The 72,089-nt window shown below is 37.5% G+C and overlaps 1 protein-coding gene and 4 pseudogenes across 1 annotated transcript; 2 read left to right on the forward strand and 3 right to left on the reverse strand.

Annotated features, from left to right (window-relative positions):
• Window positions 1-3,355: 3,355 nt before the first annotated feature.
• On the reverse strand, window positions 3,356-21,473 carry LOC138339347 (uncharacterized). The gene is made up of 2 exons (XM_069290939.1): window positions 21,371-21,473; window positions 3,356-3,831 (listed from the first exon to the last, which is right to left on the reverse strand). Exons 1-2 carry the CDS (start codon window positions 21,471-21,473, stop codon window positions 3,356-3,358), a joined length of 579 nt encoding a protein of 192 aa, XP_069147040.1.
• A 1,377-nt stretch (window positions 21,474-22,850) lies between these two features.
• LOC112940262 (small ribosomal subunit protein uS4m-like) lies at window positions 22,851-27,993 on the forward strand (annotated as a pseudogene).
• A 13,491-nt stretch (window positions 27,994-41,484) lies between these two features.
• LOC101246890 (uncharacterized) lies at window positions 41,485-43,449 on the reverse strand (annotated as a pseudogene).
• Window positions 43,450-43,697: 248 nt separating this feature from the next.
• LOC112940261 (uncharacterized) lies at window positions 43,698-44,316 on the forward strand (annotated as a pseudogene).
• A 4,161-nt stretch (window positions 44,317-48,477) lies between these two features.
• LOC138339348 (uncharacterized) lies at window positions 48,478-50,220 on the reverse strand (annotated as a pseudogene).
• Window positions 50,221-72,089: the final 21,869 nt, after the last annotated feature.

The following is a 72,089-nucleotide window of genomic DNA, read 5'->3' on the forward strand; positions in this document are numbered from 1 at the left end:
GTTCTTACTCCAGAGGGCAGATTTCAGGAAGTTATCCAGCCCGACCTATTAATTCTTCACTGCAGGCTGTAGCTGGGGGTCCACCACAGACCGGTCAACATTTCTCTGAGTTTGGAGGTTACCCCCAGACTTCATCATTCTCACAGAGACCTATGGTTGAATCAAGAGAGTGTTATGAATGTGGGGAGACTGGACATATTAGAAGGTATTGTCCAAAAAAGAGTTACAGACCCCCAATAGTTAGAGGTAGAGGTGGTCATGGAAGAGGTCGTCATTGAAGAAGAAGGATGGAAGCTTTTGGATGTGTATAGACTACAGACAACTGAATAAGGTAACTATTTAAAACAAGTATCCTCTTCCTCACATCAATGATTTGTTCGATAAGTTACAAGGTGCTTGTACCTTCTCAAAAATGGATTTGAGATCTGGTTATCATCAATTGAAAATACGGGCAACGGATGTGCCAAAGACTGCTTTTCGGACCAGGTATAGGCGTTATGAGTTCTTAGTAATGTCTTTTAAGCTTACGAATGCCCCTGCTGCTTTCATGAGCTTGATGAACGGGATTTTTAAGCCATATATGGATCTCTTTGTCATTGTATTAATTGATGATATACTGGTATACTCAAAGAGTGGAAAGAACATGAGGAGCATTTGAATATGGTATTGCAAATGTTGAGGGAGAAAAAGCTTTACGCCAAACTCTCCAAGTGTGAGTTTTGGCTAGATTCAGTGTCCTTCTTGGGGCATGTTGTGTCTAAGGATGGAGTGATGGTGGATCCTTCTAAGATTGAAGCAGTGAAGAGTTGGGTAAGACAGTCGAGGGGGTCTCGTTCCAAAACACTTAGATTCTGAATATTTGGGTACTGAGATCGACTCTCTAAACTTCACGACGGAATGGCAGGACGGACCGTCATTGGCACGACGGACCGTCATAAATCTTTCCACAGAATTGAGTCTCTGAACTCTGTGACGACTCTGCAGGACAGACCGTCGCAAGCACGACGAGCCGTCATGAGTGACATAAGCCCACTCGGGTCGGAATTCTGCTAAAGTTTTTTTAGGGGTGTTTTGGACTATTCCTGCTTATGATTATAATGTTAGTGGTTTAACGTTAATTATTCAATTACATGAGGGTTAAAAGGAGATAACCTTGAAATAAATAATGGGTTACTTTTACCATCTTTTATACATAATTATATGATAATTAGGGTAAAAGAAAAAAAGTTTGAATAAGGAAAAATAGGAAGAACAGAAGAGAGGGACGAACGAGCGAGAGAAGAGAGAACGAAGAGGAAAGCAAAGACCTTGAGGAGTAGGTTGCGTGATCACGAATTCTTCGATGGAGGTAGTTTATGGTTTATGCTTTTCCATAGTAAACTCTAAATAGCGATTGATATGTATTGGGTAGTATTGTAAAGTCGTCTATATGCTTAATTGTGCGGTTGCATGATGTGATTATATAATTGTGATAAAATTAGCATGATGACGCTGTTGAATCTTAAACCCTAAAACCTATCTATTAATGATGATGTCTTGGCATAAAGGAAGGTTGATGAATTGGAAATTAATGAGATTAGGGGATCCGGTGTCACGAATCGACACATAGTAGTAGGGGATCAGAGTGTCACGTTCCGACACCATGATAGTACGGGATCGGAGTGTCATGTTCCGACACCAGGATAGTAGGGGATCGGAGTGTCACGTTCCGACACCAGGATAGTAGGGGATCGGAGTGTCACATTCCGAAACCAGGATAATAAAGAGAATGAATATTGAGGGGATCGGAGTGTCACGTTCCGACACCAGGATAGTAAAGAGAATGAATATTGAATTATGCTAATATACTCAGGTTTGAAGAACCTGATTCCTAAGTGAGTATGGTGTGGAGGCTTGAGTCCTCATAGATATGCTTGGGTTGTGGCCAATGGTTATGGTACTTGTTGTTGTAACCTGTTAAGTGTTATGGTTGATTTTATGTTATTATCTGATATATATTGCTTTCTATTTTAAGTTTGTCGATGATACCTACTCAGTACTTGTGCCTTTTACTGACCCCTACTTGTAATTTTCTTCTTTGTTATTTTTGGAGTGCAGCAAACGTGCCATCGTCGTCAACTCGTCCTGAACTCTAGCCAGTCTTTATCACGTCAGATTTCAGGGTGAGCTATTGTTCCTAGCTTGGACTGAATTCTCACTCATTCATGTCTTGATGTCCTTGAAGTTCGGACATGGACCATCTGTTTAGTTATTTTAGCTTCCTAGATACTCTTAGATTTAGTAATTTGAGGATAGAATGTTCTTGTGGTGATGACTTCTAGATTTTGGGAATAATAAGTACTAAATTTTAGAAGTTATTTTATTGATTTTTGTTAATAAGTTTTGAGTCTTCCGCATTATATTTCGTTCATTATGGTTGAATTGTTGGGTTTAGATTTGTTGGTTCACTCACATAGGAGAATGAGTGTGGGTGCCACTCGCGGATCATTTTGGGTCGTGACAATAGGTATTCATTTTATTCATTTTTGCTAAAAGTTTTATTCCTTCCAACCTCTTAATGGATTAAACTTATTTATTATGAAATCATAACGGTTTAATAATCATCTCGTCAAGTCACTACTACAGCTTTCTTCTTGGATTAGTTACCCTAACAGCGCCTCAACTTTGTTTACTCCCCTAAACGGCCTTCTTGCCTATCGGTTTCAACCTTAGGATTACATTGTCTGGGCATACTTGTTCATAGAATATTTCTGTAGCAAATCTTCTAAAGATGGTTATTATAACATTATTAAGACATGATAAATAATTATAATCAACAAGAGATTATAAGGAATAAAGTAATTTAGCTACTCACGAAGATAAAAATGTATACCTGCTTTTGTAGATTTGTTATCTCTGATGTGTTTTCCATATTTTCTCTTTTGATTATCTAGCTCTGATACCTATCTGGGGTGGAAGCGGAATTAAAAGAATTCAGAGTGAGAGAGAGATGTATTTGAAAGAGGATGATTTTATTATGAGGGAAAGCCCTCTATTTATACACAAAAACTTTACACCTTTGGCCAAAATGACCGACACTTACTTTACACTTGGCCTTTTTACATTTGGCCGACACAAAAAACCAAAAACTTACTGTTACTAATGGCCTATTTTTTATTATTGGCCGACATACTTTTACAATACTTTTTTACATATGGCTGATATTCAGCCGACACAAAATGATAAACACTAAAAAACAAAATACTTTACTTTATACACAGATATCTATCTCTCTCTCTCTTTTTTTTTTATCTAGTATGAATCTTGTTTGATATATCTTGCTTTATTTCTTTTATCATTATCCCATCTTTTGTCATTATCCCAAATCAGCTGCTGGTATTACGTTATCTTCTCCGTTACACTTGGAGCATCTATGATCTGGGTATTTGTTGCTGATAAGTTTACAATATCTTACTAATAACTCCTCTGAAATAAATTCCTTCTTCAAGGCTCTTGTAGTTGGTTGATCCTCTGGCTTTAGTAATGACAAAATCCATCGCTGGACTTCATCCATATCTGATTTCCTTAGCTCTTTGGAGTTTGAATAAATCATTACTTGATCTCTTGCATAATAACTCCAAATAGCATTGCCATTTAAATAATTATTGTCTAACTCTTGTATAATTATTGCTATTCCAATTATTCTTTTATTCGCATAAAAGTTTGGTGTTTCTATCTTTTGTATATCAATTTGTTTCTCTATCTCTTCCGGTATAATCATATCTCTGGTCAGGCCTATCTTTACAACTTGTATTGGCGACTTTATCTCCTCGTATAATATCTCAGCTGGTGCTGTATAGAATTTTATATAAAATAGGTTTCCTTTAGTAATTCTCTTATATGTCACAAATGCTCTATGTAATTCCGGTATTCCAATTATTTCTTCTCTGGTATATGTATATACTGTATTTAGTAGTCCATAGCTATAACATGTTTTAACTAAATTTTGACTGGTTTTAGGTTGTGCTATAAGTTTGTTATTTCCCTGTAACTCCTGGCTTATATAGACTTCTTCGGGGTTTTTTGTTTGCGTAGATCTTGGGTTCATGTTTAAATATGTCTGAATTTTTTATATGTTTTCGATGTAGGACTGCATAATGTAGTTGTATCTCTTTTTGTCATTCTGTACACTAACTACATATGTTGATGTTTGTGGTTCCACGGGTATCTGTACTTGTGGTTTTTGGATAAATGGTTTTATGAACAGTTGGTTTAAATTTGTATTTTTTGGTTTCTAACTATCTTTTTTGCTCGTACTTGCAGCTGTATTTAAACAAACTTTTTATGGGTTTTTTGGAGTTTCCCAATGTCTCCTTCTAGTTCAGGATGTTTACCGTCCGCCGAACGACGTAGCTCCGCATGATTATAGTCATGATGCTGACTTTTAGCTTTTCCTTTCAGATCTTGTACATCTGCTTCTATCTTTTCTATTTTTTGGCATAGATTTGTCATCATAGCCAATAGGTCTTTCATTGTATCTTTCTCTTGAGAGGTAGTCTGCAACAAGGTTTTTATCAGTTTTGATTACCTCAATTGTAAATGTAAAATTTAATATATTCAATACTAATCTCCTTATTTCTTTTGTTGTAACTGAATCTTCTACCTTCTTAGTTATCCACCATTTTACCTGTGTGTTATTTGTTCTTACAATAAATTTATTTTAAACAATATATGGTTCAAATGCTAATAAACATTTATATAATGCAAATAATTCTTTTTTGTTTATTTCCCATTTTGTTTGTGTTTCGTTATAAGATCCTGAATAATATCTATAATGATGTTCTATTTTTTCGTTGTTATATTTGTATTTCAATACTCCTCCATAACTGTGGTCACTCGAATCTGTTTCAACTATGCATGTAAATGCCTTACTTTCATCAGGAAAATATAGCTTTGTTATTTTTTACATAATATCTTAATGTTTTTTATATGTTCTTTATCTTTGTTGTCAAAATAATATTCAACATCTTTTTTGAGTTTTCTATGTAGTGGTTTTAAATGTTCTGCTAATTTTGGTATATATTCTCTTACTTGATTTACTAATCCTAGAAACGATTGTAATTTCTTTTTTGTATCTATATTTTCGTCAAGGGTGATTACTTTTTGTATTATATGAGTTTGTATTTTTATTCCATTTTTATCTATTTGTATTCCTAAAAATATCTATCTGTGATTTCATAATTTCTGCTTTACTTTTACGTAAGCTTATACCTGAATGTTTAATTATTTGTATAAAATTTTTCTAATAATCTTATATGCTCATCTTGTGTTTTAAAATATAATAATATGTCATCTACATATATAATGCAATTTTCCAGTTGGTTAAAATAGTTATCTATAAAATGTTGGTATCTACCTGGTGCATTTTTATATCCAAATAATAAAACATTCCATTCATAGAAACCTTGGGGTACTGTGAATGATGTTAGCTGTTTAGATTATTCTTCTAGTTTTATGTGGTAAAATCCTGATTTACAGTCAAATTTAGTAAAATAATTATATCCTTGTATTTGTCTTATTTTTAGTATTTTGTTTGGTATTGGATAATTGTATGTTTTAGTTTTAGGATTTAGATTACGATAATCTATGACCATTCTACTTTTACCTCTTTTTTGTTCACTATGTTTTATAACTATAAATGCTGGACTTGTATGTTTACTATTGCTTTCTTGTATGTAATTATTTTCTAATAATTCATCTATATGTATTTTAAATTCTTTTAAATCATCAAAGTAATATTTTAATGGTTTCTGTGTTATTATACTATTTTCATCTTTTAATTCAATTTTCACTTTTGTCTTATGTTTTTCCCATCCTTGTAATGGATTTTCGCTGTATAATTGTTCTAGTTGTTCGTTAATTATTTTAACTTTGTCTATTGTAAATATAATTATTTCTAATTGTGATATTTGTTTCTTATTTATATTTTCCATTTCTTGGTTTATTTTTTCACTTCCTTTTATCCATTCCATAGGTTTTCGTTGTTTATTATTTACTTTCTTTGCTCCTATTTTGTTTCCGCATGGTGTGGTAAACCACCAATGTGTCTTTGTTATTATATGTGGATAAAATCTATCTAAAAATGGCAAATCTAATAACATATCTTTTGTGGTAAATTCAAAATTATACATTTCTTCTATTGTTAGTGTTTTATCTCATATTTGTACTTTTATATTTTTTGCTTTATATTTAATCATACTTCCTTCATTATTAAATCATGTTACTACCATAGGTGTTTTTAATTTTTCCCATTTATCTTCTGGTAAGCAATTATATTTACATATATTCGCTTCTGCTCCTATATCTATCATAGGGGTATAATATCTGTTGTGATATTCTTCTACAATAATTTTTGCAAGTATAAATATTTTCATTAATCATTTTGTTCTTTTTATAGTTATTTTCTTATTTTGACAGGTTATTATTAATTGTTCATTCTCTATGTTGTACGGTTTAACTTTTTCTAACCATTTTATTCCTAATGTAATATTATGGTTTCCTTGGTATATTTTAAATGGTATTACTAAGGGTATTCCTCCTATAATTATTTCTTTTTCCGTTGTTTCTTCATTTGTGTTTACTATCTCACTAGGTAATCCAGGGCATATGTGTCCTGTTTTTATAATTTCTTCTTCTAATACTAACTCTCTTGTTATGTAATTTTCTTCTTGTCCTGTATTTATTAAAATTTTATATTTTCTTAGGTCTATTATTCCTGTTATGAAATAATGATATGGTGTTATTTCTTCCTTATATAATAATTTTTGTGGGATTTCATAGTTTCTTTTTGATATACTTATTCTTGATGAGGTAGCCCTTATTAACGTATTTGGTACACTTGAAGTGCTTAACTCAATAAAGTAGACTAAACAACAAACAAACCATAACAAATGTCCAAATTCATATAACATAACCTTTAAGGACACCTAACATAATTTTTTAATACTACAAGCCAATTACATGTTCAAGAGGATAATCATCAACATATAATATGATTTATAGTGTTGCATCAACATGTTATGACCATATACATACATAATATAGACATCAAAGGCATCCATCAAGGAGAACTACTACAAGTCATAAGTAGAGTCCCATACCTTTACCTAAGCAAATATAAACCTCTTAAGTCACCTTAGTTAATTTATACTTCATTACATTATTTTAACATAGGAAACACTTTCCTTAACCTACATAGACCAAAAGAGCTTAGTGTGAAATCCACTGTTGTTAAACCTTAAACCGATGAAAGGTGGTCTACCAGAAAAAGTAAAACCAAACATAAATGTAGCTTTCTAGGTGGATCCACTAGCTAGTCTTCCTATGAAGGCAACATAGTTCAAGAACTAAGAGAAAGTATATTCCCTCTTGATACCACATTATTGTTGGGGAATCCTCTCATGGGAATCCATTGTATGAGTATTCCTCTAAGCGAAGTTAACAACTCATATAGAACTACAGGGCGAATCTTCTTCTTTGGGAAGTCATTACCTCACATTGTCAAGTTAACTCTGTTATAAGCTAAGTCCCTTTATTGAAATGTCTTTAAGCCATAAACTATCAATCATAGATTAGTTTAGGTCAGAGGTACACCCCTTGAATAATCATTATCATAATAGCTCAATAAAAATTGCATGAGTATAGTCCATTAATAACAATTCATATAAATGAGGTTACCACATTAACATTTCATTGCATATGAAGGTACATTTCTAGTCATCACCATCCTTATATCACATACACCTTAATAAACCTGACAACATAGTATAAACATTTTAATTTTAAACATCATACAACCCTATCATCCTTATATAAGGTATACTCCAATATAAAATCATGACTTAACAACAATTAATGAAAATTGGAATTAAAGATTGAGACACCAAGGCTTACAAAGTCTTCTTTATTGTTCATCATTTAGGCCTTACCATAAAACCTTAATTAAAGCCCATTTAGATGTTGAACATAATAATTCAATAATGAACATGCTAAAAATATTAAAAGAGTCACTACACAATATTTCAATACAATATCAATGCTAAAAATAGGATTACTTAGGACAATTTCCATAACCTAGATTACTTCTCAAGATTACCATGAAAGACTAAAAATCATTCTAATTTGTCAATTTGGTGTAGTGACATCATCTAATAGTGATTTAACCCACAATCAAGATAATTGAATAAATCACAACCCAATTTACATCAAGATCAACCTAGGGTTAAAGGTTAAGGATCATAATCTTCAAATTGAACCAAACTATCACAATTGATCATAATAATGTTAAATAAATGTTAATGTATCCATTATATACTAAATAAAACCTAAACAACTCAGTTCACAACAATAATATTTTAATTATATGAAACCCACATGAAATCTCAACTTTTGAAATCCATTTTGAAGGAACCCTTTGATGAAAGAGTGTCAAAGGTTAATTAGATCCCATACCTTAACGTTTGATGAAGATTTGATGGTAAAATAGTCTCTTTACATTCCCCAAAACTACCCCCTAGATTTTCTTCAATGTTGTTTACCAAATAGAGAGAGAAAGAATAGAGAAGGAAGAGACTTTATTTTTCTGAGTTGTGTTTAGATTAATGAGGGTTGGGGTCTTTATTTGGGGGGTTAAATTAGTAGATTAATCTTCCTTTAATACCTAAATAACCCCTAAACCCCTTAATCATTTTTATTGTACTTAACTTAAATAGTACAGAAAAATGGACCCTCACAGACGGACCGTCCCCCATACAAACGAAACCCCGTCGACGGTGCATCTATGAGTCGACGAGCACTATGCCTTCTGTGTTGCATAACTATCATTGAGTTTTGGGAATTTTCATATGACGGACTCCAATTTTTTGGATAAGAGTTAGACGACAATGTTCATTGACCCCCCATTAATAAACACACGAGCCGATGATCGCTTCTCGTTGTTCAACAATGCCGAGGATGTGTTTCGTCCTACATGCTAGGGTCCATCTCAAGGTCCCTTGGTTGGTTCTTCGGATGTCGTACCCAGACGTTTCACCAAAGAGTCATACTTAACCTTTTTTATACACCCTTCCACATAATTTCATGAATTTTTGACTCCTAAAAAGAAGTCAAATAGACTATGTCCCGCTAGTACCGCATATAACTAGTTTCCGAACGTCATGGACGCTCTTGGATGTTTTTTTTCTTAAAGTTTCAAAATTACCTATATTCATTAAAATAGGTCATAAAACAACGCTTATACCACATGGTACCTGTCTAAGACTCTAAGACTCATCTTGTATTTTCAAAGTGATATATTTTCCACGTCTGCGACCAAATCCACTCAAATAAGTAGATCCTCTTCATGCAAATTTCTATGAGATGTTGATTTATTGGCCTCATCCCGTATCATTCTAATATCTGATGTCTTTTTCTAATGAACTTTCACGACCTGGGTCTAGACCCTAGCCGAAACCGGCGTCATTGACCTCTCGGAGTTTGCAGACAATCCTATATACGTCATCACTACATTGTAAAGGATAATTTTAATGGAAAATGAAAAACTCTTGTTTGGTTTGAAGTATATATGGACCTCATCGTGAGAAACAATATATGCATATATGTTTGTATTATGTCACAACCATTTAATAACCAGATATTCAAATGAAGGAATTGGTTCATAATTGTAGTAATATAAAGTTGCTAAATTGAATCAATACCACGTTTGAAAATAATAAAAAAAAGAAATGCTAGTAGAACCTCCTCCACTAGATCATGCCCAAATCTAAGCTAGAATTTAGGAGATAACCATCCTCGAAAGCATGAGGGTTTTATGGAATTAGTACACACTTGTCTAGTAAGCTCTAGCGTCCTCCTGCACCTGCAATTAAAAGTAGAGGGTTGTATGGAATTAGTACACACTTGTTACTAAGTATGAGTGTATGAAACTACACACCAAGGATATGCATGATTAAGAAGATCTCTCTCCAAATGATATGAGTTATAGAAAGCCATGTTAGTTGGACTTATAAAATCAGATAAGGGAAGTCATGCTGTGAGAGTAACATGCATCATCATTCTTTTCATATTGCACAACACATAACAGATTTCATTTAGCACATACACATATCACAAATATATCATTCAAATGCCGTAAAAACTTGTAATCACGGACTTAACATAAGGAATTCCCAAATTAGGGTTCAACATATGGGAAATCAACACGAGAGCCTTCTTTAGAAAACAAAGAGTCTGCTTCATTCATTCTTATGTTATTCATTTTCATCCATTTATATACCTAGGATATTGTTTAGGACTCTCATCGGGCTTATTTTGCAATGCCCAAGAATGACCTAGTGTCATTACATGAGTCTAGTTCACCTCTTCATTATCCTATCCAAAGACCCTTGGTATCATTCATTTCATTGTGTGCATTACATGAGGTTGGCCTCATTCTTTCTTTAGGAAATTTAACTTTAACTTACATAGATCATGAGAGCCTCACAAAAACCAGTGTCTACCCCCAAATGAAAAGTGATGGAATCACAAGCCAAAGTGAAACCAAAACATTCTAGCATATATGAACCATGCTAGAACCCTATGTTGCAGCATAGATTCAAAAACTAGTAGTTATAAGGAGACCTTTACCCACCTTCACAGACAGTCTCATTGAATGAGTATTACATGAACTTCTGTCTTCCAAAAAGAAGGAGTCAAGACTCATAGCTAGCCTATCAGTGCTCCATTTGAAGTTCCAGTACATTCATCTCATACATCATTGAAGCTGACTTCTAGCATTATGGCATCATTGCTCATTCCATGATTTCTCATCTCATCATTAGTATTAAGTGTGCATTAAACCCTCATAGGTGAGTACGATTTTTGGTAACCCTTATTATGCTCATTTTAGATTGATCTCATCTTTCATGTTAGTGTCTTATCATGTTTTCACCACATTCATTAACTTTAGCATATTAGCTCTTCATAATTACTCACCCCACTATGTGAATATTAATTTCGTCATATTCCAATGCACTTAGCCTTTTTGTGAGTTTCACACCCTTACTAAACCATCATGGGGTCACACCATTTCTTCACATACATCTTAGGTTCACTAATTCTTAAACGTACGTTAGACTTATGAATCCATGTGTACAAGCCATAAGGCTTCGTTCATAATGATTTTAAGTGACTTATACCTACCAAAGATTATGTGGTACAACAATTATGCATCTTTGTAAGTCTCCCAAGGTGTCGAGTTTGATTCCTATAGGCCGTATTCATTAATTATTTAATAACGTAAGACTTATGTATCAATACAAGATTAGGGAAGGGAACCCGATTTCAAATACCTTGAGCAACACTTCATCTTATATTAATTTTTGATTTAAAATTTTTGCTTGGGGACCTGAGGTGGAGCCCCAACGTCTATACTTTTTTCTGTTTATTTTTTTCCTTTCTTTTTCGTTTGAGGCCAAGAGGGTGTGGGATCCATCGTCCACAACCTCATTTGTTTTACTTTTCTTTAATTAAATCCTAATCTCCAAACCTATTCTAGATGTTGTAGGTTCGATCCTCACACACCTCATTTTATATATTTTTTCCCTCTTTCATTTCTTTACTGTCCTTACCCCATTTCAAATTCCCCGTACATCATTTTTATTATTGAAATTTAAGAAGCTTACATATAGAGATGTCTCATGTTCAATCCCTGATGACCTCACACATTTTAAAATTCTAATGAAACCCAAATCCTCAATGCTGCCTATGTCGAGACCAAATTAACAAATTTCTCGAAATTTGGTCACGTTTTTAGTCCACCTTTTCTCAATATTTGTACGTTAGATTCTTAGTCAATTCGCTGGATATTTCGTAAATTATTATGTGAACATTTGTGGTTACATTTGGCCAAGATTTTTCACTCAATTCATAAACATGAGACCTCCGATGAACATCACGATTTCTACAAGTAATTGCATACAAAGACACAAGGATTTAACATTCCATTTTCACATAGTTTTGGAAAAGACATAATCAACAATCACATAAATCCGAGCAGACATACATGAACTTTATAATCACAAAAACACGTTACGTCCCTAAATTCTACCAGCAAACATACCCAACCTACAACAACAGATGGGAGCTAGTGAAATGGACATAGAAAGGGGAAACATTCCTAGTTTTTTTATAAGAATACGACTGAATCCTAGTGGTCTCTTGCGAAAGGGACCGAGACAAAGAAACACATACTTTTTCTGTCGTTCGACACTGTTTAAAATTTATCCAATGCACTGCAAACTCCCAAAATAACAATGCTTCCCCAGCAAAATCTCACGCGTAACCCGTCAAGAAAAATGTTTTTGGTTTTCGTTTAGTTTTTCTTTTTTGAGTTTTTGCTTACAAGTACTTCAAGAGTGATGAACTTTTCATTTTGTTCTTTAATGATGATGAAGCGTGAAAATGATAGTGGAGAGATGTGAGAATGAGCGTGGAGAGATGTAAGAGTAAGTTTAGGAGTTTGAGTTTTTTGTAAAGACTTAGTAAACTAGGAATCATTGTTATTTAAATTAAAAATCTGATTTTCTAAGGCTTAAGTTAAATGACTAACACGTCCTTACTTAAATAAGATAATTAAATACCAGTGAATTCAACATAATATTTCTTCTACCGAGGATCGAACCCGAGTGAAGCTTACATCAAGAATCCTGTTTATCCGGGTCGACCCGACCCACACAATCCACTAATTACATTAAATAATAACTTCATTAAATACTTAGGGCAATGAAAATACCTTCCTTATCATGGAAAAGACAATTTAACCCCTAAATCCTCCAAACAAAATAATACCCTTTAATGTCCGGTCAAGACAGCCTTGTGAATCTTATTATTCGGACGCCCGACATGGCTGGACCCAACCTTTCCTCGCTCAACTAACTCACCAAGTTTGTTGGATTGGCTGGTGCATAGGTTTTGAGGTTTTGTTCAACAAGCATCAAGTCGTGTCACCCCGGTTTAATGTAGGAATTCTATGTACGTTTAGGCATTAATTCGCATAGTCATTTTTGGGTTGTTACATTATACCCCTTTTAGGAACATTTGGCCCCGAATGAAAATTCAAATTATGTAGCACAAGGCCAGTCATATCATAAAAAATGTACTTTACACAATAAAGATATAACAACAAAAAATAGAGGAGATAAGGAAACTACGACTTAAGAGTAGGAAGTCTGTCATGACTGGAATCTAGACTCAAGATGAGACAAGCATAGTGAACCTCTCATAGGTCACAATGAAACCTAAATATGTCATCCTTACTGCATCTAGATCAATTTTAGTGGAAAATTTGAAAATTTTATTTCGTAACAGGCATATAAGTCATTCTACTTAAAATCATATATGTTCACCATCAACCATCGTACATTAAGAACATAAAATGAAAGAAAAAGTTCAATACTACATTATGTGTATACTTGCCATTATGGCACCAATGCAAGGTCTGAAATAAAACGAGAAAGAAACGTTAGTGGAACATACTCCACTAGGTCAATCCTATAAATAAGTTAGAATAGAATGGGTAAGCGTCCTCGAATGCATGAGTGCCTACCAAGTCCGGATGAATGCTCCATGTCTAGATAGCTTGAACATCGATCTGTAAGCTCTAACATCCACCGGTGCATACACATAAAAATATAGAGTTCTATGGGATTTCTATACACTTGTAATAAGTATGGGTATATGCAAGAACACACCAAAGATATGCATGAGTATGAATATCTCTTTCCTAACAATGTGATTTATGGAAAGTCAATTCAATAAACTTGCCAAATTTGGATTGGGAAAATTAGTGGACCTGCCAAATTTTGATGATGAAAGTCAGTAGACTTGCCAAATTGGATTAGGAAAGTAATGCCATTATAGTAACATGCATCATCATATGTATCATATTGCACACATCACATAACTTCTAACACATAACACATAACATATTGCATATATCACATACATCTTTCATATCAATTGTTCATATGCAATAAGACTTTGGAATCATGGACTTGATATGAAGACTTCCCAAAAATGTGGCCTCAACATATGGGACCTCAACTGGGGAGCCATCTTTAGCAAATATAGAGTCTGCTCCATTCATATATACGTACTTCAGTTCATGCATTCATAAGATAGTGTAAACACCAACTATACCTAGGATGTAGTTTAAGACATTCAACCTGTTCGCTGAGCAATGATCAAGAATGACTTAATGTCATTACTTAAGTCTTGCTCACCTCTTCATTATCCTATTCTAACACCTTTGGTATCATTCATTTCAAGATCTGCATAGTTTAAAGCTCTCCTCATTCATCTATTGGGAAATTTATCTTTACTCGATATAGATCATGTGAGCATCATTAAATCCTGTGTCTTCCCGACACCGAAAAGAGGTGGAATCACCGGACAAAGTGACTAAAAGTATGCTAGCATATATAGGCGACTGAACCCTGAAAGATCCCTATATTTATAGTATAGGTTCAAAGACTAGGAATATAAAAAGACCCATACTCGGCATGCCAGACAGTCTCATCTCAGGAAATGTACGTTAACCTCTACCCTTCCCGTAGGAAGGCATCACCGCTCATAGCTAGCCTATCGGTATTCAGTATAAAGCTTCATTACATTAAACTCATAAATCATGGAAGATGGCTTCTAGTGTGAGGACATCTTAACTCATTAGATGATTTGTCATTTCTTCATTAGTATTAATTATGCATTAACTTCATTACTTTCATTAGAGTGTTAATAGATACTAGTCTCTTTATTAACTTACACTCTCATACATGCGTAGGTTTTTGTAACATTTACTTAGGCTCATTTGATATTTCTCTCTCTGTCACATAAACTTTTTATCATATTGTCGCCTCATTCATTAACTATAGCAAATTTGCTTTTCATAATTACGCACCTCTTTATGTTAGTGTTCATTCCATCGTATGACAATGCACTTGACCATGTAGTGTGTTTCAAGATCTTACTGGACCCTTTTAGCGTTTCATCATTTCGTTATATATATCTTAGGTATACATGTTTTAAATGTATTCTACACTTATGGTTCTATACATACAAGCCATGAGGCTTCATTCATAGTTCATTGAAAAGATTCATATCATCCTATGATTATGTGGTACAAATCTTATACATCTTGTCAGTATGCCAAGATCTCAATTTTGATCTATGTAGGCAACATTATTCTGAACATTGATTCACGTATGACATATGTATCAATAAAGTATTTGGACAAGGGAACCCAATTTTGAATTACTTTGGAAATGCGTAGACTTTTTTTTGTTTCATCCACACGACTTGGGGATCCATGATAAAGCCCCAACGCCTTCATTTTTTCCCCTTGATTTCACTCTTTATTTTTCGTTCACGGGGAATCAGAAGATGTGGGATCGAACCACCACATCCTCATTTCCTTGTTTTCTTGATATTCTTTTAATTATATCCTTCTTGGCAGAGAGGGTGTGGGTTCCAACCCACACATCCCCCCTTTAATATTTGTCCATAAATTCCCTTTTATTCTGCCTATAAGTCGTGAGTTTGATTCCCACACGCCTCACCCTTTTGTTTTTCTTTTAATTCCTCAAATCTGACTAAGAGGTAGTGGGTTCGAACCCCACTTCTCTAATATCATTATTTTTTTTAACTTTGGAAAAATGAGACAAGGCACTAGGAATTGTAAAATTTCAATTAATTATAATAAGCCTTAGTGAAATTCACCAACTTTTAAGTCAAGGGTACCCAGGTTTGATTCACCCTTAACCCCACTTCTATATTTACGTTTTTGGAGCTTTTCGTCTGTGAGGTCTCGGGTTCAATTCCTAGTGACCTCACCTATTTTTCATTCAATCAAAATCTCATGTTTTTATCCTTGGTGTGGCCGAAACTAAGATAACACAATGTTAGAAATTTTGATCACATTTTTGCACCCTATTTTCTCACCTATTTTACGTTAAATCTGTGTACATTTGGAGTAGTTTTTAGTAAGGTCATTAGGTGCATTTTAAAGATCACATTCGATAAAGAGTTTGCACTAAAATCAGAATTTTTTCATCACGTATGAACATCATGATTTAAACAAGTTTGTGAACGCGAAATACAATCATAAAGATGTAATTTTCATGCTCCAATTCGTGTCCAAATTTCACGACTATGCATTGCACAGACATAAATACATATTTTCGGAAAACATAGGTTATCAATCATACGATTCCAAACACACATTCATGAATATATTAATCACAAAAACACATTACATGACTAATATATACCAGTAGACATATAAACATACAATCATCGATAGGATCTAGTGACAGGTAACAATTCTAATTTTCAGATTAGAGTCGACTCAATCCTAGGGGTCCCTTGGGAAAGGGACAAAGATGATGAAGACTCATATGTTATTCTGGCGTTCAAATATTGAATTTTCTGCCCAAAGACCTCCTTCAATTCACGTCCAAATCATAGCTTCAACACCAAACTTCGACGGAAAAACCCTCCCTTTGCCAAACGTTTTTGGATATGTTTTTATTATATTCTTAATGTGAATGTTCTTCAAGTGTGAAGAACTTTTAGTTGGTGGTCAGTTCTTGTATTTTGGCATAGAGAACGGGAAAAGAAAAAGAGATTTTGACGTGAGAGAGAGAGAGAGAGAGAGTTAAAAGTGAAGATTGATTAGGCTTTATGTAAAGACTTAGTCAAATTTGGACTCTTTCAAACCTTTAAAAAAACAGAGTTTTCCTTTTTCTAAAATCCGCTTATAAATATTAATTAATAAAATTGAATTACCTGTTATGAAACTATTTACATTTACAAAAAGAAAAAAGTAGGGAGAAGAGAAAAAACTTTTTATTTCTCTTGAAGTATATTTAGGATTCATAGATCTTCTTTACAATTAAGGAAATCATTTATTTATAGAGAAAACATAACTTGGTCTGTAAGTAGGATTCACAATAATATGCGCCTAGTTAAAACCTTACTAGATTAAACCCAAAAGGAAAAATACATATTGAAGGAAAAGGAGTACACATATCTAATAATACGCATTATGGATCCCTCATTCCAAACCTTACAAAAAAAACCCAGTGGGACAAAACCTTGTGAGGAAAAAAGAGTACATTGCATATTAACTCCCCCCTAATGACAACATCAATTCAGAGACTAGAATCTTCGTTTTCCAAGCTTGTGCACCATCTTCTTGAAAGTTGTAGTTTGTAGAGACTTGGTGAATAAATCAACAATAATGTTACTGGAACATACCTCTTGCATGTTTATATCACCATTCATGGGAGCCCATGAGTGTAGAAAAAACTTGACGAAATATGCTTTCTTCTATCTCTTTTTAATAATCTTCCTTTCAGGGTCAAAGATTTCTCCATGTTCCTTTCATTAACTTCTTTAAGAAAATAATCTGTTGCTTCTTGAAAACTCTTCAAAAGATTCAATTGTTATCAACTTTCATAACAGTATTTGTATATGCTCTATTCATTTTGAATTTATTTAATCCTTATGAGGATAATAAACGAGTTTTCCAAAACCTTGTATATGCTAGATTTCGAACCCATTAAATATTAAATGTATGACATCATCTAGTGCCTATATTGCAATTCAAATAAGCTTTATGCTTACAAAGATGAACCATTCCACTTTTCACTTGATAATTATTTCTACACAAAAATGCATTAATATTCATAGAAATTATATCATAATATTTTTAACAACATTGTGTGATATTGTATCAATGATACCGTAAACGATATATCATTTTGCATTGATTCACAATATGACATAACATATTGAGATGTTTTCACTTAATTCTATTTAGGTCGCTACCCTTCTCTTGAGGTTTCATAAAGTGTTATGTCGTAGGCTCCCCAAGATCATATTATCTTCTTATTATGATCATTTTGATTCTTTGATCCAACAACTTTTTCAAGTATTATTTTATTTACTATTCATGAGCTTATTATTCTTCATGCATATCATAGACTCTATCCTTAAGGGACATTCAATAAGAGTAGTTACAATTCTGCTGTTTCTTCTAATCTCCCCTTTATGTTAGATGATACGCTCAAACTTACTTCTTAAATAAGAAGTAAAGCGGTCGTGTCAAGTAAATAACCCAACTAGTGAGGTTGGGATCGTTCCCACGAGGAAAAATAGTCTAGACTTAACTTTAACCTGTTATTACGATTGTTTAGTCAATGACTTCTTTGGAAAGTAAAAACAATAAAAGGGGGGTTTCTATTTCTAATTGAGTGAAAATAACTAATGAACTTGAAAGAGACACTTAACAACTTAGAATGTTGGATTTTAATCAATTAATCAAAGTAACTAGGGTTTACGTGTTTCCCATAAGTTCATAACTTCATAATTCTAACTATAACAATTCTTTCCTAGAATCTTGCATGCAAAGTAATAAGTTATGTATTTCTAAATCCTTTGTCCGGTATCTAGAAAATCTCACTCCGTACCTTGGTACGGCTACGTGTGTTGCTATCCTAACCCTTATCCTTACCTCATATTAAGCATCGTATTCAATATTTGACTAAGTTATTACCTCGTACCAATCAATACTAGGCTGTTAGATAGTATACACTAAATCTATGTTAATTATTCTTTTCCTATTATCTACCTCATTGGTTCGGCAAGTAGCATTATGGCGAGTTCTAACGTTGGTAATCCATTATAAAGACTTCTATGCGAAAGAATTATTAATAAATGCAAGACACTATTCTAGAATTGTTATTTTACTTAGGTTTTATCTCATTATTTGCTTATGGTTCCCACAACCCTAGTTATGGAGTTTAGTTACTCATAGTCATACTCACAATATTCAAATATATTAAATAAGAATTCATGTACTTAGTTCAATGAGAAAGAGTAAAAATCAAAAGTTTGCTTGATTAATCACCAATGTTCACTTGCAAGAATCTCAAAATAATCAATAATCTCACAAAAAATCTAATAATTATCAAGAATCTCACAATACAATGTTTACCAATACGGAGTTTTTCAATCTAATAGTCTAACCTCAAATACGAGGTTTTTTGAACTATTTATAAAAAATAAAAACCTAATTAAACAAGGACTCTATTTGCTGGAAATTTGCCAAAATGCAGCTGGGTCGAAGGACCACGTGAAGGATCGTCGTGGTCACGACGGACCGTCACGGACTCCGTCGATTCATACTTATGCAATTTCTTCTACTACTCTCTTCACCACCCTCGATGGCAAGTATGACGGACTGTCATAGGCACAACGGTCCGTCAAGGGTCTTCGTTCCAAATCTCTTCAAGTCTTGGAATCCGGATACTAGGATCACTTCTCTTAACTTCATGACGAACCTGCAGCACGGACCGTCATAGACACGATGGACCATCACAGGCTTCATAACCCCACACTTGGTAAGACATCCCCGTCTTCCTTCAGCAGCTGCACTATGCTGCCACCTACGGACCGTCACAAGAACGACGGACCGTCATAAGCTCCGTAGGTGGTCTCTTCTGAATTTCTTCGCTCAAAATCTCCGCATTCAGATTTGGACAGATTTCCTTCAAAACAAAGAGAAACTTATATAAAAATTAGCACAAAAAGACATTCGGAAACACTAAAATTAAGGAAAAAGTATTAATTATACCGTGAAACCACAGTATATCAACACCCTCAACTTAAATTCGTTGTTTGTCCTCAAGCGATGCACTATAACTCACTACACAATCTTTGTACAATAGTATCCATGTATTATCCTTTGCAATAATTTGGCTATAAATCCCGATTAATCTCATAAAATCTATGCATGCTATCACTATTAGGCTTGAATTTTGTGAGGTCAGAACATGACAAAGACTCACCATGCACTAACACCTATCTTCTTAAATTTCTCAACGAGGTGATAACAATTCCGGTATTGCAACTAGTGTCCTCACTCTAAAACAAAATCCTCATTTTTCACACAATGATTTCAGTTCGAGTATAAGGATTACTTTTCAACAATCGCTCTCAGAACAAAGTCACCCTCATTCATACCTATTGCCATAAGCTTGCCCTTATTTTCATTGTATTAAGTTCACTATAAAACCCTAAGGATCACGATAGGACTTTCTTTGCTAGTAACATAGGCTCAGGGTCAGGTAGGGTATATTTAGGTATACTTTAGTGACTTTATTCCCTCCTTGACATATTGGCTAAACCTTCCGCTTTCTATCATTTTATCTCGCTCAGTTTCTCATATACATTCACCTTGCTATTTTCTCTTCTTTCTTCATTTGTGTAAGTTACTCTCTTCATTTCTTGCTTGTATTTCTTGTAAATTTTTCTTTTTCTTTATTTTTCATTCAACTAACTTTTGAGTCACTTTACTTTTGTTCTTTCTCTCTCTTTGTTCTTTCAACCCCACTTTCAAGAGCATTCCTCATAATAACCACCCTCAACTCATGGCTTTGCAATGAGTCAAGGTACACAATACCCAAAGTTGGTCAGGGCCATAACGAAGGTTGTTTACTGCATTAGCCACCCTGAACTTATGCTTTTGGCATAAGCTGAGGTGCACATGTCCAAGGAGAAACTACGGCCAACACATTGTTCCAAGAAAAGATCATTTGGGGTGAAAAAGACTGGTCTAATTTTAAGCTCAGATTATTTGGATCAAAGAAGGATAAATTTCATTTGATTTATTTTATTTAGGCTAGAAATGGGCTATATTGAACAAGGGCCTATGATCCTTTCCTAATTATCTATTACAACTTACTTTTAGCAGGACTAACCAGGCAAGTTCTAGCATAGTACCAATAGTGGATTATTCAAATTTTCCTCACACTCACTTGACATCTCATTACTATACCATTTTATCAAACACCTAGTTCGAATTTAAGACAAAGGGTAATACAATGGTGTAACTCTATTTCATGCTTAGGGACACACAATTATCAGTTACTATGCCAAGTCATGCATTATTTTCCAGTTTATCAGGATATAATTTTAGCCATCATGCTCCTGAATTAAACTATGTACAAAAGATATAAACGTGCCGGTTCAATAGAAAATGTAATTAGTCTTTTAAGGAAAAAAACACAGGCAATAAAACCCCAAAAGATGATAGTGAATTGGGCTACTCATACTTCACCCTAACACTCACTTTCCATTTACCCCACCCCAACAAAAAAACTTGCAATTGTCCCCAATGCTTAAAAATTAACATACTAGAGTGGTAGGTGAAGCAAACCTGTGGCGCAAAGCACCGTCGATCAGCAAGATGGTGGGTCCGGTTCCCCGGTAGCCACGTCCTCTGCAATCTGCGTACCTTCAGTGGTGTCATCACCAACAAGCGCACCATCATTAGTGCCTCCTGCTATTTCTACAGTGCGGGAGCTAGACGCCCCAGCCGCTAACTCTGATGCTCTCATCTAGTGCGCCGCCTCCTCAGCAAGTGAGGCTCTCCTCGCAGCCTCCATCTCTCGGCGCTCCTTCTTCCGTTCTCGCACATCATCCTCTACTCTACCCCTACGCCTTTTGGAACTCCCTCGAGGGGGAGGTGGTTGAATTTCTGAAGTTGCAAAAAGGGTCACAAATATTGTGTCCTCAGCAGGCTCGACAGAAGGGGCCTCAAACTCCGGCACACTAGCCACTAAGATCGTATCGATATCTGCACGAAGACTATCGACTGCAGCCTGAAGATTCGACACATCCACCAGAGGGGTTGGTCGTGCTAGCACCCTCAACTCAAAGGCGTCGAAGCGCTGGTTAACCTCAACGATCTTCCGCTCTGTATACTAAACAATTTTCCTCTCTAGGCGCTCTTCAGACTCAGTAATAGACTTCTGCATCCACGGCTGAATATGATGCAGAATGGTGGCCATTTGCGCCTCTAGTTTTTGGACCCTACCAAGCGGGACCAGTGCCGGTAGAAGGACTCTGCGAGAGGAGCTCGGGGCAGTGCTACTACCCGAGATAGACTCAACCGTTGTTGTGTTAGTGGACGCCGCTTGTGTAGCTGTGTGGGCCAGGGATAACGTATAAGCAAGATCATCAGCATTTGGGGGCAGCTCTGTACGGGGCCCTCTGTGTGGATCCAAGTCATTGGCCTAGTCTCTAATGAGGCCGGCATCAGCAATGCCTTGAGGGGTCTTAAGCTGTTCTACGTGCCATATGGGCACACCTATGGACCTGCAGAGAGCAAAGATCATGCAGGGGAAAGGGTAGGTACTAGTGTCCTTGAATGCCCTCTTGTGCATGAATGTCTGTAGAAGCCATGTGAAGTCCACCTTGAACCCAGATATCATCGCCGCCATCAACACTACTCGATCTAAGGTAACAATATTATCTGCAACTATGGGGGAAAGGCAGTGACGGTTTAGCAACCATAAGAACTTTGCCATGAAAGTGAGGTTTGTCTTTTTGATGCCCCCCTTTGGCAAAGTGGCCCAGTCGGCACCCTCTCTATCAGCTTACAGGTGCAAGGACATCCACCTCTTTGTGGTCTCTCTCTATGATGGCTCGCGCAGGAACTTGCCATCTTTAACTATCTGCTAGTGGTAGTCAAACTCGACAGTGAGGGGGGTCCGAGTAGCATGAACACCCTCACCATATAGAAATAGGCGGGTGGCAGGCAGTGAGATGTCAACCTTCACGCCGCGTACTCGGACCTGCTCTAGTGGTGCCTGATTAGCGGGGGAAGCCCGCCTATCAATCTGTGATTGGAGAGTCGCTACGTAGTATGCGTAGAACTCTCGGACCATTTCTTTACTGTAACATCCCAACGGACGTGTTGTCCACTCGAAGAGATGCCTGGTGAAGAGGTTGTGGATCTCAGGCATCCTCGGGAGACTCCTTGTAAGGACCCGCCACTCCAAGGTGAGTGTTCGAGTCATAACTCCTTTATCAGCAAGGAACTTGGCGTCAGAGTAGACTTAAAATTTCCCGTCGACACACCACCGGTTGGGCTGGTCAGTGGCTGGTGTGGGGACCTGAGCTTGTGAGCCTAATGTAGATTCTGAACTGTCAGCCTCATCAGATGAGTCTGACGCTGCAGCAGTGGCGGTTGCGGGAACCTCAGCAGAGTCGGAGGCTTCCTCGGACAATGATACTCCTAAGGAGCCAGACGCTCCTTATTCATTTGTGGCTGGCCCAAAGGGTGTGCCGGTCAGTGTGCGCTCCTCATCAGACTGAGAGGCGGTGACTACGCCGGACGCCACCTTTTTAGGTGTGGCACTGGGAGCACGTGCAGCACGAGAAGGGGTGGAAGTGCCTGGGGGCACATACTCAGGGTCACACTCATCATCAGAATCGATGACCACGCGGGAAGATGGGGCGACAGACTTTGATCGCCTGCGTGCGTAGATGCGGTCTTGCTTGTTTTCCATAGTAGATAGTACCTGTAAAGGATCAATATTAGTACGAGTAGTGGAAAACAAGACAAGAAAAACCATAATAAAGAAAACATTGGAAGTAGTATGTCATTGCTGTAGATGCAGTGACACACCACGGGCCTATTGACAACTCGTCGTGACTGCGACAGACCATCATGAGATCCGTCGTCTCTTACTTGGACTATGTATATATAGAGAACCCTGAATGAGAGTATCTGACTAGCATGACGGTATGTGGAGGATGGACTGTCACAAGTAAGACGGTCTGTCGTATGTTTCCGTTGTAGAACACTTGAAAAAAATATGGAGACCCTTAGGGGAAGGGTCTCTGACTGTTATGATGGTCGTGCAAGTTGGACTGTCGTGGGTATGACGGCCCGTCACATGTGTCCGTTGAAGGTTACTTAGAGAAAATGAGAGAACCGGAGAAATAGGGTCTCTAACAACCAAAACGGATGTGCAGGAAGGACAGTCTTAAAGATGAAGGTCCATCACAGGTGTCCGTTGGGGACACTTGGGAAAAATGAGAGACCCTTAGAAACAGGGTCTCTGACAACCGAAACGGTTGTGCAGGACGGACCGTCGTGTGTGTCTGTTAGGACAGGGTACTAGGGCTTTTGCAATGGACCCTACGATGGTCCGTCATGGGTACGACGGTCCATCATCGGAGGTCTTATTCTGAATAACAGCGACAGAACTGAGGGTACCCTATGCATCCCCGATGAACCCACATAAAAATTGTAGTGTTTTGGACCTACATTTTTTATCCCAACTACCTAGGAATCAAGAAATGCAAATGAACCTATGTTTAGGGTTGTAAACATAGAAATTTTGAACATTTTGAACGTAGGTTAGACAGAATCAAATAAAGGAAACAACATACGACGAAGAACTAAGCTAATACTAACTAATAAACGAAAAAGCAAGATAAATGAGTAGAAACTAGAGACACATACCTTAGAAATGGAGAAAAACAAATGGACAGGTACTCGTTGGCCAGGAAGACACCCACAACAGCAGCTCCGACTAGTAAGTAATAACTTTTAGGGCTATGGAGAATTTTGTGGGGGCAATGATCGAGGGAGAGAATATGGACATTTAAAACGGAGGGGGAATGAGAGGAATAAGGAAGTAATGGGGTGAAATGAGGGGTTGTGGAGTTTAAATGGTGAAATTTTATAATAAACTCCAACCTGGTCGGATCAGGTATGCCTCATTAATCACGCAATGATTCCTCGACAACGGTCCGTCGCGGTTGTGATGACCCGTAGTTGGTTCCGTCGTGTGTGCCCAGTTTGAAAATAACAGTAAAACATACCTGGTACGACAGACGCATACGACCGCATGTCGCTGGTGCAACAGTCCGTCGATGTGTCCGTAAGTGACTGTTGTAGAGTAATTTGTCTGAAGATCTTCCTTGTGATGTGCCTGCTAATTCAAAAACCCATTAGAAGAAAAATGCTACCATTAATAAAAAGACGATAAGTATTGGGTTGCCTCCCAACAAGCACCTGATTTAATGTCGCGGCACGACTGGGGACACTTGATTACTCAGACTTCATCAAGATGGTATGCCTCGATCACTTCATTCGCTGATTCACCATGCCCGAAATAGATTTTTATGCGCTGTCCATTCACCTTTAACCGCACACCCTCCTTAGTTTCAAACTAAACTACTCCATGAGGGAATAGTTGGGTAACCAAGTAAGGACCGGTCCATTTGGACTTGAGCTTGCCCAGAAACAAGTGCAACCTGCAATTGAATAAAAGCACCGAATCCCCGACCATAAACTCTCGCTTTTCAATTTTTTTTTCATGGTACTTCTTCATCTTTTCTTTGTATAATGGTGAGCTTTCATAGGATTTCAGGCGAAATTCATCAAGTTCATTCAACCCATATACCGTTACTCTGCAGCTTCGCTCCAATCCATTTTTAACTTCTTCAAAGCCCACATTGATTTATGCTCTAACTCAACCGAAAAATCACAAGCTTTCGCATTTACAAGTTCGTATGGAGACATACCTATGGGAGTCTTATATGCTGTTCGGTAGTCCCAAAGAGCATCATCAAGAATCCTTGACTAATCCGTTCTACTAGCGTTCACTATTTGTTACAATATCTGTTTTATCTCCCGATTCAACACTTCAACTTGCCCACTAGTTTGAGGGTGGTAAGGAGTGGCCACATTATGGAACCTATATTAAGCAAAGATTACTGTTTCCTGTCCATATGGGGTAAATGAAGGTTCTATCCAGTATTACAACCGATATAACTTTCGACAAAGAGCATCCGTTGTTGAGATGTAAATAAAAAAGAAAACGTCAAACATTTTCCTTTGACTTAAAATCAGCAACAGATCGTTGGCCAATGTATTAATTAGATATGAAAAATGCCTTCTTGTATGGGGACTCGCACGAGGAGGTGTATATAGAGATAGAACCCGGATATGGAATGAAAGCAGAGTCACAAAAAGTATGCAGATTGAAGAAAGCCCTGTACGGATTGAAGCAATCCCCGAGGGCCTGGTTTGAGAAGTTCAGTAAGGCCATATTTTAGTTTGGCTACAAAAAAAGGTGTGCTTCTTAACATACACATTTCATAATAAAGGGTGCAAAAGTGAGTCGGATCATAGTAAATGATTAGAGTCATTGGTGATGATGTTGATGAGATTGAAAGATTGAAGGCTTACGTGAGCTGCACCTTCAACATAAACTTGGCATGCTAAGGTACTTATTGGACACAGAGGTTTTCGAGATCTATAAGAAGTAGAGCCATCTCTCAAATTATGTCCTTGATTTGAAGAAAACAGGTATGTGAGGTTGCAAGGCTGCAATTATCCCAATAGAAGAAATAAGCTTGAAGAAAAGAGAAAAGAACCGTTTAATGATGCAAGCATCAGAGGCTTGTGGGAAAACTTATATATCTTACTATCACTAGACCTGACATTACCTATGTTGTGGGGTTTGTAAAGCAGTATATGCATGCTCCTTGTCAAGCACACCAACATGTAGTATACAGGATCTTGAGGTACCTCAATGGTTATCTTGGAAAAGGGATTGATCAAGAAGGATCTTTTGTTCTTCTTATATATAACATCGTGATTGGATCGGTATATGTTTGGTAAAGAGAATAATAATATCTTTTGAGAATAATAAAAAGTGGACAGTGTTCAATTGGAACATTCAAAGGTGACTAAATTGATCCTAGTTACTCTTCGGGGCAGAGTGGAAGAAGGGGGGAAAACGAAAGTGCGCTCCTTCGCACCAGCTGAAGAAAGGAGCTTTGGAAGCTTACCTTATTATTATCTTAAAAGGGGAAAGGGTTCCAAACCTATCTGACTAATAAGAAGAAATGGGCGTTTAGCCACTTGACTATAAGGATGGGGGCAAGCCAAAACCTACTGCTAAGAAGTTGTTGGATCGAAGTAGTACATTATTCATCTGCCCGCCAGCAGCAGAGGGGGTTCGATTCTCCTTATACGTGATGTGGAAAAACAGACTAATTCAACGTGATATGCCTTGCCTGCATTAAGATTTAAAACTTGTCGTCCACTTTAAGGAAATGTTTGGAACAACGAACTTACAATAATACAATGTTGTATTCTCGGAAGATTGAGGAACAAGAAGAGATCTATTAAGAGAAAGATTTATTCTAGAGAAAATCTTAACAGTTACATCCAATCACAAACTACACGAAACTTGTCTCTTTTTTATGGATATTTAACCATCACAGAGATGCACAGAGGAAGACAACAAACTTTATATATCCCCTTTCTACTCAATACAGAAACAAGATCCGACCTTATCCCGGTTCATCTCAATTTTTGTGAAACTATTCGTAAAGCAAGGCAGCCGATAAGTCATAGAAGGGTTTGTGTGAATAATTTAATGGTTAAAATTACTCATTTTAAACTCTCCCACGGTGATATAATATCTTTTCAAGAAAATGATGTGAAAACAATCGGTGAAGAAATAAAAGGATCCTTCTATATCGAAATCTCATTTGAGTAAATAATAGGAATTCCTGGATTACCCATGGAGAAGTATAAAAACATAATGGTTCCGCCTACTCACACTAAGAGGAGATAATGCCTACTACTAAAATCCCTGTTTTTGCAACAGGTGTGTTCTTCTATGTAAGAAGAAGACTTAGAAAGAACAAAGAAGTTTGGATCCGAAAAAGTATGCTTAGGCAGTTCTTTCGCTGAGCACAACAGAATGAAGAGGAATTTTTATCATTTCAAATCCCTATTGTTATAGAAGAGAAGGAACGAGAAAAACTGAAATATTCCGACTCGAACAAGAAGTCCTATAGTTTACAATTCTTTATTACATAGTAATTCGACCTATTGCTCTGCACCCCCCCCCCCATCAGTTTACTAAAAAGATCAAAATAAAAAGGATCGAACTACCAACTCATTATTCGGAGGTGAATCATTGAACACCAAAGGCTATGGTATCTTATGGACCTAATATAGGTCACATACCTCACGACAAAATATTGAAAGATCCAAACCTTCTTCTTCGGATAGGAAAGGGATGTGGCCAAAACATATAAAGATTGGCGTAGTCGCTCATAGGCACATATCTATCCGGATAGAGGATAGTCTAGGCCGATTCATAGATAGATCTCTCCCCATATAGATAGTTATATCCGTGGATAGAGGTAAAGATTGGGATCCATGTAGATTTTGATTCACTATTCCCATATTTTTTCTTTTTCTAATTGATTGCCTTTTTTTACGAGAAGTTTTTGTTTTCAATCTTAATGCAGGAGCGGAAAGCCACTTGACTTTAAGGAAAGGAAACTTCATTTTTCAATTATTACTTGCTGGGCGGAGCATAGACGAGCGTGAAGAGACAGGGAAAGAGGGAAGCCCGTCGTAGAGCACTCGACCAGATGTAGGAGACTGCTGGCCTGAGAGAAGGCAGCCTCTCTCGGGAAACATGGCCCAATTTCTCTTCTTTCTTTTTGATTTAAGCTTATTTTTTTTTTCCAGGGGTGAAGAAGGCTAAAAGGTGGGGGAGAAGGAAGGTGAACCTCTAATTGACCTGGAAACATAAAGAATTCTCGGCGTCGAGAGAGATTTGAGATTCCATAAGTAACTTAGTGAGTGCTTCCTAAAAAGGGTTTGGAAGAAGAATGGTCCTCGACGAAATGCTCTGGTTCGAATCCACATCGTGAGTTTTAGTAAAAACATCGTCGAATCCCTTTAATTGGGGCAGGAGTCTCGACGACAAGTCGTTCCTGTAGTTGTTCGTGCACATCTTAAGAAGATCCCATTCTTCAAGATAGAAGTTTTCACCGGAAATCCCAATAAAAAAAAGAATGTTGTAACGAGATGTCATAGGTCCAATATAATCCTTCTAATAGGCAGCCAAAGATGGGCGAATATCAATTCGTAGCTAACGAAGTTTATGTTGAAGTAGAAAGAAGGCTAATAAAGAGGAACGGAGTCGGGGAATTCTAACTCTTAACTTGCTCCTACGACTTTCTTTTCATTTGGTAGGGCATGCCAATGAGATCTCATGAGAGCTTTTCAAAGAAATGATGTAAATGGTTGTCCACAGACTCCTAGGCGGGGCTCTAAGGTGAATGGTATGGTTTGCTCACCCTAAGCATCGTTTGAGAGAGGAATAAAGACCAAGGAAATAGCAGTTTTCCTCTCATCAAACCTATTTTCCCTCCTTTTTTCCACGCTCGAAAGCCCACGATAAAGGAAGTACAAATATATTAGTGAGTTGAGTCTTTATTAGGGAGAGTTTTCACTCCAAAGAAGATTCATCAGAAAAAGAAGATAAAGAGGAAGAATGCACAAAAAATCCTATCCTAATAGGGCTCGCCTCCCGTTTTTCTCTTCGGTTGTAAAGTGTTGCTCAAGCGGAGCTAACTACAGGTCTGAATGAACTGGGACACCAGACCATTCTTATCTTATGCACTTATACGGAAGAAAGCCCTTTGTTTTTTTACGACTTTTCTTCACTTAGGGTGAGCAACCATACTTATAGGTGCATGCAAGCAACTTGAGATCGAACTTCATCTTCGTAAACTCTGCTTCATCCGAAGCAAGGAATCAATCTATCTTTTCTGCTAGCCTTTCCCTTTTTAGTATTTGAAACTAGCTCTTGCATCTCCATTCTATAGGGGGAATCTCGCAATACTAAGAAAGTCCTGTCACCGAAAAACTGTCTATCAAAAGTAACTGAACACTTAAAAACCAAGTTGTCGCTCCCTGACCTATACACCTATTATAATGTCGGTCAATGAGGTAAAGAATCCGAATAAGAATCAAGAGTACTTTCCTAAGAAGCTTGATAGAAGAAAAAAAGAAAATCGTCCCTTGACCTATAAAATACTCTGACCACCCTAATCTAATCTCGATAAGAACAAAAAACTCAAGACGCATACTGAAAAAGTCAATCCCCCCCTTTTTTTGTTTTGGAACTAGTATTGGTATGTTCTTCGGAGAATCGGTAAGACATAGCTGACGACCTTCCTCAATCATTGGACAAGTACCCTTTGTTTTTCCTGACGAATAATTGATAGGAACGGATTGCCGGGCTTCCCTAAAACCGATAAACTCATACCTCCCAGCCCTGTAACATCAACTTAGACTTAGGGCTCGCCTTTCCTTATTCTTAAAGCTACATTCTCTTCGATCCCTTTACGGAACCAGCCCTAGACCTCTTCTTTTTAATATTTTCCGGGGCTACTTTTTAAGTCGCATGTGCTTCTACAACTAATTGGTTCTTCAGTTGATTGGTGGACAAAAGAATTTAGTACGGAACAGTATAGAAATATAAAAACATGACTATCGACAACTTGAAAAAGAAAAAAGAAGTTCAACCATTCCCTAAATATGGAGTTAATGACTTTAAAGGGCCATTATTGAGTCAAGCAATCAAAACCGAGCAAAGAAGTCACATCTGAGTTAATTATAACTAAGTCATCCGCTTATATTATACCAAGCAAGACCCTTTTGCAGTTTACTCACTAGTGTCATCACTCACTAGACAAGCCTTTCTATTTGTACATGTTGAGTACGTCTGCCCAAGACCCAGACAAAAAGCTTTGTACCTTACCACAGAATCTCCGGTATCAATGTCGTCTGGCCCAGTTGCCCTAACTGGACTTAACCATTTGACTTATGACAATAAGTGGAAGAGAAGCCCTCTTGAGTAAGGGCTCTTGAGTTAGAGTTTGAACTCACCTTCTTTCTTCTATTTCATAGCCTCTTCCTTATTCTCAATCGGAATATCCAGGCCAACAATCTTTTTGTTTTATTAGGAATCGAATATGAAATAGACGCAGCAGCAAGAGGTCCTGAACAAAACAGAGCAAGCAAGTCTGTATTCTGTTCATCTTACGACTTCATTCCCAGAGTAAGGAGAAAGAAGACACAGCGCCGGGGAATAGCTCCGAGAGGGACTTCTCTGAGTTAAGAGATAAGTAAGGGTAAGAGTCATTCAAATTAATTAGGTGAAGAGTCTTTTTCGAGCGAGAACCTTTACCATTCCTAACTAAATGAAAGAAAGTAAGACAGAGAGTGGCTTTCTATTTATTTAATGAAAATAAAGGACTTCCTTATCCTAAGGCTGTCACTGAATGAATCTGGTAGCTAATGCCGCCAGAGAGGCTGAGGTGAGTACCATCGCATCGCCTCTGACAACTTCTTTTGCATTGTATCTACAGCTCTTATCCTTCCTAAGTTGTTCGTAAGTCTTTCTTAGTTTAGACTTCTAAAGACTGTTTGCGCCCCGAGTTATTGCTTTAGCCTGTGAGGGATTGCTCTTGTTGTTCTTTTTAGTTTCAGTGCAGTTCTTATAGGGATTAACATCCAATTTAGCAATTTCTTTGCTAGAAGAAGAGTATATTATAGAATAGACTATACGCTTAAACCCGTTATGGAAAGGGAGTAAGGTAATTCATCATCAACCAAGGCAGGAATCGTTAGAGTATTGTATTTCCCTCCAATAGAAATATACAGAGCTGTGAGAAGGTCGGAATCTAGTGAATCTTTCTTTAAAATGTAGCTCCGCAACTTACCCAACGTGCAATGACAGCGTGGCTTCACCCCATGATCTTAGTGCTCCGATTGTGCCTTCTGTACCTGTAACAGTAAGTGCATATGTATACTCTAATTTATACGTGGGTTCCGCTTCAGGGAAGACGAGTTGAATCCAAAAAGTAGAAAATGCCCCAGATATTCCATTAACAGTTACCTAGCCCAGGAAACGAAAAGAAAGGGTAATCAACAAGAGGCACTTTCCTATTCCTTGCCGAAACGTATCCCAGGTTGGCTACCCTTTCCTTGCAAAATCCTAGGAGACTCTTGCTTGTAGGCGTAAGCAAGATTTAAGATTAAATGATTGGACCTAAAACAATCTACTAAAGCTCTTTCGTTTCTGCTGCACGAATTTTCTTTTCTTGGATATTATCGATCTAAGACCTTTTGGTCTATATGGGGTATCCCCCTTTTCCGCTTTTCTTACTTTCATCTTCCTAATTCCTCAAGTAAGCTTTATGCCAGTCTTATTATGAAACAGGGGGAAGACCTCAGTTTTTCATTCATATCTATTTGTCTTAGCCCTGCTTTGACGATTCAATCCGACATTTCATTTCCCCTTTCATCATTTGATTTTTCCCACCTAAGAGCTGATCTTGAAAAAGGAGTACAACGCGATAAAAAGCGATTTGTGATCAATAAAAAGTACCGCTAGATTCTGTACCCATCAGTCTTGGATCCTCACCTTAGACAATTTCATTTGGTTATGAAAGAAAATCCTCATCCCTAGCGTTAAGGTCTCTCTTAAGTATTCTTCTGAAAGGAATGTAATGATACAATGTGGGCTTGTCATCTGGGGAAACAAGGCACACGAGCATGCTATTCATGAAAGTCTTACCTATAGAGTAAGTAGGTAAAGCAAGAGAGCCATCAAGCAAGCGATTGTAGGTAGGCTAAGTTTATATATTATCTTATATAAAATAAGTGGATTGTTGTGGAACTAGATCCTCTGCTAGAGTTAGAGTTGTTGTGTAGCCAGGTTCACCTTCCCAATGCCAATGATACGAAGAGCTAGCTTGTCTCCCCAGGAGTCTAAAAAAAAAGTCTACTTGCATTTGTTATGCATGTGAAAAAGCTTTCCTACACGCGGGAACCTTCCTTCTGTCTTGCAGCCTTCATGCTCAGTTCTATTCTCCCGCACACCCGCTTTAGCAAGGCTAGCCGGGGGGAGGTGCTTTTTAAGGTTTGGTTTGCCAAAATAGGAAGTGCGCTTGCAGTGCTTATAGTAACTATTTTGAAGTGCAATATATTTCTGTTCCAATGGTATGATTTCTTCTTTCTTCGGCTTAAAAGCTAGGGCTTGTGGTTCATAATCAGTACCTATTTTAGAGCGATATAACCTTCTTGTCCGCCTCTCAATTTTCGGGTCTTTCCCCAACCCTCTCTCTCGATGTTGTGCCTTTCACTTTTCTCTCTATCAATACTTTATCGCAATACCGAAAGGCGGGATTTCTGGTATTTTAGGAAAAGGATATTGAATGATCGATTCACCGTTGATAACATTAACACCAAAAAGAGGAATATTGTGGTGTTCTAACATCGGCATTATCCCTTCTATCTATCTGAATTATGCCACAAGAAAAGTAAGTCAAAAAATTGTAGTTTTTTAAAACTCTTTCTGAAAAAGTCTGTAGGCCCCTACTTTAGTTCTCTTTTGGGGGTTTACAAGGGTTTTTAGTTTGCAACGGGAAGGTTAGCTCAAGTGATAGAGGGAGGTGGTAAGAGACGTATCTTTGCAATACGTAATTTCGTAAAAAACAAAGGTTACTTTTTCTTGACCACTATTGGGCAATGAAAGTCCGATCTCACCTTTCTGAGAATGGAGAATTTGACCAAGAACGTCCGTTGGTACAATTACTATCTCAAAAGAAAAGTAATTCTTTATATGTTGATTCAAAATTGGCAACGGATCGTTGGCCATTGAGTATCATATACACCTTCATGTTCTGCGTGTGGGGGAGTACACTGGAGTCATCAATAGTCAACAGTTCCTAGGGTATCAACACTTTCTTGATCGTCCCTCCGATTGTCAAGAGAGTGAGTGAGATTGCTTTCTTAACAGGACATCCGTTAGGTTACTACGGATCATGGTCCCTATTTGCGCTTTCCCACAATTATATGGTGTGGCTAGCTGCGATGTATGCATACCCAACGACTACTACCCCTTTTGCTGATTACGCCTTGTTAGGTGATGATATCCTAATCACCGATACAGATGTGTCACGGCAGTACAGGATTTTGCTGGATAGGCTTGGTATTACATTCTCTTAGCAAAATCAATAATATCCGAGAACAGAACCCTCGAGTTTGCTAAGAGATTTTGGACAAAGGACATGTAAATTTACCTTTCTCCAATCTCTCTTAGAGGATTAACTTCCAGTAGGACAACTGTGGGTCTTTGTATACTCGCAACCAAATATTAAATTTCAATAACGATATTACCTATTTTTTTGGGGGCCAGATTCAAATTTTGTTCTCGTTTGATGTCTACTCAGTCTATAAATTGGGAAAGACTGAAAGCGGCTGCAAGCAAACAACACAGGTCACATCTACTACCTCTCGAATATTGTATTGGGAGATTTAAACCTCTCAATGTTTTTTAAGGGAAAGATAATAGATTATCTTCGGACGGAATTAACACCTAAGGAGATAGGACTCTTGCCAAATGAATTGGTTTTTGATGGTGAGAGAGAAATCCTTGAATGCACTGTTTTACTCAGATGGATGAAACAGTGGCTGAAATGGGTCTCTTGGTACAATACTATTGCAACATCAACAGAAGTAACAATTGATAAGTTGATGGAAGTTCCTATGTGTAGTCAATCCTGAAAAAGAACAAACGAAGATCTTGATTTGATCAAGTATAGTTGAGGGTTCGTGTTCAGTGTGGGCAGTCTCCTCTATAAAAATAGTAAGAGAAAAAGAAAGACTTACCTCAGACCTTTACGTTTCACATTTGAATTTATCCTAATTTGAATTCCTTTCCAATGTTATCAAAACTCGTTGACTTTTTACTGGAATTTTCTGCGATAGTTTTTTCCACTAATTTAGTGATTATGATTAAGATAAATCTCTTTAGATGGTCTCTTCTATTGTATTATTTTAATTGTCCGAGTTGGAGTTAGAAATACATCAGGATATCGTGTACTTACTTATATTGCTTTTTGTTTTCGTATCATGAGTCTTTGTTCACACTTAATGGCATTTCCACTAGAAAAAGAATCCAGACATTTCTCGTGTACCTATTATGGAAAGCGTTTGGACTCTGTCTCTTTTTCTTTAGTTCTCTTTTTTCTTTTATGAGTTGTTGTTAGAAAAGGTAGACTGCGCAGGAAAGGATTCGGTGGGGGAGCGTCTACCTCCTGTCCAAAGCCTGATGAATCGGAAATGGCACTAGATCTACCGGATAATCAAGTAGCACCGGAATGTCTACGCTCCTATATTGAAGAAGAGTTATGATGCCTCTTTAAGATCTGGCAAAAGACGCCCCCTCCTATACTATGTTTGACAACCTTATTTCCCCCTTGGCCTTATATGAGGCCAAAGGGGTTTTTGCAAAAGCTCTCCTGAAATGAATAAATGAACTTCAATTATTTCATTACAATAGAGGGGATCTTATTCCTTTCAATTCTCCTCGAAAAAGGAGAAAGGAAGACTCCTTTCTATTGTCTGGGAATACGCAGAAAAATTACTCGACGAATAATAGGTACCCACACCTCAGGCAGAGCTAGTGAACCGTGTAATATGCAACCATTCACACGGTTTGGGTGGCACTTGAGTCAGCCGCCGACGCCCGACAACGTGTTGACCCCCATCCCATTTTTTGGATAATTGCCCCTTCGTACTACAAAAAATTGTGATTCCTGCAAAATCTGAGTTTGCTACTCTAACCATTACCAAACTAATACCTATTCCATTTAGTACTTCAGGTGCTAATGTTGCGTATAATGTTAATCCCGTAGCAGATCAATTCGAACAAGCCTTTCAAACTAGTACTATTAGTAATCGACTTTATAGCTTCTTCAATAAATGCTGGTTTTTTGATCAAGTTTTGAATGACTGTCTAGTCAGATTGTTCCTGCATTTCGGATATGAAGTCTTTGTTAAAGCTCTAAACAAAGGTGCTATTGAGATATTGGGCCCTTATGGTATCTCGTGCACATTCTGGCGACTGGCGAGAGAATAATTCAACTTCAAAGTGGATTTGTTATGTGAAGAGTGCATTATGACCCGTGGCCGCGTTCCTGGTGGGGGAGGCTACTCTATGTGGGTATACAAGAAACCCGACTCTACAAACTCGAGGAAAGGCTGCACAGCAGTAGTAGGGGCGTTAAGCGCGGAGCTTTTTGTAGTGCTAGCAGGTATGCAATTGAATGAATCCCATCCCTTAGCAAGTGAAGTTCTTACGCCCTTTTAAAGATAAGGGCAAGCAAAAGAGATCGTTCTTCCATTTTGATATCTTTAGATTCGTAAGATCCTAATAGAGTACCTTTACTTTATATTATATTAGTCAAGCGCTAGCGCCCTACAACAGGTATAGTATAGCAGAGAAGATAGCTTCAAAGCTTACCTGATTAAAAAAAAGAAGTATAATAAAAAAAGAGAAAGTTTAGGGGTCTGAGAATCTCTTGCTTGCTGATTGTTGTCTACTTCGCGAGCCTTCACTGGCCCGTTTTGTAACTTTCCTTCTTTCGTCCTTCCACGAGGCTGTAAAATGAGAGAAAGGGGCGGCTATCTAGGGGGAGTCGTTTCGGTTGTATGCCACGATGTTTCTATGGACAAAGGGATAAGTGAATCATCGCTTTTGGGTGCAGGAAGCCCTTTACCATCTATCCCATTGCATTACATCGTCTCGTATTGTACTATGCCTTATCAGATCAGATAGATCTATTGAGTGAGATAAAGGTAGAAAACTCTAATTAGATATTCTTTTTCTATTGATAGGGATCCCCATTCATTCCTAGATTCCCGTCACTATGGACTTATTGCCCTTACCTAACTACGTGGTAGTGGTCTAGGGAGCGCAATTGCTAGAGCAAGGATGAATTAAGAGTAATGATTTCAGCAAGAGCATCCAGATGGACTACTATAGTGTGTCTAGTGACTACTAGAGTAAAGTTAAGTCAAAGGGTATGGTATAACAGCCTTTCCGAGCGAGCCTGTGGGTTCTCCTGTAAACCCCCATGATGTGGAAAAGGGAGGATATTAGAGGAAGTAGTTAGTGGATATTCCCCAGCTGAGAGTCGGATGATGGGAGACCCTCATGTCCTGTTTGGAGGGCGGGGATATCCCGGCCCTACTATAATTATGCCTTTGCAATGTTTCTTGGTTCAACTCTATTTTTGACCTTTTCTCGTATGTGGGACTCTCTATCTTCATGGGTAGATAATCGATCGTCTTTCATTTGGATAGTGAGTAGTTTTTACAATAATAAGTCAAGTCAACAATTATAGAACTGGAGGAGTGAAAGCCACATGACTGTAAGGAGAGGATCGAAAGGCCTGGATAGCTTGGTAAGGAAACAATTCGTTATGTGGGCGGCAAGTCAAAGTTCCTTATCTTTTTTTTTCAAGTCTCGATCAGAATGATGACATTCTTTTTTGCTTTAGAAAGGAGAAGGTAAAATGCCAATTTTCACCACAATCCTTCCCAAAAGATTCCGTTAGTGTTCATAGACTTCTACTTTCCATAGGCGACTTTCTTGTCTTACGAACAGAATTTCATTCGATTTTCCCTGGAATTTTGGAAAAAAGTTGTTGCTTCCTCCTTGAAGGCCTAAGGAATAACCTATTCATGTGCAGTTGATTCTTGAACGAAGCGAAGAATGACAGCGGCTGTCTCTTCCCAGTAGCAGGCGAGGCACAAAAAATCGCTAACGCCCCTTGCATTTCCCTCTTTGAGTTTGCCTATCAGAAAGAAAAAATGAGTGAATGCGCTAGATGTCTATCATTTTTTTCAAATTACTGGTACTGACTTGGAGTGAGAACCATGTCCATAGCTTTACTTACAAGTTATCTGTCGATTGCCTTCTCTCCCATTACCTTAAAGTTCAATAAAAAGCCTAAAAGAAAGACTTTACCTACCAGTCCAATAAGCAGATAGAGTAGAAGAGAAGGCCTAGAACAAGGTTGACTTAGACTGCAACTTCAAGAGAAGAGATAAATCAAGCCGGAAAGTTTGAACTTCATTACCGTACATAATACCTTCCTCTGATTCCTTGAATGAGAGTGAGCTTGCTTCTTCAATGCCGTAGTCTTCGTCTAGGTTTACGCTAGTAAATTGTAGCGAAATCACTGGAAATGAGAGAGATGTTAGTGTCCATCATTCTGTCAGCATGCTCAAAGAGTGCTTTCCAGAAGATGGAGAAGGAGAGAATGCACTTACATCCTCTCTCTCATACTCACCTACCAAGGTATGACATAGATAGTAGACAGTCAGCTCTCTTACAGCCAGTTACTACCATTGACTGGGGAGAGAGTGCTAGTCTAACTGTCGGAACGGGTAGGCCAATAGGTAGAGGATCTTCCATTCCTAGAATAAGAAAGTGGCTTGTTTGCCGTAATGGCTGCTTCATTGAATTAGTCGATCTACATTCTATATAAGGAGTTGATTTGCATCATTGTGTGGCAGTTAGCTAAGCGAGAAGCTGTGATCGAGGAAGCCACGCCCAGTAGTGTATCTACTCTACTAATCCTAGTACTAGATTCTAGATAGACAGGCCGGTCACCAGTGGCATAAGATCCTTCTATGATTGTCTAACTCAAGCCAGATAGAAGCAATCGCTTTAAATAGTCATGGAACATATAAGTCTAGATTGAAATATAAGAAAGGCATGTCAAAGAAGATTGAAAGCCTTAGCCGGAGCAGTAGCCAGAGAAGCAAGAGCACCAAGGATAAATGTGGTCTCAGGCATTACAGCTGCATGAACTCCAATCTTATCTATGTCACAGGTTTGATGATATCTAACACACACAAAACCAATCTCATTACTTGTTTTGCAGGCAGAAGGAAAAAGAAAACGAGCGAAATGAAGTGGAGCAAGGGGGAGGATCTACTTAAAATTTGCTGTCAGTGAATCCCAAGTATGACACAGATAGAGGAAGGAAAATCTCATACATGCCGAAGGTACATCTGAGACCTTCCTTCCAAGCAACTATGACATAGTTAGACAGATGCGGGTGTACTTCAGGAAACTAGCAAGCCTTGACATTCGGATGAGAGGAATATAATACTAATGAAAGCATGATTCTTCCCTTATCAATGTATGAGATGCCTGGTTGTGCCAATTTCCCTAGTTGACAATATGACTTTTATGCCTAGCAGCAACTCGGATCTTATGTTCTTTAGATGCCCAACTTATCCGCCACTTGTCTAGGTGTAAAGGGAAGAGGTTAGTTCACAACTCTAAAAGCCGAAGACGAAGAGAGGAAGGCAGCTACAGAGCAGAAGATAAGGAAGAGATTTAGGCAACTTAATTGACCTACCGGACTCTAAATAAAGGGTACCACTTATTTGGAAAATCGACACTTGCCCGTTTCAAAGCAAAACTCGATGCTACTTTAACACAAGGGCCGATGTCCATCATTGAAAGTGGCATCACAGTTTGCGCACATTGGAGAAAGTGCTCTGCTAGTGAAATCGGTCCATTGACACCTATAATTGCTTAAAGAAAGTCCGAGCACTCTTATCGAATTTTATGATGCACTCTCGCTTTAAGTAGCTGAAACCTCAATGTGGAAAAGTTTGTTATTGCGAATTGAATAGCATTCTAGAAGCTCTCACTCAAACAAGGGCTTCCTATACTGCACTAAATTAAATTAGTGGACATAGAGCATGTCCCCCTCCTTATGTTTTTCTAGCGGTGGAACTCTCAATAGTGATTGTTGCTCCTTATGCCTGGTTCCGCTAAACTATCCCTTCAGAGCTACCCTTGCCTGGAAGCAGAAGTGGTAGCTTACTAACCTACTGGAGTAAGTAGTCTTATCCGAAAGCCTCAAGCGAAAAGACAGCTTAAAAGTAACAAGGTTGAAAAAAAAACAGTCTTTAAGGCAACTAAAGCTAAGAAGGTAGGTTATAGTGACTAGTCTTTCTTATCCGAAAGCAAGACAAGAAAACAAGGGAGGGTTTAGGCAACTCGCTGGTTTCGAGATAGGTTTCCTTGCGAGTGTGTCCACTTGTTTTCCTATTCAAGTTCTGGTTCCAATTTAAGGAAGTTCAGATTCTTATTGCCACTACATAGCATACACTGGTTAAAGGGTTAAATGGTTAATTTTTCTTATCTTCCGATGAGTTAGGTTCTTTACGCAAAGAAGACACGCGAAAAGCGCACAAAAAGATTCTAAATAATATGTGAAAATCAAATCATCGACAAGATGTTTATCTGAGAGATTTGATTATGGGATACAATCAAAAGGCTGATAAGATTAAAATCTTGAGAAGTAAGGGAATATCGATGGACTTTTTTGAACAGACAGTGAACGGACGGCAAGTGACTTTGATCTCATACTGGCCTTTACTTCGGCTACTAATAAGGGGGTTGGGGTTTGACAAAAAGAGACTAGGGCTTCGTTTAGCATCCTATGCAGTAAAAAAAATTCTAGTTTTGACCTTGAATAGCCATAGTGAGTTCATCACTAGTGGCATAAGCAGAGGAGGCATATGGGGTGGGGAGAATGACAATTTACCTCACTTCATACAATTTCAGTTAAACCTGCATTAAAGCCAGCGTTGCTTCCGTGGGAGCAACTGCTCATTTTCTATATTGAACTGGATACTAGAAAACTACATCTCTTTCATTTTTTTGGAATCGAGTGAGATGATATGTTGAAACGGGTGTAGCTTTAAAACCGCCGCAGAACGAAGCAAGGCTGTCGGTTGAGGACTCACCGGGCTTTCATAAATCAGTCTCTCAACAATAAGCACTTCTTATGAATAGTAGGGCACTGAGGGAGAACCTATCGATGAGAAAAAAGTCGAGGTTCCTTTTGGAAGGTCCCTGACGCCCCGAGTCAAATGGAATTGAAAATACTTTCTGTTTAAGGTGGCATCTCGAAAGTGCCGCTAGTCACTTAAATCATGGAACGTCCAAAATGCCTAGTCAAATGCTAACATTATTATTAGAAAAAAATGCCCTAAAACATGTTATTGAATTGAGTGAGAGGTCCCTGTCTTTCCTACTAATGAACTCAGAAATTGTTGTTGGTTGCTTTGCTTGGGATTTTCTAAGTATCCAAACCAATCCCTGTCATTTTACACAAAAAATGGTCTGTTTTGAGCATTTGAAGTGGACGAACAATCAGCGTACATAATCGAGTTTCATACCATCATGTCTTTCTGCCCAGCAGCGCTGGAAACCGCTTTCATGCGTCTTGGTTGTTGGTGGAGAAGAAAACCCGCCTGAAAAGAAAGGTTCTATTTTCAAAGGTTTCAAAGGCTTGAGAAGCTTAGTCTTATTCAAAGGGAATAGATAGAATTTTCTCTCTGATTATCTCCTACAATAACATAAGAGGTAAGAAGCAAGGAAAACTGTTTATGAACAGCCCTTTTCAGCTCCAATGCACGGAATGAAAAAAAAGGACTATCTTTCTTTTGGGGTAATAAATCGGAGAATTTCCTATTTAAAGTTTCCTTACAGCCAGAAGAGGTAGCAAAGGTAAAGACAGCCCGATTTAGACAGTGAGCAAGTATGTCTACTTTCGATGTAGTATCTTTCTTAACACCCGGAAAATTATATGCCTCTATAGTACTCTGCAACGGATTGCAGCTATTTCTGATGGATAGCTGTGTTAGCTAGGCCACTTGCCTGATCAGGGTTTCATTCGAACTAGTGCCTTAAGCAAGAAGGCAAATGCAATTTATAGTATCGTATATAAGAGAAAGCTTGGTTTTAGGAGTGATCTTTTGCCTTTATTTAGGAGATATAAAACAAGATTACTTACTAATAAAGCGGTAAGAAGCACCTTCTTTTCTTTCTCATTTTAAAGTCATCTTTCTCCTCTTTTACTAGTAGTTGAGTGTTCATTGTTGTTCGGATCTTGACCGGATCCGAGCTTCCCAAGCTCTATGATATTGGGGAACTCTGCAAGGGTCTTACCACCTTCTTGATTTACTATATTTGAGTCTTTAGAGTACTTCAGGATTATCTTCCGCGCTGAGGCTTTGTGCTTGTAGATCGGGGTGAATATTGCATACCAGCAGATCTGGTGGTCGACAATTGTTTAGACTTGGTAAAGGTTGTCGCAACAGCTGCAGTAGCACAGAGGATTTATCGCAATTCCTCCGGACCAATATACAATGTCTCCGTTGCTGACGTTTTTTAAGCAGGCCATGTGGATTGGCCAGGGTCTTCTTCGGCTAATGAGACCTCGATCCCGAAGACTTCAAAGTATCTTTTTGATAGCTGCCTTAATTTGGATGGGGAATTCGCTGCTGATAGATCTCGCCCAATGTCCCCCTCCGTCCCCCGCCGCCTTCTGACTCGCAAGAGTATATAATGACAATGTCAGGGCATGAGTTCCGGATCGTGAGACTATCTGTTGAACGTCCGATGGCACCTTGCTCTTACTTGAGCTATGCAACAACGAGATCTCCGTTTGTCCTTGCCGTATGTGCTTAATGGCCCCCCTTAAGAAGCTCACTTGGAGACTTCTTACTCCAGATGTTTCAAGAGTTTCCGCTAGTTGAACTGCGTCCAGTAGACTCTCTCTTGTGCTCATCCCCTTCATCAGCTCTTTTATCAGGATACTATTACCTAGGCACCTAAACATGGAATGGATGGCGGAGCATAGGTGGCAAGCTGCTATGTGGATACGGTGCTTTGCCTGTAGACGCTTCTCCAGCTCTCGCAAGAATTGTATTGGAGTCTCCCTCGGAGGTACTTCCCGAATGATTGTACCAAGGAATTCTACCGCACTCCGTGCAGATATGGTAATTGATCCTGCAGAGTCTACCAAATGGTTAAAGATTGTAGGAATTGGGCGATATATTTTTGTATCTCTATTAGAAGCTCGACGGAACCCACGATTCCTAGTAGTAAGTGTCAGCATATCGCGCGTAAATAATCCATATTAAGTAATATGTTTTTAAGGGGGGCGGATTACGTACCAGACCTCTCTCTAACATGATAACTAGTATCGCCTCCCTGCCCAGCTCAATAAGCGGGGCGTTCCTTTTGCAATACTTAATAGAGTCTCTCATGGCCCAATTATTATTACAACGTTCTCTACCGTAGAATTCAAACTTATGGGTAAACCCGACGGCTTCTATGAAGAAGGAGGCGCAAATAAGGCTCGAGGGCTTGTTAACGAAGGCGGTAAGGGCCGACGAAGGGTGGAAAACAAAAGGCGTTTCCCCCTAAGCCGAGAAGTGCTTGCGAGAAGGGGGGTGCCACGACGAAAGAAGGTAATGAAAAGCCGCTTTATATTGGATGCTCATTAATATCCCCACAATGATGGCTCTGTTGTCTTGGGGAGCGTTGAAGCTTTGTTCTTCGGAAGACTTTCTTGGTCATCAATGTGACCTATTCTTAATAGAATTGATCTTATTCTCTGAACAATCGGAATTTGGTACTTCTGTCGGATCCTCCCTATCTCCTGATTAGGTTTGTGTAGGTAGATGTGGCCTGGTAGGGCCGATAGTAATACACTGTGTAGGGCAGAGTAAGGGCCTTTCTCACCTCCTACAAGTAATCTGGCGAAAAAGACATTATTAATGGGGTAAAAGAACTTGGGATCGTTGATCAATTCCTTCAAGATTGGGATGAATCGACGTCGTTCGATGGTGTGAAAACACTTCCTGCTGTCAAATTTCAAAAACCTATAAGAGGTTCCCCACTCTTCTTTGTTCTGTCTAAGGAAGGAGTGGAAGCCTCGACCCGGGCAGAAGTGCGATCTGTCTTGAAAATCGAGATTGTAAATGGATTTGAGTACAATTTTTATCGCCACTTTCATGATCTTTTCTATAGGTGTAACTAATGTGAACGGTCTAAACTTCGACCCTTATTGCTTTCTTCATATTGTAAAGGGGAACAAAACCCGTTTTTTGCTCCCTCTATTGATAGAAAAAAGGAACTCCTGCCGTCGTTTCAGTGACTTATAGGGCTTCCCTCAGCACAGTGTTTTTCATTCTTGAGAATGGTCGCAACTTCTACCTTGACCGGAGTGATTATCCCTGCCTGATGGGTCTACATCCATCCTAAATGTCGTCGGGTACTGTTAACTTCCCCACCATTCTTGTAACTTTCACCTGTAATCCGCGTAGGTGTGTCAGCACCGTTTGAGTGGAAGAGAAAGAAAAGATTTCTTGGGGTAACCCCCCAGGTTCCAGACCCACAAGTAAACATTCTCGAATGAGCATTCAGTACATGTATCAGTCCGTGGAAGAGTGAAAGGGTCACCACTACTGAGGATCCACCCTAATCTTAGATAGGTCGTTTGAGGGTTTTCCGCGGTTCATTGTTGTTCTTACACACAAGGCTACAGTTTTCCGAAAGCTCCGCAAAACCCCCTACAACTAGTCTTCGGCCGGAGGGGTTTATTGCACCAAAAAGTCGGGGCATAGGCTCCCGAATAGAGAAGCCCAACGAATGTCAGATGCAAAGCCGCGCACCTCATTAAGGTCATATTGGCATACTCTCCCAAAAAAGAAAGAGCAAACCCCATCATAGACGAGTGTAAGGTACAACAAGGCCATTTTTGTCCACCGCCCTTCTCACGGAGTCGTACGTGGACGTTACCGCTCATACAGCTCCCACCCAAGAAGTAGTTAGCCTTCCTCTACAAAGAATGGAAGTGTGGATGAATCAACATCAGATATAGTATTGTTGTTCACGATCTCCAATTAAGTTGTCCAAGCTATCTACTCCATTATGTGGTAGAGTGTTAGTCCCAACCCCTTCGCAGGGGTACCTTCCCTTTTAATTGAGAGAAGGACTCAGAAGTGAATCCCCTAAATTCGAGATCCGAAAGAAGGGTGTTGAGTTTATCTAAGGAATTCTCTCCCGTGGCAGTACGCGGATTCTCGAGGGCCCGAGCAGCCCGTCCCAGCGAATCCCTCGTTAGATCAAGGACCTCCATGATATTTAGAATCTCGACCTTGACATCGTATAGGTCTTTTGCCTCTATTTTTGCCAGGTACATGATCCCGATAAGGAGAGTACATGAATATTCCGCAAGGAGCCTCCACTAAATAGACAAAACGGAATCCTCCCTATCACTTCATCTAGTTGATACGGATAGGGGACCACTCGTGGGGGCTGATTCGATGGACCAACTTTGATCCTCGGGAGCTACTTGAATAGCAGGCGGCACATGTCCTGGTTCTGGTTCTGGCTGATCCACCGACGTGCCCATTTCCATAGATTTTTCCAATGATTCCAAGAGGACATCAATCCAAAAATGATCCTCTTAAAAATCAGCCCCGCTTGCTTGCCTGGAAGGGCTAGGAAGAGGAAGTGATCCCCCGACACTAAAAACCAAAATCCCAGAGAGAAGCTGAGAACACAAAATCCCTAAATGGGATAGAAAATAGTTCATTAGAAAAAATATAAATCAAGAGATACTAAATAAAATAAGAATAAAAATAAATAGATTAATAAACCGGCATTTTCTCTTTGAACGAAAACCAAAAAATCTCATTATAAGGATAAACCCTATAATCACTAAAAGGAATAGCATGAGACACTTACCAGTTATTTGAATTGGCATTACTCTAAGAGCAAAATGCCCCAGAAAGGTTGCAATAAGAGAGAGAACGCCTCTAAAGAAAAAAGGTGACATAATAGGTTAGAATTTGTTCTCTCGCTCCTAGGTGGAGGAGCGGCATACCAAAAAAAAAAGCCCTTCCTCGGATTCAAACCGATGACTTTCTAATCCTATTTTTAAAGAGCAAACTGATCAACTTGCATGTGTTTAGCATACAACTAAAGTAGCATGAGTAGACATTCTTATCACTTTTTCTACTAGCTATAAACTTCAACCCCCCTTCTTTTACTTAGATTGAGAAATAATTAAGCAATACTTTCTACCCTGCCTTTCTTTTCTTAAAAAATGGCAAATTACACTAAATTTTGCCTTCAACCAAGCCTTTCCGTTCTGAAGTCGAGAAAGATCACTTTGAAAAGTAAGCACTTTCTTATTATATGATATATTCGCCATGGATGATAGAACTCTTTCTAGAAGCAAAGGCAGGAGAAAAGCCTATTGATTCACTAGTTTTCTAACCTACTTGTCCTCTACCCGCACTCTGTAACAAGAATAGTCAGACTTGCTCGAATCGGTAGGCTTGCCGGGTTTCTCTGTCTATTCAATTGATGTTGTTGCAGACTCTTCCTCTACCTATTTCTTCCCCGGCCCTGTAGTGGAGCTTACCCCCCCCGCCCTAGGCCTATTGAGATCTTTCCCTGTGCGGGTAAATTTGGGCTCAAGAGGGGAATACACGGTTCATCGGAACGTCAACGAGAAGATGTAGGCTCGGGTTCCTGGTATAGGTATAAGAAAGCCAGTAGAGGTAAATAGAGGTAGACTGTACTTCTATGCTTACTGAGCTCACATCCTCCTCGTTGCGATAAACTATTTTTGCCATACTACCTTGATAGGTGAGACTTCCACGAAAGAAAGCACGGATAGCAATATTCGTAGTATGCAAGGACTGAGGAGTGGAAAGCCACTTGATTGTAAGGAAAGGGGTGTAGCAATAAAATTAGCTCACACCTATCTTTGATGAAAGAAGCCGCAAATTAAGGTAGAAAGAACAGCCAGTGTCAGAGAGATGACATCTGTTGAACTCTTCCTTTACATAAAGGAAATGAATGCCTTAATGGAATGGAATCCGGGATCCAAGTAGATTAAGTTAAAGCAAGTATGAGTTCAACCCCTTTCTCATCGGGCCAGGATCGATAGCCGTTGGACCTTAGGAACGTGCGGTCAGATTCAGAATCCCCAATGTCTTGGTCTTTACCTTCGCTTCAAGAGATAAGCACCGCATCTAGGTAAGCGTCATCTAATTGAATTGATTCACCGGATCTTCCATCTACAAAAATGGAAGAGATGTCTGTTAAGGTCGGCTTCATGAAAGGAAGAAAAGGAAGAATGTTTAGCGAACATAGACAGGGAATGAGATGGATTTTTCCCAGCTGTTGTCAGATAAATTCCCATTCATTCTTTAATGGTGTAGGAAACTGGCAAAGCTGCGGCTATAACGAATGGGCGATAGCCTATACCTAAAATCGCCGACTATACCTAAAAGCGCCGACTATCTATGAATGACCAGGGTCGGAATGGCAATCAACGAGATAAGCCTACAAAAGATTTCAAGTTTAGACTATGATGACTTGCATCCTCACTTACGCAACGAAATGGAGTTTATGGAGTAGCCAGTGCGCTTGAGTTATTCTCTTCGGTATCGCCTTATCTCATCGTTAAAGGCGCCGCAAGGCACTTGACTACAGGGAGTTGATGTTAGGCACGCAGGGAAGACTTTGAATATGCATTGGAACTAGCCCTGGGCATGGATTCTTCTTTGATTGAACGAACGGGATAGAAGAGAACCAAAACCATATTCTTCATACATTAAGTCTAATATTTTCTGTGCTATTGCCCGATCATAACTGTACTGTATTAGATTTGTTATCCATCTGCCTTGCTCTGTTAGAATAGTCTGGTCTGTAACAACACAACCTTAAAGGAAGCCATTCCTAATAGGAAGTTTCCCTGGCTTGAAATTCACTTGCTTATCCGGAATGAGCTACTCATTTAGAGTACAGAAAAGAAGCACCACTTCATTGTTGTCTTGAAACTCCGCTCCGAACCCGAATCATAAAACTTGGACAGTATAGATTTCTCATCTCAGGTTAATCAATTCAATGATTGGCTTCTTTCTTTTTGTCAATATGATTCTTCAAAGAAGCTAAAATTGACTATCTCGTGGAAGGGAGTGAGATGTTAGAGAAAGTCTTACGCTCTAACTATCTCTTGTACCCCCTACTTGGCGCTGAGGAGTCTTCATCTTGGCATCCATCGCCACTCCCCATGTTGGTAAAAAAGGGGTCGACCCGGTGGCGCATCGACGTTTTGAGCGAGTGAGAACCTTAATCAAAGGCCGGGTGCTGACGAAATCCGCAGAAGTAGCTTCAATCGAAGGTTGCGCAACTGCCAATAAAGACATTGTTGTACGACTCTTTAGAGGTTGGGGAGTGGAAGAAGATTCATCATCGGGCTGGACATTAAGACCTTAATTGAAAATACCTTTCGTCATTCATGGGGATATAATAAATCATGGTCTAGGGGCATAAAAGAAGGAAGATATATCACCAAGGCTTATTTTTAGCGACAAATTAAAGGAAGGTGGCTGGATTTGAATCTTGTACACTTTTCTTATATTTCTTTTATTGATCCATCCTCTACGTCATAGAAAATCTTGTTTAGGAAGCTAGCGCCCGCTCTCTCCCCAATATACGTGTAGATGGAAGCACCAATGAAAGTGAACCTTTATTTTTTCGCTTCCTTTTCTCTTCGAACTATTTAGAAGGAAGGCAGTAGCTCCTCCTACATATGAGTAGGGAAATCCTGAACTAAGGTATGATTCCATTTTCCTTTGACGACAAAGAAAGTTATAGTAGCTTATTCCATTCGGAAGGTTTTTTGATTAAGACAACTTTTCGTGCCCTTACATTTGACTCTAACAACTGCAACAAGGGTTGCGGGAATGAGTATTGTGTTTGCCCCGACTGATACCACCATTCATTGCCTTGAACCTGCCCCTGTTCAGTATAGGCAGGTATTTCCTTAGATTATATTCATTCCAGAATAGAAAAAAAATTGAGAATCAGAATCGTGCTTGGATCCTATCGCTAGAACAAACAACACACCAGCGACCGAACTTGCTACTCTTGTAGGGCGTGTGGGCAAAACAAGAGATCTTATTTTACCCCTAAGGATAGTGAGGCCGAATCAACATGGTCACCGGTAAAGAACCTCTACTTAAGAAAAATCGTAAGAAAAGAAAAGTTCATAGAAGGTTGGGAAATAGTACGTCGGGTTCACCATGTTCTCGCACTGTAGGGCCAAATCATACTCAAAAGAAGAGTTTGATCCTTACTCAGAAGGAACGCTAGCTTTCTGCTTAACACATGCAAGTCGAACGTTTTTTTCGGGGAGATGGACAGAAGGAAAAGAGGATCCTAGCTAAAGGTAGCTTGTCTCGCCCAGGAGGTGAGAAGAGTTGAGAACAAAGTGGCAAGCGGGTGCGTAACGCGTGGTAATCCGCCGAACAGCTAAGGCCAAATCCTGAAGAAAGGTAAAAAGCGTTGTTTGATGACCTTGCGCACTATTTGGTAGTTTGTCAGGTAAAGGTTGACCAAGACAATGATGCTTAGTTGGTCTTTTCGGATGATCAACCACACTAGTACTGAGACACGGCCTGGACTCCCAGGGGGCAGCAGTGGGGAATCTTGGACAATGGGCAAAAGCTCGATCTAACAATATTGCGTGAGTGAAGAAGGGCAATTCCGCTTGTAAAGATCTTTTGTGGAGTGCGTGATCATGACATGACTCGAGGAAGAAGCCCTGCCTAACTCCGTGCCAGCAGCCACGGTAAGACAGGGGTGGCAAGTGTTCTTCGGAATGACTGGGCGTAAAGGGCACAGTGAAGGTGAATCGGGTAGAAAGTGAAAGCCACCAAAAACTTGCCGAATGCTCTTGAAACCAATTTACTTGAGTGAGACATAGGAGAGAGGAATTTCGTGTATATGGGTGAAATCTGGAGATCTACGAAGGAAGCCAAAAGCGAAGGCAGCTGCCTGGGTCCCTACTGACGCTGAGGTTCCAAAGCATGGGGAGAGAATAGGATTAGATACCCTAGTATTCCATGCCGTAAATAATGAGTGTTTGCCCTTGGTCTACGCAGATCAGGGGCCCAGCTAACGCATGAAACACTCCGCCTAGGGAATACGGTCGTAAGACCAAAACTCAAACGAATTGACGGGGGACTGCACAAACGGTGCAGCATGTGGTTTAATTTGAAACAACGCCCCAAACCTTACAAGCCCTTGACATATGAACAAGAAAATCTATCCTTAACGGAATGGTACTTACATTCATACAAGTGCTACATGGCAGTCGTCAGCTCGTGTCGTGAGATGTTTGGTCAAGTCCTTTAACGTGCGAAACCCTCATTTTGGTTGCTGAGACATGCGCCTTAGAAGAAAGTATTTGCAATTGAAGTGAGACGAGGAGCCGAGTGACGTGCCAGCGCTACTAATTGAGTGCCAACACCTAGTTGTGTTGTAAGTAAAAAGGTAGCCAACGCCTTTTGAAGCTCTTTCTATCTCTAGTGAGCGCTATTTTTTTATTGCATCTAGCGCGCTTGACTAATAAGATAGAAAGGGCCTTTCTCGCTTGTTTAGTAAAGTCATGTTCTTGGCATTATCTTGCAGGTGACGAGGACGTCGAGTTGACGGCAAAGAAAGACTCGGCATTCAGGCGAACCACCCGGTGGTGTTGTATTTAGTAGGTTTAGTACGCCCCACCTTAATTAACGTCTCAGAAACAAACAAAAAGGAGTGTGCCTCACTCACGAAGGACTGACAGTGATATATTGGATGAAGTTGGGGATGACGTCAAGACCGCATGGCCTTTATGGGCTGGGCCACAAACGTTCTACAATGGCAATTACAAAGGGAAGCAAGGTTGTAAGGCGGAGCGAATACAAAAAGATTGCCTCATTTAAGATTGTTCTCTGCAACTCAGGAACATGAAGTTGGAATCACTAGTAATCACAGACCTGCATGCCGCGGTGAATATGTACCCGAGCCCTGTACACACCGCCCGTCACAGCCTTTGAATTGGTTTTGCCTGAAGCATCGGACCTATGATCACCCATGGCTTCTGTGGCACACTAGTGCCACAAAGTCCTTTGGTGGTCTTATTGGCGCATACCACAAAGGGGTCTTCGACTGGGATTAAGTCGTAACAAAGTAGCCGTAGGGGAAGCTGTGGCTGGATTGACTCTTTCACGATGGAAATACACTCTTCCCCCAACTTTCAAACATAGGGGGCTAGCTTGCTTCCAGTGATGGCGGGCGGGCGAAGGGTCCAAAGAACACGTAGCCGGGGGAGATTCCAAAATCCAATTGTTCTATTTTTCTTTTTGTTCATCAATAGGAAATCAACACAAACCGGACACTACGGTAAGACGTGAAAACACCTGATCCCATTTCGACCTCAATATGTGGAATCGTCTTGTGCCATATATACTGAGATTGTTCGATAAACATGGTCCAAACTCGGTGAAAAAATAAATAAAAAAAGATTATGATGTCAAAATCTTGTGCCCTTCTTTTTCCAATTTCCCGGCTACTGCGTGTTGATTATACTTATTTAAGTACGATATATTTGTATATTCTATTTTTTTTCTTTTTTATGTCATCATCCGGGTTTTCAAGATCCAGTCAAGGAATTGGAAAATTCCTTGAATAGATTTCTTTGAGCACAAAATAGAGTGTTTAGTTGAATATTTTCGTTGGTATCGAAATGGAGCACCAAGAGTGATTGGACATCTATGGTAATAAATGGTAACATTGGTTATGATAGACGGTCGATATACTTTTATAATCTCCGATCATCAACCAAATGCATACCATTATTGTACAAAGAAAATAATGGTTGTGGATTAAAGTTGATTGATTCCTAAGTTGGAACATTAGGAGCCCCCCCCCCCCCGAATCTGATTTATTTGGATTAATAGGAAGAAGATATTATGATGGTGTTTTACGACGATAGAATTAAAGAAAATTACAACACTATTATGAAAACAATAATGAATTTTTTAATGTTGTCGAAAGAACACAAAAATTCTCTTGGCGGGGTCGTTTTTAACAGACCCGGCAACTAAAGGGACTTCTTTTTTGGGTTCCTTTAGTTGTCTCTATGTCCATGCATAAAGAGGTCGCCCTAGAGGGCTGCGATTTCATAAAAATAGTTGTGAAACTGAAACGTCGTTCAGGTTTTCTGTATACTACATTGTATTTAAAACAACGTAAAGTTTCCCTTCAACGTTATTACGCTTGGTGTTATTCTAAGAATGACACCAGGTTTGTTCTTTTTTCATTGACCCGATGTGGTATTCCCAAGATCATACCTGCGGTATTATAAAAACACGTAAGGGCAAATCCTTATCATTGTGATTATTTGGTCATGATATATCTATCATGGTTTGGATCATAAAAATAGATTGGGTGGCTCCTAAAGTGAAGAAAGCCACTTCCAATCAATTACGACTCCTCACTCAGATATTGATAGTGCCCGTGAAGTTCTTGGAGAAATGAAACTTCTTGAAAGAAGCTTCGACCAATGTATCTTCCACATCTCCACTCCATACCTCTTGAAAAGGGTATGAATTAGAAACCTACCTGGTAAAGTACTCCATTACTCGACAACTTTTTCTCCCGCTTTCAATATTCGGTGGATGATGTTGTAGACGAAGAAACGGCTAAATATGTTAAAGAACACAATATCTTTGTGAACTTAAAGAATGAGATAGCAACGTTCATCTTTAATATGAATAAAATTTATTCCGTTCAAGATGGGTTCTTTCCGATGGTATTATTTTTTCTCAAAGGGTTTTATACCCATTTGATTCTAATAATACCTGGTTTGCTAATGAATCCCTTGATTTATTTTAAAAACAAGTAGAACCCCCTTTCTCTATCCTATTAGGGGCCTACTTAGGAGTTCCATTAGTGACAGGTAGATTGGCTCAGGCCATTGAAGGTGGTGGGAAACAGAGGATCTTTGCTATATGTATTTATATGAAACAAAGACTTCTGCATCCCATCCATATTTGGGCTATGTCGTAATATAAAGTCTTAAGACTGATGGTACATTCAACCAAGAACATCCGTTGCGGTATCTAAGACTTAAAAGACCGAAGTTTTTTTACTCTTTTGATTCAAAATCAGCAACAAACCGTTGGCCATTGAGTGTTATATACACCTTAATTGAAATGATTTGGGGTAGTTCTTTAGCATCTTCAATAGTCAACAGTTATTTGTGTCATAACACCTTTCTCGTATCTCCTCCTATGGTGAAGAAGACTATTGAAGTAGCCTTTCTTACTGGACAATCGTTAGGTTACTACAGTTCATGGTCACTGTTCTCGCTATCCCATCACTATATAGTGTGGTTGGTGAATTTTAAGGCTCATCTGCTAAGAAGCACCCCGTTTGTTGATTATGCCCTTCTTGGTGATGATATCCTAATAACCGATAAGAAGGTGGCCAATTAGTACAATAGGTTATTGGATAGACTCAGTGTTACCATTTCATTTGCAAAATTAATAGTATCTGAAAATGGAACAATTGAGTTTGCTAAGTGGTTTTGGATACGAGATATGCAAAAAGATATCTCTCCCATCTCTCAAATCTTTAACCTACTGTAGATCGACTGTAGGCCTGGGCAAATTGTACTTCCGATACTCGATTGAAATATCAACTTTACAAAGGCTAGCGGGTGCAGGTTATAAGGTCCGTTCTCACCTGATGTCTACTCAGTCGCCACGATGGGAAAGACTAAAGGCGGCTGCTTGTAAACTAAACAGATTACACCTATTACCTCTTGAATTTTTTATTGGAAGGGCTAAAAGTAGCGCCTCAATCCTTATTTAAAGGTGAAAATAATAGATTATCTGCTTGAGGTTGTAAAGCCTAACAAGATACAAATCTGTCCAAAAGATTTGGTATTTGATGGAGAACTGGAAATCCTTGAGCGGGTTGTTATCCTTAATTGGATGAAACAGTGGTTGACTTGGCTTTCTTGGTACCATACTGTAGCATTATCACCAGATGTGACCATTGATAAACTATTTGATGTTCCTAAGTGTGCCACTTCTTGGAAACGATCAATCGAAGATTATCAATTAATAAAGTTTGGGTACGTTTGGAAGTGTTACGATGTGGGAGAAGGTTGGAACCTTTCAACTACACCTAGGTGGTTAATTGGTCCTCCAACTCTAAGTTTTATATTGGTTGATCAATAGGTATTTGGTGGTCTTCACGGCAAGGATCTCTTTATCAGTCCTAAGGATTTACCATCCTTACTGAAAATGGATATAGATGATAATAATTGAGGTGCATCTGAGCACATAAACCCTTTTGGTAAAATTCAGCAAGGAAGGGTGACAAAGAGGGAGATTGTGGTTGGAGTCTGTTTAACTGCTTCCACAAACACCCAACCTTCTTATAGGTATTATGTAATAGAAGAATAAGGATCTGCGAGATATGGATATGAAACTAGATATGCTCGAACCGGACCGCATCTCGATTTGCACGTGGATAATTTTTTGTATTACCCTAAAGAGTCATACTCATATCCAGCGCATTTTATCCTTGAAAGAGCGTCATCAGTCTAGATCGTCATGAGTCGATCATGACCTGAGGCAGAATTGGTCTTGGCAGAAAGAACGAATGTTACCGGCAAGCACAGAGCAGCTCTCAAAAGCGGTTCTGTAGAGTGGTCTAACCCCAGGGTAATCCTTGGAGCTTTCTCCATGACCGACAAAGAGAACTTGGTGTGGATCGGGGTAGCTAGCTACCAGCTTGTCTAGCTAATGTACTGATGTAATTCCATGCAAATATGGCTACTCAGCGAACATGAGGTCCCACTTACTATTCATAGCCAAAATAAAAGGGACGACTAGCCTAGAGAATCAAATAGAGAATAGGCCTTGAGTTCACCCGCTTGCACGAAGATGAAGGGGACGAAAGGAATGTCACGGACAAAGTAACAAAAGAGGGCATGAAATGAAACTGGAAGGGAAGCCACAATAGCAGGAGTGGAGATAATGCGAAAGAGGAAACGTGTTTTTCCATTCGATTGATCGATTCAGAGTCCCGAACCAAAGCCCAAGCCCATACTCAGACTAACAAAGGTGGAAGTTCCTACCCTGGGAACATTCACATACGGTCTTTCCAGATTAGAGAACAGAATATGAACCTGAAACCAATATGAATTAAAGTCATCAAGAAAGATAGAAAATGTCAAGTGTAGGTCTCCCATTCTATTACTGGGAGTTAGAACATGAAATGAAGAATTAATAAATAACGTAACCGCCCCAAATCTCATTGAATAGGTCTTTTGGATCACCTGATAATCGTCTAATCAAACAAATGCCATGACCTAATGGACTCTAGGACTAATGCAGAGAAAGAGATGTCCTTAGGAGAGGACCAAGACACTCGAACAAAGATAGATTAGCGGAATGCAACTTCTTGACTGACAAGCATAAATATGAGCTTCGAGAAAAGCATGCAAAGCACACTAACCTAACTCATTGAAGGAGACTGCTAGCACTGACTCAGACACACACGGGGGCGATTGAGTAGTGGGTTTATTTGATCAGAAAAGTAGTATACCGCGACTAAATCAATATCACCTTTTCCTTTGCTGCTATGAAGGTAAGGGGTATGGATAGGAAAACACATGTTCAGAGTAAGCGGCTTATAAAGTCTATTCTTGTACCTGCACTGTCGGCTTATATCATTGACTTTGTTGGAAAACCCTCCTATCGCTAAAAAAGTAAGGTTTTCACTAGCACTTGATCTAGTAGCCACTTTCTTTGTTAGGGATTTCGGCTAGTCCGTGTAAGCATCTTTGTAAGCAATACTCCCAAAACTCCGACAAAAGAGATTAAATGCTAGGTTAGTTCATTTATTTAGGGCATCATCTTACATCATTCGTTAAAGCACCTTCTATAAGGTTTTAATATAAGGACATCTTAAAGAAGAGAAAAAGTTTTGTCTTGTCCTTATATAGAAAAAGAAAAGGAGAAGCAAGAATGGCGATAACCTTCGCTATTTCCGCTTTGGAATTGCTACTAGAAGGCAAAATCTCTTTAGAGAAGGAAAGTCCTAATGAAAGCTTGAAGGTAAGTCAATTCTTGTAGGATACTTAGAAAGTTCCATCGATTTAGGTGTAGGAGGAGTAAGGGCTTTTAGCCTAGGAAGACAACGGTGGTAGAGAATCAGTGATTGGGGGAATAATGATTGTCGAAGGGAGGTAGTGGTCTAAGCCTCTTAGGCTTGGCACAGGAACTCTTCTCTCACCCGCTGGAAGGAAGTGATGTAACCCTAGTAGGATGAATTTAATTAGCTAACGAATCTTCCGTAATGCCTGCAAAGAAATCAAAAGAAAGTCTCTCCCCCTTGGCGACTCGAAATGAATAGGAAGAAGTGAATAAAAAATGAGCTTATATAAGAGCGCTTATTCTGCTTCCTTTTACTCTTGAAAGGTGTCAATTTCATGACGTTGGATAAATACCATTTGTAGTTAAGGATCTAACCTAAAATCTCTTCTTTCTAGCTATCATAGAGTGGTTGGGTATCTGCCTTAAGGTTTAGAAATCCTTGACCTTATGATACATTTGTTAAGTAGCACCTCCTTAGCCACAACAACCCCCCGTTCACTAGCCTTCTATACAAGAGCATACTGGTGAACATATGTCTTTGGAAAATTGGGACGGCTTCTTCAAAATCACAAGGAGGTTGTCGTGGTGATTCAACAGATTCACCTGGAACTCCACACACGCGTTCCAGGGGGTTTTCAAGCTGAGCGCCTCACAGAAATTCTCGAGGAGAGACACGGGGGGGGGGGGGAAGGATGGGGAAATCCTCCATAGTCTACAAACGGAGAGACTCCATAACCCCTATTTTTTGGAAGTCCAAACATAATTCAAAAACATACGGGGTTTTGGAGGTTTGGAGATGCAACTGCGAAAGGAATGGCACGGGCGCGATGACCCCTCCAGTCAAGAATTAGGGCCTTACAATCACTAGCCAATATGATTTTCTCTCTTGCCTTTCTTCATTCATGGTTCGATGATTCTTCTTCGCCATGTTGTGTTGGCTTGTTCAACAGTCCAAGCTAGAAGCATTAGCTCACCCTGAATTTCTGGTGTAGTAAGACTGGCTTGAATTACTGTTGAGTCGAAGGCGACGGCACGTTTGCTGCACTCCACAAATAAACAAGAAGAAAACATAAAAGTAGGGGTCAGTACAAAATACGGGTACTGAGTAGATATCATTGGCCAACTCAAAATAGAAAACAGTATATATCAGATAATATCATAAAATCAACTAATATCCTTATCATGCAGCATTTACAGTTACCATAACCCTTGGTTACAACACCAAGCACATCAATGAGGACTCACGCCTCCTCATCATACTCATTTGGGAATTAGGTTCATTAGATTGAATATATTAACATCTTTCAAGATTCTTTATCTTTATTCCCCTCGTGTTGGTACGTGACACTCCGATCCTCATATACTATCCTGGTACCAGAACGTGGCACCCGATCCATATTCTATCCTGGTGTCGGAACGTGATACCCGATCCATATTCTATCCTGGTACCGGAACGTGGCACCCGATCCATATTCTATCCTGGTGTCGGAACGTAACACTCCGATCCTCATATACTATCCTTGTACTGGAACGTGGCACCCGATCCATATTCTATCCTGGTGTCGGAACGTGACACCTGATCCATATTCTATCCTGGTACCGGAACGTGGCAACCGATCCATATTCTATCCTGGTGTCGGAACGTGACACCCGATCCATATTCTATCCTGGTACCGGAACGTGGCACCCGATCCATATTCTATCCTGGTGTCGGAACGTGACACTCCGATCCTCATATACTATCCTGGTACCGGAACGTGGCACCCGATCCCCTAATCTCACCACTTTCGTTCATCAAGCCTTCTTTTATACCAAGGCATCATCATTAACAAAGTAGATTAGGGTTTCTTTTCAAGATTTGGGATTCAATAGCTATATCATGCTTATTTATTCATAATTACATAATCACATCATTCATGCAAGCATACAATTAAGCATATAGAAGGTTCACAATACTACTAACACATATCATTCGCTATTAAGAGTTTACTACGAATAGAATGAAAACCATAACCTACCTCCACCGAAGATTCGTGATCAAGCAAGCAAATTTTCCCAAATCTTTGTGTTTTTCCCCTTCTCGATCGTCTCTCTCTCTATCGATTCCCTTTTCTCTCCTTCTCTTGTTCTTTCTATTTTCTTTATTCAAACCCTCTTTCTTTTACCCTAATTAGTATATAATTAAGAATAAAAGATGAAAATAATAGCCCACTAATTAACTTAAGGTTACCTCTTTTATCCCCCAAGAAATTGAGTTATTAATATAGACCCACGAAATATATAATTATAGAAGGAATAGTCCAAAACGCCCCTTTAAAACTTAACCAGAATTTCGACTTCCACTGGGAGTACGCAACCTGTGACGTCCCGTCGCGCTCGCGACGGTCCGTCATGCAGGTTCGTTAGAGACTCGATTTCCTTAAGGAGTCTGTGACGGCCCGTCGTACCTACGACGGTCCGTCCTGCACTTCCGTCACGACGTTCAGAAAATCGTTCCCTGTACCAAATTCTCAAGAGTTGAAGTGTTTTGAAACGGTGGATCACGACGGTTCGTCGTGCCTGTGACGGTCCGTCCTGCGGGTCCGTCACAGAGTTCAGAGAGTCGATTTCAGCACCCAAATTTTAGAATTTCTAAGTGTTTTGGGAAGAGACACCCTCGACGGTCCGTCGTGCCCATGACGTTCCGTCGTGGGTTCCGTCGTCTCAGCCTGTTTTTCCAGAAAAAAAATCTGCTGCTCAAAATGACTAAACAGGTCGTTACAATGAAGAGGTGTGAGTTTATGATTAAAATTAAATTAAAATAAAGACAATCAGTGTCGATAGAAACTACAAGAATAAGAAAAAAAATCTCAAAAAACTACAAAGAGAAGCAAAAAAGAAAATGAAGAAATTATTTTTTCTATAAAAGAATCATGATTTGTATCATCAACAATCCGATCTAATAATATCAAATATATAATTATAATAGAAAAAAAATGATAATGATAATTAGACATATCAAATCATTTTACCCCACAAAATCAAACTACGCAAAATATATAACATTTTTCATTATACATCCTATTCCTGCAAAAATCAGATCAAAGAAGACAAAAGAAATTTACAAATCAAAGAAACAAAAAATGAAGAATAAGAAAAATAAAAATAAAATGACCCGCATGCAATGTCTCAAAGTGAGTTTTTATAGGTATAATATTTAGGAGTTAAAATTTTTATATTAAATATTTTGACGGTTATAAATATGAAAGGTTAGAAATTATATTATTAAATTAAAGGTTAGGTGTTATATATATTATTGAAATATTAGGAGGTGTAATGCTCATTAAGTAATTTATTAATAGCAATATATATACATAATATTATTGTGCAAAAAAATAATCTAAAAAGCCCTTTTTTTTATTAAAAAATATATATATATATTTTTCTCATCATTGAGGCATGCCACATAGACGAATTGAAGATCCTCATTTATATATATATATATATATATATATATATATATATGAAAAGCGTACATTTTCTCTAACTACTTCTGTTTATTTGCATTAAAAAAATTCAATTAAAAGTAAAAACACCTTTAAGGCATTTTCTTTAAGAGATCACAATAAATGTTAGCTCTTCATTATTTTTCTTCAACTCTGAGGCTGTTATTCTTCTAACTTTCAAACTTTTGAACTCCCAATCCAATATATCACAATATATTCTTACACATTCTAAAATCATTTTCTTTTTGGTAAATTTTAATTTTAAAGATGCTATTTTTTTTTCCTGTTGGGTTGTATCAGGTATTGTTTTATTTGTAATAAATTAAAATTTGTTTGCTTTATTCATTCTTGTAATTTTCCATTACTGATTCTTCTTCTTTCATTGATTATCCGACTTTCTAAGAAGATTTTTTTTTTTTTGAGTTGTTTGTTTTTTTCATTTGTTATTGATAAAGTATGTCTTCTTCAAGTATGATGTTGATTTAATTTGGGTTTCAATTGCATTTGAAATTTTTTAAGTAAAGAATAATTTTATTTTCAATTTTTGCTTGATAAGATATAAATAATCTTAATTAAAACTGTCAAAGAAAAATAATGTTATACCTTGTGCACCAATAATGTCATACGTAGATGTGAATAAATATCATATATATTTTTTTATATGTATCATCATAACTTTTATTTTGGGAATAATTATTGTAAAATTTTATTTTATTTTTGTACCATTTGTTACTAAGAAATAGATCTCTTAGTTATTAGCAAAATACTTGGCAGATTTAGATATTAAAATGTATATATTGATACAAATTATATTGTGAAAATTGAAATTTCTAAGTCAATTATGTAGGTCAAAGAGTTGAAAGTAAATTATTTTTTTATTTCTTCCATTTACGGATGTTGATTAGAATGAGGAATTGAGATATGATTATTTGTTAGGCAAAATACTTAAATAAATAACTATTTTAGTTATTTTTAACTAACTTTTTGATTAAATTTATTACATAATCGGATAATAATAAAGTAAGAATTATAGTTGGACCAAATACGATCGTACTTTAAAGTGGGTATCATTCAAGTAATTAATCCAAAAGAAAAGAAAGAAACGATATTTAACTTTTCTTTTTGATCGTTTTTTGTTATGTCAACACAATGTGTTAATTTCTTTATATTTTTTTATTTATTTACGAAAATAAGTCTGTATCAACTATAATAAGTTAATATCTACTTTTATGTAGCTTCTATATTTATAAAAAATGAAATTTATGGTTTTATATTATGCCAAACAATTGAATTAGTATATTTAATCTTCGTTCCGATTCTTTTATTTTCTAAAATTAATTAGAATAGGAAACCACTTCCATTAGTTAATTGTAATATATATATATATATATATATATATATATATATATATATAATGAAATTAAAACATAAGTACTGTTAATTTGCATTTTGAGTAATATTTTTTTTTACGATTTATGCATTTTTAATTTCTTATAATTGATTCCTGTGTGCTATAAAGTACTCTATTTTTTAGTTTTCTACCGTTTCACTTTTATAATATTTTTATATCTGTTGAATTGAAAATTTTCACATTATGATATCTTTTGCTTTAATTAATTTTTTTCTAGTATGATAACATGTTCATTTTATTGCTTTTTCACATTAATTGAGTTGATGTTACAAATATTTTTTTTATTAAAAGTGGAAGCTTTTAAATTCAAAATTAAATAGCGAAAATTTTCTATATTTTTTTAATTAAAAAATTACGCATTGCTAACGTTTATAATTAAATCAATAATGATATTAAAAAGTTTATCCTAAAATACCGAACTTTATAATACATTTTAGAAATAAATATTTAATGACACTTCCACGAAAACACAAACAATCGACAAACCTCCACAAAACTTCAAAGGTGTTCATGGCGGTCCTCATTAGCTAAACCTCTAAAACATTCCTCTTAGTTGGATCAATTGTAACTACAATCAAGTTACATGAAACAATGTCCTCCTGGTTAAGGGAGGTATCCGGATGACTCCCTTAGTTTGAACAAAATTGGCGTGCATATCATTCAAATCACCCATTTCATTTTAATCATAATGAGTATAATTTTAATTATCATGGTCATGCATTGTATTTGACATGCAAATCAACCAAAACAACCCAAAACAAAAATTTACTACAACTACACAAATTTACAACATAATTTCTTAAATAGAATTCTCAACCACCAGTATCCGGCAACGGTACCATTTTTTTAACACTGAAATACACTCTCTAAAACTAATTAAATGAGACATTATTCGTAATCATTAAAAATAGCTAACTAAGAGTCGGAATCGTGACTTTTTTCTCGCTTAAGTAAATTTACCACTCATCATGTCTTTAATGAGGTGTTACAAGGTGGTTATTATTACATCTTGTACTCATAAGTGTCTTGAAGTTATTGGATATTGAGAAATCTCACGTGGCATGGTGTGACTTTTTTCTCTTGTAAACTAGGAGGTTTCACATAAGCATTTGTGTTTTTTACTTCATTTAACGTTTTTGCAATTACTAAAATAATCAAGGGACCTGATCATTTAACTCGTGGTGGATTCATAAAAGTCAACAAATATAAAGTCTGTTAATTCTTGGAGAATCAGGTCAACATTTTTAAGATGATATTTTACGCCCTCGTTGGTACGAATCTTTTATTTCTTCCAAGATCTATACATATAACAATCAGAGGGGGACAATAACCTAAACCTCCATTAATAAAAATTAATATACAGCGTTGAAAACAGGTCATGTACAACAAAAGCTAAAGAAAGACAAATCATATAGGGAGGGCATCCAAATGGAATCAATGTGTAAGACCCCTAAATGAGATAGGGTGTATAGATCCTAACATGTATGTATTAAGTTTATTAGGTAATAAAATTACTTATAATATTGTTTAGAGGCAGTGTGTAAAGTTTGAAGTGATTTGGAAGTCGAACGTCAAGGTACAACCAAGACATCCGACGACTAGTCACCTATTTGCCACATGTGTCTATACATGCTTATATTTGTGTTTCATGATATTGTGAAGCCTATAAATAATGTATAATTATTTTTAATTATGTAATATGAAGTTTTGAGATGTTTGGATGTCAAACGACTAAGAACGTCCAAGACGTTCAAAATATAGCCCTTAAGAAGTTCAATGTGTGTCATGATGGGGCTTGGCCTATTTGGACGTCTTGTAGGTGTTTGTTTTGGATGAAATTTATGTGAAAGGTAAATAAATTTTTAAGGTTTATAATCACATTGGAAATGTCCGGGTACAACTTCTAAAGGGCCCCACAAGAGGCCCCCCAAAAAGGACCCAAGGCTGGTCGAAGACACTGCCTAGGCAGTGTCCATTGTCTGACCCAACGACGGATCGTTTTTTCAAAAACGGCCCGTAGAGCAAGTCTCGTCCACTGGAAATTTCCTGGGGAAGGTCACAAACCAAGATTTTGGCTATTTTCCAGGTGACGGAAGCCAGGCAAGGACCGTCGACAACATGACGCCTCGTCATTGCCTCCGTGGTTGATGAACTGTAAGTTGAAGGCTGAGCTGTTTCACTAAAGTGGTGAATAAGAAATTAACCCCACGTCCTACCCTGACCCTTGTAGGTTTTTTTTAAATCTATTTTTGGGTGTATATAAGTCATGAAAAACGTGATCACCCCATTCTAGAATTCTCTCACACGATTGAAGCCTTTCCCTCCAAAAATATATCCCTTCAAACCACCATTTTTAGTGAAGCTGAACAACTGCTTGGATCTTGGTATCCTATGGATTATGTTCATGTTTAAGAGGTTTTCAACTAGACAAATGTATGGTGATCTTTATCTCTAGTTATCTTTTCATCTAGAGAGCCATACTCAATGATTCCAAAGAAGAAATTATTATCAAAGTCCTTCTTCAATCTGTCATGGGTACTTTCTAAAAAGGTTTTGAAAGATTGAATCAGGATTAATTGAAGTTAATACAGTGGGTTTACCGGGAATTTTACTCCAATTGCATGATTAACCCATGCTCCTTCACCAAAACGATTAGCTTTGCATGGGCTTTGTGGTCTTTAATTGTTGTCGAGTGAATTATGATTTAATTACGTTGAAGTTAGTGTATATGATGTTATTTACACGAATTTATTTTGAATTCGTGTTGAAGAATCCATGAGGATCAATGTATGAATATTTGAGCATGTTTAGCCTAGTTTCCATGGATCACTGTCACATTGGTTTCTAAATGGATTAATGTAGATTTTGATTATGTTAGGTTTGTTTTATCTCATGTTTTGGGTTATTATCATGATTGGATTATGAATACGAATCTTGTATGACTGAAGTAAAGATGGCTTATGCGAATTGACCTAGTCTTCTAGTCTATCGATGGATAATATTATGTATATGATGATATCATGAATTGTGGATGGATAAATCATGATTTCCTTTGATGAAATGATTTATATATCTTCTTGAAAAGTATGTACATTATTGTAAAAATATGATAGAATATCAAGGTCTTACAGACTCAATACGGTTGGCTAATTCCCTCTCTACACTATAGCAAATTGACAAGTCTAATGTCTATGTTGTAGCTTGATCTTGAAGTGCTTTAAGCACGATTTGTTTATGATTAAATTTATCATTATTTACTTTTTTAGATTGAAATTATCCATTAAATATGAATTAAAATCAATGCAAGTGAAGTTAGCTCGGGATCTACGTTCTTCTACTTTCCTAGTATGTTATGCGTTGTACAATGTTATAGTATGATCTTTTAGCGACTTGTGCATGGTTTCTTCTACGATTAAAGTACATTTAGATACTTCCATATATATTAATTGTTGATTAATAAGGTGTATTAATAAATGTTTATCAAAGGGTAAGAAATTGGTAGGAATGCTTATCTCTCCTACTTTCTTCATAGTATTGTAGTTGATGAAGCTTTTTATGGCATTGTGTGGTATGGTCCACTTATGGTGGTGGTGTTTACATTATTGTAAATCTATATATGTTTTTCCACAATGTCGATGAAGGAAAATTGATGAATATATGAGCTTGTGCTTATGATGATACAATGTGAAGCTTATGCCTACTTTCCTATTCTAGTTGTGATTTAGGTTGTACGGCTATGTGTAAGCATGTGTATATCAATTTTAGGGTGAAGTATAGGTGCTGCCATTGATGAGTTAAAAATGGTTAATAATCCCTTATCTATGAACGCCTATGTGAATGCATGAATATCACAAGTTAGGAGTCTTAAAAGTAATATGAAGTTGGCTTGTCTTCTATGCTATTGTGTGTTGTGTGGTTTATGCTTGAAGTCATATTATGGTCTAAGAGGGTGGCTGCCTCAATATGTTGTTGATAGCTATTTTGTGATCATGTTGACCAATGTACACACACACTCACTCACATGCATGTTACAAGTAGTATAGATTATGCTATCTAAATGAAAGATTGTTCTCATATTAATTAATGTCTACTACTATGCATGTAAAGTATATGTATGTGAAGTATATTATGTATTTCTTACTAGGATGACTTGATAGGTGTACTAGTATGGTTAAGGGTATGAGACTTTGCCCATGCATTGCACATGTGTACCTTGATAGGATAGTTCTAATTTTGATTTCTATATGTATGAATATGTATGTAGGAACTTGTCTAACTTAATGTGTTATATGAAAGGTTTGCTCACATATATGTATACACACACATGTATGAAGAGTAAGGAAAGGGGCCTTGAAGGGTGTATTCATGTGTACCCTAAACTAGATGATGCTTTAGATATGCTACATTCATGTTAATGGATTCTTTATATGATTTAGGTTGATGAACTTACTTCTATGACCTATGAGTTAAGCATATGATAGGATGACTCTCATAAAAGATATGATTTATAAATTAAAAGTATAATAAATGTTTTCAAGGAATGGAACTTACCTTAGCACCGAGTGAACTTGAACATGAGTGTGTGTCCCTTTGTATGGTAGGAATGTTAGTCACCATAAATATCATGAGGTGGATAACCACAATGCCTCAACGGGAATAAATAGGGTTTACATAAGAGAATAACTACAATGCCTAACTTGTCATAAAAAGGGTTTTACATGTACCTCCAAGTATTATAACTATGTTTCAACCAAAGGGTACTAGCTAGTGGATCCACTTAGAAAACTATGTCTCATTTGGTTCTACTTTGGCCGATAGACCACCCTTTATCGGTCTGGGGTTTTAGGTCACCTGATTCCATGTCTAGCATCATGTTGTCTATGTAGGTTAAGGTTATAGTTTCCCTAAAGTAAAATGGACAATGGAAGTTGATGACTAGGACCCTAAATAAAAATACTTAAGGTAGGTTACTTAGGTAGGTTGAAGTAATGAACCCATCTGGACATTGCACAAGTAGCTCCTTAGGAAGTTCTAAGAAAGTGTTCAAATGCATATCACTATATATGTGTTCCTTATGCATGCCATTGTATTATTTGTCTAATTCTTATGAAGATGTGCATGATAGGAGTCATTATGCATGAACTTGATCTTTTTGACTATATGATGAAGCTACTGACTTAACTTTGTCTATGTGGTATTATACTTCTATGTTGGTATGCGTTGTCTTGTGTTGATGATATGTATAATTTTCCTTGTGGTCCTAAGGTGATACATTGCACCATGTATCCCTAAAGGAATACTTGGGATACTAATGAATTAAAAGAAATAGTTCATTGCACCATGTATCCCTAAAGGAATACTTGGGGGACTAATGAATTAAAAGAAATAGTTCATTATTAAGAGGAATGAGCTCACTATAAAATTACATGAAATTGTAGTTAAATTCTATATGTGATTTTCTACGATGTTTGACATTTGGTTGTGTTTTTATGAAGTATGAGCATGATATAAATGCTATTGTTTAAATGTTTCATAAGGATTTACTCAAAAAGGCATGAAATATGATTTTCAGGAAAATGGTCCCTTTTAAATGCATGTTTTTGCATGGTTGTCATACTTAGCGCATTTCTTGTACTAATCCTATTTCTCTCTTATTTTTACACAAATTGTAGGTTATGGATGCTTAAAGGATGTCTTGAATGGTGAAGAGCTTGATTGATGATTCCCAAACTCAAGGAAAGGAATCCTTAAGTCTAAGGATGTCCTAATGTATATTTATTTTATAGACTTTAAATATTGTATAGTTACGTAATGTTTTTTATGGGACGTGTCCCTAATGAATTGTAATGTTGTTGAGTATAAGATTTCAAAGAGACTTAGAGGCTATATATGTATTATGACATATATTTTATATGTACATGAAGTTAAATTTCTAGCATATGAGTTGATATGAAAAGTTTTAAATTTTCTGTTATATTTACTATGTCGATGCGATGAATGATGACTATGGGCTTATATAAGATCTCCGAGAGGTCAAGTACGCCATGTTACTTCTAGGGGGTGCTCCTTATTTGTGAAAAATGTGGTATCAGAGCACAAAGTTTTTAAAAGTTGTTTAGGGACCAAGAAGTCTCATATTGTCATGTCTAGTAGAGTCTTGTATCATTGGTGGTGAGTCGTGACACATCAAATGGTACGAGAGGCTATAGGACGATACAATTTCCCTTCTTCGTCATTCTCATATTATGCCATAAAACTAAACTCTATAAGATCTCTCTCTTATGTTTTCTTTTTCGTTGGTCTTTTAGATATGATTGCTTGGATTAGATTGTTCTCTATACTTTAGGGAGAAAAGGTGAGTTTAGATGCATATCTTGGTTTTATGCTTTGAAGGAGTATATGCGAAGGTGAATTTTGGTATGTTTTGATGATGTGATCCCAATGATGGCTATATATGAAAACTATGTGAAATAGCATGTTATGTTGAAAAATTTATGTCATGATATAGTTAAAGTCTGTTAGATGTTATTGAGGATAAAATGAGTTATTTTGGAATGATATGTTCCTAAATGGTTTTACATGATGGTTGCCTTATGCTACGATTTGAACTTGAAAAGCTTGGTGACTACCTATGAGCATGTTACCCTAAGAATATATGCCTAAAAATGTCCAATGTTTCCCTTTATATAAATGTGGACCTTGAGAAGTTGCCTAATATGGATTGGACTCCTTTGTATAGACTGGATCCTAGGTAATATCATAGTATGCATGCTCCTGAAGGATGAGTTGGTAAAGCTTTGTATCATATATTGCCAAGCTTGTCCCGTCAATTCTCTAAATGTTTCATTTTTTTGATATTTGAAATTATGCTCACTTTAAAGCTAAATAGCTTACTGTAAGATTTTTGAAAAATCAACTAAATTGATCTTTGATTAGATGTTGTTGAAATGTGTATATAATTGATGTATATGAACATAATAATGATTTAAAAAAGAGTTTTTCTATTTGAAATAAAAAATGAGAGTCTTATGGCATGATGAGTTGTAGAATTGTTTCTAACTTCTTATTGTGTTGTGAGTTCCTTGATGTTGTGGAATTGATGTTTCCCTAGAATTGGGGGTAGTACTCTTATTATTTTAGGGTTATGAGGTGGGTTTGATTGACCTAGAAGTTTCCTTAACTTAATGTTGAAAGAAAAGAAAGAGTCCTTAAGACTAAGTCTCCTTCATTGTTTCCCCTAATGATGTATGACCTTGGTGTCAATTGTATTGTAAACAAACCATATGTGGTTGAATGAGATTACATAACTTGATAATTGTGGATAAATTACCTAGGTGATAAGGTTTAGAATACTTTTGTGTTATGTTATTGACTTACTGTGAATCCCTCTGAAATAGAATTCACTTTAAGTGATGAAAATGAAGTTTGTTTATTTAAGATCCTGTTGAGGTTGGATTACTTTTCTCTTAATTGGGTTTACCCTAAGTGGTGTATTGTGATTGAGTACTAAGGTTGTAGATATTTTCTAGGATTGACCTTCTATTCTTACTTGATCCTGAATTTATTGAAATTTTAGTAGGCTTGTTCATGAATAGAGTTTTGCATAAAGCATGAAGTGCATGACCTGTATATGTTTGGTATGTCTTGAATGACATTAAGTTAAGGATATTTTAAAATTCCAAAGTGCATGAAAGAATTTTTTTTGATAAAATCCATATTTTCTCATGTGTATTGTGCATCTTAATATGCTAATTGTGCATTTGACTTCATGAGATAAGACAAGAAACTTGTTTAAGTCACTTGTGAGGTGTAATGTTTACCCTTATATTAAACATTTGATTCTCTTTAAAATGAAATGTATTGAGTCTCTTAAAAACTATGTAACTTTTATTATTATAAATACGTAATTGTAGGCTCATTGTTAAAAATGAGAGTATGTTTATCTAAGTGCTCATGTGTGTGCCTATGATTTGTGTGATTCTTCTCAAATTATGTTTACCGTAAAGGTGAGTACTACGTTAGGGATTGAATTTTCGTGAAATGTCTTCCTATTTATTGTGATGTACTTGGTGTGACGTACCACTTAGAATTCACTAGGAAGGAACCATGAGCATGTCTTGGTTAAAAGTTGAAAGTATCTAATTTTAAGAGGAAATTGACCTTGTACCTTGCTTAGGTGTGAACTCATGATAAACACAAGTGTGTTGAAGAAAAGGACATTTCTCCATGGACACCACCACTAAGCATGGTTTGATTGAGTATGAACTTCGTGGTACTAGTTGTAACGAATAAAGATCTTTGTAATTCAACTAACTCAAGTCTATGTGGTTTGAAGTATGAGTGACTAAAATGCTTATTGAGTGTTGTTGAAATATGCCAATGTGTGGTCTTGCATGATGATCTCTTAATTAATTAAGGCGTAATGACCATGTTATGATTACAAGAAGGATGTTCCTCCTATGAACATGATAGAAGCCTTTGTGTTTGATGCATTAAAGAGTGAGTGAGTAAAGTTTTTGCTTCCTTGTGTGCATTGAGCGCTAAAATTACTTGATGATGTTATTAATGTTATGAACTTCTCAATGATGTATTGAAATCCTTCTTGTGATTAAAGAGCCCTAAGAGTCATTTGAGGACGAATGTTCCCAAGTGGGGGATATTGTAAGACCCCAAAATGAGATAAGGTCTCTAGAGACTAAAATATTTGAATTAAGGTTATAAGGTCCTAATATGACTTATAATATAATTTAGAGACAGTGTGTAAAGTTTGAAATGATTTGGAAGTCGAACGTCAAGGGACGACCAAGACATCCGACGACTAGTTACTTATGTGCCTCATGTGTCTATGTAGTGTTATACTTGTGTTTCATGAGCTTGTAAAGACTATAAATTATTTTTAATGATTTTTAATGATGGTATATAATGATTCGAGAAGTTTGTCGGTCAAACGACCAAGAATGTCCAAGGTTTTCAAAGGATAGCCCTTAAGATGTTCAACGTATGTCAAGATGGGGCTTGGCCTGTTTAAACGTCTTGTAAGTTTTTGTTTTTGATGAAATTTATGTGGAAGGTCTATAACTTTTTAAGGTTTATAATCACATCGGAAACGTCCGGGTATGACTTCTAAAGGTCCCCACAAGAGGCCCCAAAAGAAGGACCCAAGACTGGTTGAAGACAATGCCTGGGCAACGTCTATTGACGGACCCAACGATGGATTGTTGGCAAACCAATGGCCCGTAAAGCAAGTATCGTCAACTTCATCTTTCCTGGGGAATGTCAATCCCCAAGAATTTTGCTATGTTCCAGGCGATGGAATCAAGGCATGGACCGTCGACGACATGACGCCTCGTCATTGCCTCCGTCGTTGGTGCACTGTAAGTTGCAGGCTGCGTTTATTTCATTAAAGGGGTGAATGAAAAATTCACTCCATGTATTAACCTTATCCTAATAGGTTTATTTATCTATTTTTGGGTGTATATATGTCACAAAAAACGTGATCACCCCACTCTAGAATTCTCTCACAGATTGAAGACTTTCCATCCAAAAATATTTCCCTTCAAACCTCCATTGTTGGTGATGCTCAAGAACTTCATATAGCTGTGTTTTCCATGGATGAATCATCAAGTTTTATATGTTTTCAACTAGACAAAGGTATGGTGATCTTCATCGCTATTTATATTTTCATTTAGAGAGCCATTCTCAATGATTTCAAAGAAGAAAAATATGATCAAAGTCCTTCTTCTTCAATCTTCCGTGGGTTCTTTCGAAAAAAGGTTTTGAACGATTGAATCATGAGTAGTTGAAGTTAATAAAGTGGTTTTACACGAATTTTACTCCGATTTCATGATGAACCCATGCTCCTTCACCAAAATGATTTAGCCTTGCATGGGCTTTGTGATCTTGAAATGCTGTCGAGTGAATTATGATTCGATTACATTGAATTGATTGTCTATGTTTTTATTACATGAATTTATTTTGAAGGATCTATTAGGATTAATGTATAAATATTTGAGCATGTTTAGCCTAGTTTCCATGGTTCACTGTAACATTGGTTTGTAGATGCATTAATGTGGATTTCGATTATGTTAGAATGGTTGTATATACTGTTTTGGGTTAGTATCATGATTTTATTATGAATAAGAATCTTGTATGATTGATGTAAAGATGGCTTTTTATTTGAATTGACCTAGTCTTCTAGACTATCGATGATATCGTGAATTGTGGATAGATGAAGCATGATTTCCTTTCATTAAATAATTTATCTAGATTCTTGAATACTATGTAAATTATTGAAAAAATATGATGGAATATCAAAAGGTCTTAGAGAATCAATAGGGTTGGCTACTTCCCTCTCTACACTATAGCAAATTGACAAGTTTAATATCTATGTTGTAGCTTGATCTTGAAGTGCTTTAAGCATGATTTCTTTATGATTAAATGTATGATTATCTACTGTCCTTGATTGAAGTTATATATTAAATATGACTGAAAATTAATGCAAGTGAAGTTAGCTAGGGATCTATGTTCTTCTATTTTCCTAGTATGTGATGTGTTGTATTATGTTATAGTTTGATCTGGTTGCGACTTGTACATTGTTTCTTCTATGATTAAAGTAAATTTAGCTACTTCCCTATATATGAATTGTTTATGAATAAGGTGTATTGATCAATGTTTATCAAAGGGTGATAAATTTGGAAGAATACTTATCTCTCCTACTTTCTTTATAGTATTGTAGTTGATGAAGCCTTGTATGGCATTGTGTGGTATGGTCCACTTATGGTGGATATGTTTAGTTTATTGTCAATATATATATGTCTCTACCATGGACATGAAGGCAAATTGATGAATATATGAGAATGTGCTTATGATGAAACTATGTGAAGATTATGCCTACTTTCCTATTCTAGTTGTGATTTAGGTTGTATGACTATTGCGTAAGCATGTGTATATCCACGTTAGGGTGAAGTATAGGTTCTGACATTGATGAGTTAAAAATGTTTAATAATCCCTTATCTATGTACCCCTATTTGAATAGCATGAATAGCACAAGTTCGGAGTCTTAAGTGTAATATGAAGTTGGCTTATCTCCTATGCTATTGTGTGTTGTGTGGTTTATGCTTGAAGGTATATTATGTTGTAAGAGGGTAGCTGCCTCAATATGTTGTTGATATCCATTATGTTCTCATGTTGACCAATGTATACACGCACTCATTCACATGCATGTTACAAGTAGCATAGAACATGATGTCTAAATAAAAAGTTGTTCTCATATTCATTAATGTCTACTACTATGCATGTAAAGTATATGTATGTGAAATATGTTATGTATTCCTTACTAGGATGACTTGATAGGTGTACTAGTATGGGGAAGGGTATGGGACTTTGTCTATGCATTGCATATGTTTAACTTGATAGGATAGTTCTAGTTTTGGTTTCTATATTTATGAGTATGTTTGTATGAACTTGTGTGACTTAATGTATTATGTGAAAGGTTTTCTCACATATATGTATACACATATACATGTGTGAATATCTAGTCAACGGAGGGGCCTTGAAGGGTGTATTCATGTGAACCCTAAACTAGATGATGCTTTAGATATGCTATATTCATGTTAATGGATTCTATATATGATTTAGGTTGATGAACTTCCATCTATAACCTGTGAGTTAAGAATACGAGGGGATGACTCTCCTAAACCTGTGATTTATAATGTAAAAGTATAATAAAGGTTTTCAA

This window comes from Solanum lycopersicum, chromosome 11 (genome assembly GCF_036512215.1).
Source record: "Solanum lycopersicum chromosome 11, SLM_r2.1".
In the NCBI taxonomy this organism is placed as follows: Eukaryota; Viridiplantae; Streptophyta; class Magnoliopsida; order Solanales; family Solanaceae; genus Solanum; species Solanum lycopersicum.

What these genes read in the sequence shown, in the direction of transcription:
- LOC138339347 (XM_069290939.1), bottom strand. Translation starts at nt 21,473, where the DNA reads ATGAGAGCATCAGAGTTAGCGGCTGGGGCGTCTAGCTCCCGCACTGTA. An exon ending in TGGTGATGACACCACTGAAG is followed by an intron (nt 3,832 to 21,370) that starts GTACGCAGATTG and finishes AATTCTATACAG; the next exon opens with CACCAGCTGAGATATTATAC.